The 63664-nt window shown below is 36.6% G+C and overlaps 1 non-coding gene across 1 annotated transcript; it reads left to right on the forward strand.

The window, feature by feature from the left end:
- Positions 1 to 50668: 50668 nt before the first annotated feature.
- LOC118150746 (U6 spliceosomal RNA) lies at positions 50669 to 50771 on the forward strand. The gene has a single exon (XR_004738896.1). It is a non-coding gene; the product is annotated as a U6 spliceosomal RNA (small nuclear RNA).
- Positions 50772 to 63664: the final 12893 nt, after the last annotated feature.

Consider the following 63664-nt stretch of genomic DNA (forward strand, 5'->3'; position numbering starts at 1 on the left):
TAGAAAACACAATGCACTGCTGATATAATCTCTGTGCTGTTTTATTCTTTAATGAACAAAAACTAAAACTAAAGTAGAGAAATTCCCATGGGGTAATATTTGAGAGCACAGTTAACATTTTAATTTCTTTCCGAGTACTGACAAATTTGCCTGTATATTGGGTAAGTGGTTCTTAATTAATTCATTGATTCAGAATGTTATTAACCCCCAACATGAGCCAGGTATTGTGCTAGGTACTGAGGTATACAGTGTTTAAAGACAACCCCTCACTCAAGTAGCATCTCAGCTAGTAGGTAGAGAGAAAAAAATAATTATAATGCCACATGTTGCTACAAGTTAAGAGCAAGCTAAGAACCAGATGCCAGTTTAGGTGATGAGAAAAGGACTTCTTCAGGACTGAAGGATAAGAGTAAGGCAGGTAAAGAAAGAGAGAGATGGTATATCAGTCAAAGGGAACAGTATAAACAAAGGTGCAGACACTGGAGGATAAATGGTATGTGTGGGAGTGGCTAAAATTCAGGACAGCATCCATTGTCCAGGATGCTTAATATTGGAATTGGTGTGCTTGCCTCAGATGTGCCAAATAATTTATTTGTGATATGGACAAGTGTTAGAATAATGTAAAACAAAACACTAAATGGGCTTTCTACTGTCTGCATATATGGGTGACTTTAAACTTCATGCACTTGACTATTCCACAGTGATACCTGTTTGTGAATGCATGTGACAGGAATAGACAAAAAGTTTATTTACCTGATAAACCAGTTTTAAATTATCGATATGGAGGAATAAGAATATGTTCTTTAGGAAAATCATTCAGGCAAGACCACTGTCTTGGAGCCGTGGTTCTCAACTTTAGGGTACACCAGAATAACTTGTAGGCCTTGTTAAAATACAGATTGCTGGGCTCCATCCCCAGAGTTTTTTATTTATCAGGTATGAGGTAGGGGCTGAGAGTTACATTTCTAACAAGTTTCCAAGTGATGCTGATGCTGCTGATCTTGGGTCATACCTAGAGAAACAATGGTCTACAGAGTTTTTTGAAGATATGGCAGTTACAGAACTGAAAATATCAAATCACACAAACTCTTATGTGTTAACCATAAATCAGAGTTTAATGCTTCCAAAATAACAGATCGCACCCCAGATGTTTTCTAACCGAAACCTAGGGACTTTAATTCTCTAGCCCATTTTAGTCATTCCCCAGCCCCCCACCTTTTTAGTTTTGTCCTCTGGGCATCAAAAAGCAATGTGATTTAAATAATTTATTCCCATACTAAAAGCCTTCTTGTTGACAAACACACTCTCTCCTATACTTTGGTGCTTTCTGAAATATTCTGTTATGTAAGGAACAAATTACTCCCAAATTTAAGCAGATGTCAACAACTATTACCCTTGTGAAAGTTGTTTGTGAAAGTGTAGAGTGGCTTTAGTGTTTTCTCTTTCTGGTTAAGGGGAAGTCAGGCAAAATAAATGTCAGTTTGAGGGATGAGAAACTTATGGCTGAATTTAAGTAATGAAGTAAAATGTCAATATTTTCATGGGGATTTGTCTTTTTAAAAAAGACTTCCTTTTCTTCCCAAAACATGTATGGCATTTTGGCTAAATTAGCTTTAGCTAATATATACACTGAACACATTCATACAAATCCTTCAAGAAAACCAAGTCTCAGAGTAACCTCAGGTTTTTTAAATGACAAAACGGTTATGGCTAAACAAAATGTAAGCAGTGAAACTTCATTTTCACCCAGAAAAGCCTGTTCCCCACTTGCCTTGTTATGAAACCCTGCTGGCTGAGGGAGCCTCTGGGACAATGACTCCACAGTTATTTTAAGTATCAGTGTGGGAGGGATGGGGGATAGAATGGACACAGGGCTAATAAATTCCCTTTCCCCACTCCTGGAGGAGAGGAACTCTGGGCAGGATGCTGCCTTATTTACTCGGTGAAAAGCATTTGTGGAATACATTAGATTTGGCCTATGGTAAAGGGGAAAAAAAGAAAAAAAAAGAACATTAAGTTGAAAATATTTCCATTTGTTCATATTTTTGAAGCAAAACCACACAGCAAGCAATAGGATATATTTTTAAAAACATTTTTAATGAATATATCACCATTCATTCATCTCTTTCCTATTTCAGTGCTCTTGATAAATTGAGCTGAAATAGCTGTGTAGCTCTTATCATCTGTGTGAAATTGGGGCTGTCAGAGGCATGATCAAGAGCAGACTAAGCTAAGCCAAGTTAGAAGCAGCAAATTTCACTCTGGGTAATACTTTCTTTTTACCTAGAAAATAATATATTATTTGCTGATTTCCTGATGAGGTGATTTATCCTAGGAAACTTGTCCGTGCCAGAACTTCTTTTTGTCTAGTCGTTTGCACAGGGACTCCTCTCTTCTTTGCTGCCCAGTATGCCAGGTCAGGAGTCAGGAGCCCTATACTTCTTTCACAAGCCCCTCCCAGAAAATCAGATGAAAGAGGGTCAGAAAAAAAGCAAAAACCAGTATAATAGCCTACCTCTTTAATGTCACAACCCTGACATTTGAATCATGTAATTTAAATGTAGCCTCATTAATTTTAGATGCAAGCTATAATTACCTAAAGAATACCATAATACTTAAAGAAAATCTTTCTGGCAACAGAGAAGACATTTGTCAAATGCATAACCATCAAAAATAAATGAAGCATAAGTGGATTAGTGTGGGTATCCATGCTAGAGTTTGAGAAACCCAACCCATAATAATTTTTTCTATTTTTTAATATAATGTAAATTATTTATAACTAATGGCCTTGTAGAATAAATTGTATTGCTATTAAAACATAGTGATAACTACTGTGTTTCATCAATTCTAAGGTGAAGTTTAGTTTTTTAGAGATTGGGGTCTCACTATGCTGCCCAAGCTGATCTTGAACTCCTGCACTCAAGCATTCCTCCTGCTTCAGCCTAACAAAGTGTTGGGATTACAGACATGAGCCACCACATCTGGCCCAAGGTACACTTTTTAAAAAACATTTTTACATCTCTGAAATCAGGATGCATCTTATAGTCAGTGGTACAATTGTTTTATTGGCATCATTTTTCTTTGTTAGTAGTACACAAAACAACAATGCATCTTATATTTAATGGTGTCTTCTATTTGGTTATATGTGTAATTATCTGTCAGAGGAAAGAATTTAGCATGAAGCACTTCAACTAACAAATCATATTCTGAGTCGCAAGTACAAGGCATTGGGTTGAGATGACAAGGAGGAAAAGATAAATAGAATGTGTCCCTGATTTCAGAATTAACAGTATAGTAAGGAACCAAAAATAAGCTACTAAATAAGTGTAAAATGTAGTGCTAGATTCTGCTCCTTCACAGATGAAGTAGAAAGTCATCCTGAACAGAGAAGGTTCATGGAGGAGGTGGCTTTTGAGATGAATCTTGAAGGATAAGAACACTTCTATCATGTACATTTGGTATGGAGGTATATAGCTACAGAAGGTTGAGGGAGTAGAATCTAGCCTAAGGAAAAAGAGAAGCAAACCTACAGAATATGGAAATTACTCAAGAACTATCAGAAAGTTGTGTTATTTACTGAGTAATGAAACCAACTGGCAAGTTTAGTTTGAGTGGGTAGAGGGGGTTGGAATTTAGATTGGTTGGGGCACATAGTTTGAGATATTGGTAGGATATTATAGTGGACATTTGGATATTTCCCATTTTTGAGCACCCATCTCACACTGAATAATTTCCCCATTGTGTAAGTTTTGTTGGAAGGTAGAGCCCACTTCCCACTTTCCACTATAGAAGTAAGAAAGGCCAAATACTTGCTTTCCCTCCTCTCTTGCTGCTAGAGTACAGTTGGGAGACCTAGCTTTAGTCAAATAGACAAATATGCACAATGAAGATCTGAATCTGGAATTAGTGATGCAAAAATGCAAAGCCAAGGGAGAATTATTTTAAAGACAATGGCAGCATCAGGATTCAATGTCCATTAGAAGCTGTAGTCTTTACTGCAGTCTCAGTAGTGGTAGTTGTGTTGTCTTCACAGCACTGGTTCTGCTGAGTGACTCTGACCAAAGTCCCAGCTATGTAACCTCCCTATAGTTTTGCCTGGTTTTCAACATAAATCTTGTTCTCTAGCATTCCCAGAGATACTGGAAGACAGCCAATATATTTTCAATAGTTTGCTTTTCTGCTTAAGAAAAGAGTCAGTTTCTGTGGTTTGTAAAATAAGAACCCTGGGTGCTACAGACATACACCAGATGTCTGACAAAGACTTGAAAAATGAGCTCACAGCACAAGAGGAAAGTTGGTCTAGATAATTAGAAAGGGGAATCATTTGACTAGGACTGAAAATTAATGCTAAGGGAGAATATACAGGCATAGACAGAGAAAAGAGGAAGGAAGGGAATAGCATCATTTTTGTGGAAGAATGAGGCAAGAACACTTAGCATCTGTGGGAGAAGAGAAAGAGCAGTCAGAAAGCCATAGAAAAACACATATCCTGAGGGCCTACTATGTGCTGAGTATTTTACATAAGCTAATTCATTTAATATTTACAAAAATTGAGTTATATATTGCTATACTGTATTTACACATGACAAAAATTCAATGCATAGATATTAAATAACTTTCTGAAAGTCACATAAATAATAAGTGGTGTGAATAGGATTCAAACTCAGATTTGTCTGATTCCAACATTACACTGCCTCCCTGTCAGAAGCTTTCGAAAATGACACAGATACCAAAGACAAGACCTTAGTTCAGGGGTTCTTAACCCTGGCTACACATTGTAATAACCTAGAAAGATATGGAAACTGCTAATGCCTGAGTCCCACTCCCAAAGTTTCTGTTTTGTTTTGTCTGGGGATTGGGGATTGGGACTTTTAAAAGCTTGCCAAGTGGTTCCAATGTGTACCCAAGGTTAAGAACCACGGTGGTAGGTGGTATTTCAGCATAACAGTGAAATAGCTTGAAGAGTAAGTGGGACGTTAGACTACAGAGGCAGCAAGTGCTAAAGTGGCGTATTGACAGGAAACAGGACGGTGAGTGGGAACACATTTGAGGGACACGAGTTTGATGTGGGTTGAAAAGAGACTTGGAAGTAGACACAGAGAAGGTAAGTATAGACTATTCTCATAGCACCTATGGATATGAAGGGTGCTGCAAGCCACTCAGGAGGTTTGTAGGCTGAGAAAATGCGTACAGGAAAGGTAAAGAACATCTGTAGGCTGAGGGAAAGGGGCCCATGGAAAGTGATAACTGCAAATAAAAGGAAGAGATTGAAGTCCTAGAGGAGACAAAGTCTAGTATTCAAGAATAAAAAAGCTTAACTCTTGGAAAGAAAGAGGTACTTCTTTTAATAAAGGGGGATAAGATATTTTTGTGTCAGAGAGGGCTGAGATATGTAGTGGGAAAGTAATGAGGGGGAACTTGAGGAAAGCAAAAAAGTAGAATTGGAAAAATGTGGGTAAGAAATGAATTAAGTGAGTCAAAACAAAAGAGTAAGACAGTGTTCACTTGAGATCATATGAAAAATTTAAGTGTAATAAATCATCAAGTTTACATGGATTTCTGAAAAAAATCCTTGTAAGTCTTGAGAAAGTGAGAAAATGCATAATGGAGTTGACCCACAGGTGGAGATCATCCAGGCTGATCAAGTGATAGGTAAGGGAGTGAGGAAATTTGAGGTGCCACTGAGATAACATACAAACGTACATTTGAAATCAAAGCAACACTATTTACTTTGACATGAAATTTAGTGTATTAAAATTTAATAAGCTTCCATACCTTATATGGCACTTAAAATACATAAAATCCAACATTTATGTGGAAATTCAAATGCATTCAGTGACAGATAATGATGACTCTAAAGAGGAAGAAGTTGCAGTTTCAAATCAAGAAATAATTAGAAGTGATTAGACTAGTGATCAGAGCCCTAAATAATTAATTTCGTAATTGATCTTTCTTCTTTTCAGACAGGCCACATTTCAGATACTGGCCAAACATAGGGATTACATATAAAATCATTTCATTACAGAATGCTAGTTCTATTGATTATGCCTCTCCTAATTTAATGAAAAAAGAATAGCTCCTTAAACATTGCTCAAGTTGATGCCTCTGTTCACGTCTCCTAATTCAGATCCCTGAAGGCTCTAACTTCCCAACTGTTTCTCAAACCTCATTCTAGCCACAGACCACATCATAAGTTTTACTGGTGACACAATTTTTGGAGAATGTTCCTCCAGACAACTATGGCATTAAGTTTGGTGCTTTCTGTTCTTTGAAGTGCTCTCTTTCAACTCTGAAATTTGGCACAAAAGGTATCCTCTACCTAGAATGTGCTTCCTCCACTCTCATCCCTCACTCCTGCCCCCTTTCTTTGGTCTTTTGATTAGACAACTTGTTCAAGACTCCATTGAAGTATCACTATTCTGGGTAGCTTTTCCTAGACATAGCCTCCCATAATACCCTGATCCTACTTTCTACTCATTCCAAGCAACCCAGCTGTAATTATTTGTCCAGAGTCTGTCTGCTTTGCTAAACTGTAAGATCTGTGAGGCAAAGACCATGGCTTCCCTGTCATAAGTATTCAATAAATATTTGTTGAGTATTTGAATGAGGGAGTAGTTGTGAGTGGAAAATGGATTGTATGGGAGAGAAACTAAGGCAGGAAACCTCACTTAGGAAGCTATCATAGTCAACAGATAAAGCAGACATCTACATTTCTTTCATCTTTTACCATTTTCATACACACCAGCCCCCAATGTGCTTTCCCTCCAAACAACTAGTATCTGCATTTCTGTTGGTCTGAGGGCTTCCAGAGCCCTCTTTTGCCTGTTCCCATGGAAATCAGGAAGTACCCGTGAATCAATGTCCCTTAGGGGCATTCCTTGGCTAATGACTGACAAGTACAAAACTATAAATACTCCAACTCCCTTTTCTAATTCAAAAACAGAACAAAGTAAACAGTAGATTGCTTAGGGATATGTTAAGTTCCAAACTATAAAGAAAAACAAAGGATTAGGACAAAATTCAGGATAGTAGCCATCTCTCTGAGGAAGAGAAGGAGGAGGATATGATTAGGGAGTTATATGTAAGGGATTCTATGATACTGCGACCATTCCATTTCTTGAGCTGGGAATATAATGTTCATTTTATTGCTTTTTTCAACTGTATATATGTTAGAAGAAAAAAGAAAGAAAATGGTCCAGTAGGTTGAAAAGGAGACAGTTAAAGGAAAATTTTTCATACAGGAGGGAGTATTAAGATGGTTGTAGACCAAAAGCAAAGAACAAAAGCCAAGGGAGAGAGGTATGATGAAGAGGTAAGTCTAAAGAGAAGTTAAGGAGATTGTACTAGCCTTGGGAAAATATTGCGAGATATATGATACAGCAATCCCAGTCCTGTGTCCCAACAAAAAACTAATACATGTGTTCACCAAAAGATGCATATGAGGATGCTTATAGTAGAAACGATGCATGCTACAACATTGGTGAATCTTGAAAACATTATCCCAAATGAAATAAGCCAGTCATAAAAGGACAAATATTGTATGATTCCATTTATATAAGGTATATAGAGTACTCAAATTTATAGAGACAGAAAGTATAATAGAGGTTACCAGGGGCTGGGATGAGGAGGAAATGCAGTTATTGTTTAAGGGATACAGAGAGTTTCTGTTTGAGTTGATGAAAAATTTCTGGAAATGAATAGTTGTGATGGTTGTACAACATTGTGAGGGTGCTTAATGTTGCTGAATTGTACACTTAAAATGGTTAAAATGATAAATTTTGTTATGTATATTTTATCACAATTTAAAAACTAACTTTAAAAAAAGTATGCTTGTAGTCACACTAGACCTGATATCCCCAACTTGAAACAATCCTAATGTCCATTATCAGTGTAATGGATAAATATGTTACAATACATTCACACAATAGAATGCTGTATAGCTTTGAAAGTAAGCAAATTAAAACTATACATGGCAACATGGATCTATCTCACTGACATAAGTTTGAGTGAAAGAAGCCAGAGGCAAAAGAGGACATACTGTATGACTCCACCTACATAAGGTTAAAAATAGATAAAACTAATCTTTGATAGGTGAGAGGAAGGGTGCAACTGGAAAGGTACATGGGAGGAAGGTTTCTGTGGTGCAGGTAATGTGTGGGTGTTTCCCTTTGTCATCCCTTCTCCAGGATAAATCTTCTAAATATTTTAAAGGACTATTTATATCACATGCTCTTCAGATCTTTCATAGTCATGGATCTTGCAAAGACAAGGGATCACATCCACCTTGTTCACTATACAGCCAATAGGTAGTTGTTACATATGTCCATCACCTAGCAAAGTGACTGGCACAGAGAAATTACAAACTGAATATATGTTGAATGAATGAAATAAGGAAAGGAAGTAATTTGATGTTATTATTTATGATTAGTGGAAGTTCTGGTGATGAGAAATAGAATAGATGTTAATAAAAGCAGGCTCTGAGAAAAAGTCTTATACTTACCCACTCCTTCTACCACACCAGAATGCCGCAAAAGAGCTCTCCACATTTCTCCTTTGCTAAGATAAAGTTTTAGAAAGGAGGGAAAGGGGAGCTATTTTTTCCTCTTCTTCATTATCATCAACATCATATTAAGGACTTACTATTTTCCAGACTTCATTCCAAGTACATTAAGTAGATTATTTCATTTGATCCTCATAAATATTATTTGAAGCAGATTCTCCTTGGATACATGAGAAAATTGGGACTTGTAGAAGGTTGATAACAAAGCTAACATCACAGTGATAGTAAAAATGAAAATGGGGATTTCACATTAGGTTTAAGTCTTTGCTTTTAACTCAGAACCATGCTCTTAAGCTTTTCATTTCTAATCAACTAGAAGGCAGATACCTCAATGTTGTTCTTCTACTCTTGGAGAACTGGCTCAAGGTCTATATTAGTTTGCTAGGGCTGCCATAACAGAGTGCCACAGTCTGGGTGGCTTAAATGGAAACATATTATTTTTGCTATTCTGGAGGCTAGAAATCTGAGATCAAGGTGTTAGCAGGGTTGACTTCTTCTAAAGACTCTCTCCCTGGCATATAGATGGCCATCTTCTTCCAGTATCTTTGGATGGTCTTCCTTTTGTGTATGCCTATGTCCAAATTTCCTTGTCTTATAAGGACATCAGACATACTGGGTCAGGACCCACCCATATGACCTCATTTTACCTTAATTACCTCTTTAAAGGTCCTGTCTACGAATACAGTCACATTCTGTGGTACTGGGGGTTAGAATTTCAACATATAAATTTTGGGGGAGACCCAACTCAGCCCATAACAGGAGTTTTTGTTGCTTCCATCAAGGAACTAGAAATCTGAGATCACATCTGTACTTACCTGCAAGGATCTGTGGATAAAATTCAAGGGTTTTGTGAACAAAAATGAGAGGAAGTCACATCTTTATTTTCACAAACATTTAAATGAAATTTAGTATTTCCTTTAAACATGAATGCCAGAAACAAACTACACTAGCTGTATCTGTAACTTTATCATCAACAGAAGTCATAGATATTTTCATATCACATTACAGCTGTTGCAGACATCTCAGTGTTTATACTCATCATTATATTGAAATTATGACAGTTTACAGATTCACTATTGGATCTGGATTTTTAACACCTTAATAAATGAACACTATCTCACCATAACATGAAGTTGTTTCATAATTATTTTGATAACTGTATTTCAATATAATTGATTTCCTTTGTAATCCTAAATAATTTATTTTATACATTTAAAAACATTATCCTGAGAAAGGGGTTTATAGACTTCATCACATGCCAAAGGGACTCATAATACAAAAGAACATTTCCTGTCTGATGGATCTGACTACAGATGGCAGCCCAATCAGAGATAAAAATAACAAAAGTCATCCAAGGGAAAATAAGTAACCCATCATGTTGGGTTTGAAGTGTTTAATGCAATGTCTAATTTATTCATAATTTGAGATAAGTGGTCCTCACTGTGTATATTGTGCCTTTCAAAACACTAAACACTAAAATCCATTTTATTTTATGTCAGCTCAATTAGGCTTCAACTGTACCTTCTCTTTCAGGTTCTCAATTTGGGCTCTGCCTTCTCTCTTCCCAACTTGCCCTTAAAGTCCCTGGGTTCTGACTCAGTACTTTGGATTCATCAATTAAGTACTTTGGATTCATCATCTATCCTTGAGGTAGACAATGATCTAGGATTTTTCTGAAGAAAATGATTACCTGTTATTTGAGACAGGGAAGGTACTGAGAGTAATGGGTATGGAGGCCTCTTGTAGACATGACATTACCTGTTTCACAGCATCTTGAAATTTTTAACCATTACCTATCCCAGAACCCCAACAGCTATGTTTAAGCTCTTAGTGTCCTTCTATCTGTGGAGCAGCAGTGGATCTAGGTTTTGTGAGACCCCGAAACCTATATACTTTAGGGGCTCTCTTTAAGAAAAAGGTTATAGAATTACAAATACAATATTAAGCATGGTAACTTGGAAGGGACCAATGCAATTGGTGTCCCTGAAGTTATTTTTGCTTCTTAGTACACCTGCCTTTGTAATAGGGATTGTGGTATAACAGAAAGAATAACTCAAAGAGCATAATTTTTGAAATTAGGTTTCAAGCCTTAATCTATCACTTGCCAGCCTAGAATACTTACATGGTCAGAGAAGCTGGAGATAATTAAGGGTCCAAGCCACTTGGGAGAATGGAAACCCAAGCATCTCCACAAAAACACCATCCTTAGGGTATTCTGAGAATCTACTATGACAATTGATTTGAAGGGGCTTAATAAACTAAAAGCACCAATAAATATGTGAATTGTGGCTTTATTACACTCTAAGAAGTCTTTTAACGGTGATGTTTCTCTTTGTAGCTCTTTGACCACCAGGCATAACCTCAGATGAAGGAAGAGGGCAGTAGAAGTGTTGAGCAATTTCCTTTCTGCCTGGCTGGACCCAGATTAGAGTCAAAGTCACTATATCTTCTACTCTTTTCTTCTTGATTTGCATCCAGAATTGTCTCTATGCTAACCAGATTTTAATTAAATGGAAATAGAATAGTAAGATATAAATTTTCACCTATAAAATTAGCATATAGGTGGGAGTATTACAGTTTTCATGAAAAGCAATTTGAGAGACTGTTAAGAACTTAAAAGATGAACATAGATACCTATCCTAAGGAAATAATTAGAGAGACCAATGAATATATTGGCAGGACTATTTATCATTCCGAATAATTGGAAACCTAAATGTTCAGTGTCCAATATTAGATTAATGAATAAATAAATTATAACATACTAAAATAATTACAGTATATTCAGATAATGAGCTAATATGAATTCATTAAAATAATACCTTAAAATATTCCTTTAAATGAATATATTTATAATATAATGTTATTAAAAATGATGCATAAAGTAAAACCTCTAGGTTGAAAGAAAATATAGTAAAATGTTAATACTAGATATCTGTAGGTATCAGCATTAGGTAATTATTACTTCATTCCTTATTCTTTTGTGTATTTTTATATTTTTCCACAATAGACATGTAATTATTATAAAAATATTAATTTTTAAAAATGAAAGAACTTGATCTGAAAATGTAGATACCTATTGCACATAAGAAGCTTGGTTTCAGATGTACTTTATTATTAGTATTGATTAACAAGAATAAGACTTTGCTGGCAAGTTCCTAGGATCAGGTTTGCTACAATTTTTAAAAGTTCTCTGTCTGGGGGCAGTAGACAGGAACAGTTTAATTTTATAAAGCGGTAAAAGAATGGGCAAATAGAGTCTGATTCTACCATACTGTCTGCCTTTAAAATTGTGTGCTATTTGTGTTAACTGCTAGTGTTTGGTTGACAGATCAAGGGGCACCCTGCAGATCCTCAGATAGCAAGAACTTAGATGGTAATTTCAGTCCACAACAGATGGTAACTTCTGGCACATAAGGTCACTCAAAATCTTAGTTGCTTTATCTCCCTAGAGCTATGAAGAGAGGAAAGAAGTTACAAGCCTGCCTTAAGATAGTGCATTTGGTTCATTCCAGAAAGCTCCTATTAGTATGTTCAATGGGCAAATCACATACAAGTGTAGACTTTTAATTAAATTACTCACAAAAGGACATCAGGACCAAGATGAGAGAATGACAGCCAGGCCAAAAGTAAAGAGAAAGAGTGAATTGGGGTTTCCATGTAGTTATAATACCATGAGGCCCTAATGATACAAAATGCGTATTAGCAAAATCACGCTTTACTGTTTTTCACCTTAGTAATTTTGGACCTTACATGATTCAGGATGCAATTTTAGTAAAATAAAAAGTTTAAAACATTGGTAGTGTAAGACTCAAAGAGTTTGAATTTGTCACTGCAAATTGCTTTAGAGATGGATTTTTCTTTTTAAGACTGAGATGGTGCCAACTTTTATAGGCAAAAAGAAAGAGTATTTTAGTTGTGGGGTTAAAGTATAAAAAATGTTTTTCAGATCTTAATAAGGTGATTAAGTCTACAAATTGAATACTTAAATGAGTAAAAAGAAATAAGTCATGGAATGTGAATTACATTTAGAATACATGAAAATCACTGGGCTCTGAGGATCATGGCTCATTGTTTCCTGCTTTTAGATGAATTTAATAAAGACTTTGGAATTTTCACACCTCCTTTGCAAGTCTTCAAAAATATGTTTAATTATATAAGGATAATACTATCTCAGTCATATAATTAAGAAAAGAAGAATAACAAGCAACATAGAATTGAGAAAAAACAGGAGTTATACAAACAAATCATTTAAAAGTTCATATAGATGCTTTGTTTTAATTTAGGAAGAATCCAGTAACAGTAATCATTTTGCCTTATAAATAGGAAGAATGAGTTATTAAAGAAAAATATGCAACTACATAGAATTAAAAAATGATCAGACTAAATGATTTTCTGCTTAAGCAAATGAGACTGTTACTAGCTTTAAGGAAACTGTACATAAAATTTTGGCTGTATATATACTTTTGGGACTGTACTCCACAGAGAATTTGAAAGTTGGGACTTCCAAACTGTATGGACCACTTCTTTGAAGAAATCCATTATAATGCACTTATAGACTTGGCTTGGGCTTCCTTGATTACTCAGGTAATTTATATGGCATTAGTTTTGAGTGTAACACCAATGCAGAGGCTGGGATGTGTACCTATTCTACAAATGAAAGTAAGGAGATGAAGAACTTCTAGGTATATTTCTCCTTTCAAGTGTCAAATAAATGCAGTAAACATTTGTGTGATGGTTAATTTTATTTGTCAACTTGACTGAGCTAATGGATGCCCAGAGAGCTGGTGAAACATTATTTCTGGGTGTGTCTGTGTTTCTGAAAGAGGTTAGCACTTAAATCAGTAGACTGAGTAAATAAAATCTGTTCTCACTAATGTGGGTGGGCATTAATTAATCTATTAAGGACCCAAATAAAACAAAAAGGCAGAAGAACAGCAAATTCTCTTTCTCTTTCCTTATGCTACAATGTCCATCTTCTCCTGACTGGTTCTTAGACCTTTGACTTTAGACTGGGTTACACCATCAGCTCCCCTGCTCCTCAAGCCTTTGGTCACAAATGAATTACCAGTTTTCCTTGTTCTCAAACTTTAAAACAGCAGATTGTGAGACTTTTTGTCCTCCACAATGGCATGAGCCAATTGCCATAATAAATCTCCTCCTATCTATCTGTCTGTCTGTCTGTCTGTCTGTCTGTCTGTCTGTCTGTCTGTCTACCTACCTATATCCAATTGGTTTTGTTTCTCTGGAGAATTCAGACTAATAGAATCTGTTTGGGTGTCTTCTATTTACCACATACTGGAAGACCATGATGAATAAGACAGAGTTTCTACCCACGTTTCTCATAGCTCATGCCTGCCTCAGCCCCAACCCAGTTGTATAACCAAAATAATGTCTTGTTTTGCTAATCATTGCCTTACTTCTTAATCCTCAACTTAATATGACATATGACTCAAATTCCTGTTCACAAATGATCAGGCCACAGATGGATACCTGACCCAGGCTGGGCTAGTCAAATTCTCCATTGAGCATGGGAATTTTTCCTCTAAGTAGGCACATGAACAGAAAGAATATGTAAAATCATAACTAGAGTCAGCATCTTGGTAACTAAGTCATAACCACATTAAGCTGGTATTCCAGTGCAGCCATAAAGCATTAATTTGTAGAGAACACCAGTCTGCAGACAGAAGCAGGAAAATGGAGTGGCTGTCCATAGGGAAAATTGATACAAATCCTGGGAAGAGATAAATGGAGTGGTCTGGTCCATGTTTTTCAGGTTCCAGTTCCCATAGGATTTAGCTCCTCTTTGTCGCCTGTCCTTGAAGAGTTGGTGATAGGCATGTTGTGTCCTTTCAGAAAACACCCTAATTGCTTGAGTCAGTTTGAGTAAGTGTCTAATTCTTGGAATCAATGAGCCTTGGATAGTTTTCCAGGGCTAGGGCAGTTTTGGATGCCCACAAACCCTTTTGAGGATTCAGAAGTACTAGATCACTCTGGAATGGAATGCCTAGTGTTCCTTCAAAGAACTTACCTCAGAGTGTGGTGGTTAAAAAAAAAAGAGTACTGAATTTTAAAAAGCGAAATAAAGCAAGAACAATAAATCACTCTACAACAATTAAGTTTGAATTCCTCTGCCTGACTTACTGAGTCCTTCAAAGTAAGCCAAAAATTAATGACTTGACATTGCTTCCCACCAAGACATCCTGATTTCTCTAGTCAAGCTGTTCCCAAGAACGCCTATGTCCATTTATATCTATGTGTTTTTACTCACTTTTCTTCTATCACCTTCTCCTTTCCACCATATTTCAAGAACAAGCTTAAGCCATACTTTCGATCATTCCAGACAACCTATTTCTCAGAAACTCCAGTAGTAGTGGTAATGATAAATATAATAACAATGGCAATAATAATAATAACATCCAGCCCTTATTAAACATACACTATGTTTGAGACACTGTTTTAAGCACTACATGTATATCATTTAATTTATAATAACTTTGTGCAGCTGGTACAATTATTATGACTATTTTACATACAAGGAAACTGAGGCAGAAAAGGTGACATAATCTGCCCACTAAGTGATTAAGAAGTACTGAAGACCACACACATTAGATTTTATATAGTGTCATCTTTACCTACATTGTCTCCTTTAATTCTTGCAACAGCACTATTAAGTAGATGTTATTATCCTCATTATGAATATGACAAAACTGAAGCTCAGAGAAGTTAAAGATATTGTTCAAGGTTACACAGAAAGTATGCAGCACATCAAGATTAAACCCTAAATTCTATGCCTGCAATGTCTTGATTCCAAAGCGCTAGACTACAGTGAAGTCCTGAGGTTTGGGGACACATCTTATCCTTTTAGACACAGTGCCCAGAAAAGAATTAAATAGATGGAAACTAAGTTGTTCCAAAAACATTTGTTCTAATAAGGGTCCTAAAAAGAAATACTGGAATAAGTTAGCCAAAACAATAACTTATTATTATTTTTTTTGCTTATGATGAAAATGAAAATTATGCCTTCCTCTGAAGCCATAAAGTTCCTAAAAGTCAATTTGCTTTGTGTTAATATTTTGATGCATATCTACATTTTAAAATCTGACTTCAAATTATTATTACATCAGCCATTCTTTCTCTGGTAAAATGAAGGATAACACAGCCCTCAAGGTTGCTTATTCTTGAAAGCTTTTTAGTTTGATATTTTGCTGTTTGTCTCTTGGCTTATTTCAGTCAGGATAGAAGAAGAATGATTATTGTGTGGGTGTATTTTTGCCTCACTTCCTTAGCATTAGAACTATATTTCACTCACCTATCAAGGGTTGAGAAACCTCAGCTTAGAAAAGTAAGTAAACACAACCAATCTTCAATAAAGAGGAAACAGATCAATTTACACCTGACATTCAAGAAGCCCAAGGGAGTCTAGTCTCCACCAAGTAGAACAAACTGGGGTCTAGTTATTTCTGTAGCTCTTCCAAAGGAAGGCTTGGGGATACAGTTTTCCAAATCTTTTGTCCTACTGATGAATGATGGGGAATCCATCGTTGATATCCAGGGTTAGTGTAAGTGAAAATGAAATTACTTTCAGAGTTGGAAGAAAACTTGGCCTTGTAAGTCATTTATGTTTAAATATCTTCCACAACTTTCCCACCAACTGGTCATTGCCTATGCTTAAAAGCATTCCAGAGAATGTTTGAATTCCAAAGTTGACTTATTCCAGGGTTGGGTAGCTCTTATTATATCAGAGCAAAATATTTCTTCCTCCTCAGTTACTCCAGGGTAGTAAATTATTACCCTAAGATTGACATCACTGGATTTTATCATTATATTTGTTATTGTTTTATACTTATATAAAATAATATCGCAGTGCATATCTACTAACAAGATACTTGATAATTATTTACCACACATATAAAATTATGATAATAGGTACTGTTTATTGAGCCACTATGAACATTAGTTATTTTATTATAATTGAGCATTTAGGGGATCTATGAGGAATAGTGCTAAGCCTTATAGTACACATTACACATTATAGATACTGACTCATAAAATTCTCACAATCATATTATGAGGTAGATGTCATAATCTCTGCATTGCATATGAGAAAACTGAAATTCAAAGAATTTCAATGTCTTGCTCAGAGTCACATAGCTAACTGGTAAAGCCAGGTTTCTTTAGATCCTAAGTTAGTGCTCCAAAAAAACTAATCTGTACCATGTTCTAAATAAGACCCTAGTTCACTCTACATAAACATTTCTGTTTATTGCATTAAATAGGTCAATTCACAAAGCTTTGCACAGTATTGGATAGATTCACTGTGTGTTAGCTTGTGTATATATGTCTGTTTAACAGTAGCTAAATATTTTAAAAGAATAAAACTCTAACTTAGCAGAAGCAGATATCTTGTCAATGCTGCTAAAAATCACTAAAGAAGAGTGGCTTTAGTTAATGCCATATTGGCAAGACAAAAAATATCACAACACTTATGGCCTTAGTGACTATTTTTTGTTTCAGATCAAGTACAGCCTGAATTATTCTTTTCCACTTTCTCTTTGCCAAAAGCCAGATAAACATTGATCCGACATGAAGTAAACCCAATATATCCACCCAGAGTGGAATATACCCTCTGTGTTACAGAGAATAGTATCTAAAGACAAAAAAAAGAGCTCATGTTCCATCTGATATCATAAAAACATACTTTGAACTTTCATGCTAGATTTTGAAATCCTGTTAAATATGTAGTGGATCATTTTGATATTGCTTCAGGTATTCTTCTAGCCTCTATTATCATAAGCTTGTCTCTACAAGAATCATGTATTTTTATGCAGATTTCACAAATCTATACTCAGTGTCTTAAGTCAATTTTTGAAAATGTGATTGCTTATTGTGCTACTATACTGGACTTTATCCGTAAAGCTTGCTTGATTGTCTGCTGTGATTGTTTGCTTGCAAATACATGTAGTCTACTGAAAACCTGACAAATTAGCGCAGTTTCTTGGCAATGCAATTTCTCTCCAAGAATCTTGTAAACACAAGAAAATTATCTTATTTGTATAGATATTACAGGAAAATCCTACTGATAGTCTCTTTGGAACTAAGGATGCAATACAGTTTCCAAAAGTATGATTCTATCTTCATTGTTTGCTGTTTTAATCATACCTCACATTTATGAAAAATCCTGGATTAGAAGGTTACTGCTAAAGAACTTCGCACACATGAGAATGGCTGTCATTTAAAAAAAATGGAAAATAACAAGTGTTAATAAGTTTATGAAAAATTTGAAACTCTCATGCATTGCTGATGGAGATTTAAAATGGTGCATCCACTCCGCAAAGCAGTTTGGCAATTCTTCAAAAAGCTAATCATATAATTACCATGTAACCTAGCAATTCCTCTCCTAGGTACATACCCAAAGAAATTGAAAGTAGGGTCTCAAAGAGATATTTGTGCATCCATGTTCATAGCAGCATAGCAGCACTATTTATAATAGCCAAAAGGCAGGGACAACTCATGTGTTTGTAAACAGATAAATGGATAAACAAGATGTGGTATATTCATACAATGAAATATTATTCAACCATAAAAGTGAATGAAGTTCTGATTCATGCTACAACATGGATGAACCCTGAAAACATTTTTTTAACCTATGGAAACTTTAAATTTATTTATTTATTTAAGTTATTATGGATACATAATAGTTGAACATACTTTGGGGGTCACATGTGATTTTTGATACAAGCATATAATGTATAATGAGCAAATCAGGATAACTGGGATATCCATCATTTCCAGCATTTATCATTTCTTTGTGTTAGGAACATTCCAGTTCCATTCTTTTCATGACAATACATTATTGTTAATTATAATCACCCATTGCGCTACCATGCACAAGATCTTACTCCTTCTATCTAACCGTATTTTTGTATTTTGAAAATATTAAGTTAAATAAGCCAGATAGGAGAGGAGAAACACTGTATGATTCCAGTTTTATGAATGAAATACCTAGAACATGCAAATTTATAGACAGAAAGTAGGTTTAAGGTTAACAGGGGCTGGAGAAAGGAGGGAATGGGAAGTTATTGTGTAATGGTTACAGAGTTTGTTTGAGGTGATAAAAATGTTTTGGAAATAATGGTAATGGTCATACAACATTGTATATATAATTAACAAAACTGAACTGGACACATAAATGATTTAAATATCAAATTTTAAATATCACATATTATGTATATATGTATACATAACCAAAATTTAAAATTATTAATAATGTAATATACCCCAAACTACTGAATGGTTAATTGCATGGTATGTGAATGATATCTTAATAAAGCTGCTAAAAAGGAAAAAAGAAAGTTGTTGCTGAATTAGCAATGATATCTGTGATCATAATGATGATGATGATGATACTAACAAGAGCAGCAACTGCTCACAATAGTTGCTTAAGTTAAATATAGAAGTATTGTCTCATTTTTCACATGGATTACAGAAAACTCAAGTAGCTCCTATAAGTTGCTTAGGGTCACAAAACCAATAAGAAGCAAATCTGGTATTTAAATTCAAGTTTGTCTGAATCCAAACCCCTTTGTAAAACTCTCTCATCAGACCTACAACCCTTAAAATTTGAAGCATTTGCTAAACCAGTTATGTCAACTCTGAGATGAAATGAATACGTTTACTTCATAAGGCTACTACTGTGAGGATTAAAGGCAATAATATCTGTAAAACATTTGGAAGAGCACCAGACATAGTGTCAACACTCAACATATGGTGTTTCTTATTGTTTTGTGTGCAGGATGGAACAGAGACTTTGGTGAGATGGAGCCAAGAGGCTTTAGTGAGGTAAGGCACAGAAATTAGAAAATGAGATAAGGTCAAATTAGCAAAAGAAAACTGTATTTATCTTATAAATGTTCTGCTCTAAAGAAAAAAAAGTTAAAGCCTTTTTCTAGGGATATACAGGACTGGAAGAATCTGAAGTTATTTATTCTTGAAAATGTAATCGAAAACATGGTGAAAGGTAGGTAGGTAGGAAAAACTGAGGGTTCTTAGAAGAGAAGAAAAGGGGCAGAAGCCACAGAAATAAAGGTATTTTTGTGTGGACCCTTGGGACTTCATGGGAACATTTCAAAATTCTATCCAAGCCTCTAGGCTCAGAGTATATTGAAGATAGTTTTATGTCTCTTAGTCTCTCTCTCTTTGGCTCTACTTATTGATCCAGCTACTTTACATGATATATATTGACTTTTCACCATACAGGATAAGAAATTTAGCTTCCACTACTCTTGTCTCCACCACCGTCCTCCATTTCCCAGTCCTCTGTCAGCTATGCCATTACTATAATTAAGTTTACTAGGAAATGATTCTGGTAACCAAATGCCAATAGACATAACTATACTGCTATGATTAAGGTAAACCTTATTTCTCTGTGACTCAAGGAGAATAACTGTACAACAGAGAAGAATATTTACATATATGTCACAAAACCTTTGGCCCTTCAATCCTGTGCTGCTGCTCCAATTGCCAAAATTGAATTGGTTCTCTTTACTTATACTATATCAATTAGGCAAAACCAAATCATGCCTTAGTTTGCTCATATTTGAGGTATGACTTTCTTGTATGTAATTTTTCCTGGAGCCTTTTTTTTCCTTAAAACTAAAAAATATATACCTTCATCATTATGTAATTGGGATCATACAGTTTTTTAACCATACTACTACTTGTTGGATCTGCTGTACCCTGTATCCAAGGGGTTTCTTTTTAGTATAACCTATGTTTTTCCACCGTGTCTAAAACTCCCTCCTCCCAACTTCATGTTACTTGACAATAAACTTAAATATTTCCAGGATAATGAAAAATTATCTGAACTTTGTAGACCTAAACTTATCTTTTCTTTCCTTCAAAAATGATTATTTTAAGTGAGTTTAGAATTCTAGGTTCAAAATAATTATCCAGGACTACATCAAAATTAAAAACTTCTATGCTTCAAAGGATACAATCAACAAAGTAGAAAATACAGTCTACAAAGTGGGAGAAAATATTTGCAGCTCATATATCTAGAATGGAAGTAATATCCAGAATATATAAAGAACTCCTAACAATACAACAACAACAAAAATAACCTGATTAAAAATGAGCAAAGGACTTAAATAGATACTTCATCAAAAAAGATACACAAATAGCAATATGAAAATATATTCAATATCACACTAATCATTAGGGAAATGTCAATTAAAACCACAATGACATATCACATCATATCTATCAGGATGTTTACTAACAAGTACTGATAAGGATATCAAGAAATCAAAACCCTTGCACACTGTTGGTGGGAATGTAAAAGGATTTAGTTTTTGTGGAAAATGGTACAGTAATTCCTCAAAAAATTAGCAATATAGAACTAACATATGATTCAGCAAATTCACTTCCAGATATATATTCAATAGAATTGAAAGCAGGGTCTCAAAGAAATATCTGTACACCCATATTCATACCTGCCTTGTTCACAGTAGCCAAAAGGTAGAAGCAATCCAAGCGTCCTTGGATGGATGGATGAATGAATAAACAAAATGTGATATATACATACATTGGAATATTATTCACCCTTAAGAAGGGGTAAGAGTTCTGACACATGCTGCAGTATGCATGAACCTTAAGAACATTAAGCTAAATGATGTTCTCACTCATAAGTGGATGTTGAACAATGAGAACACATGGACACAGGTAGGTGAACATCACGCACAGGGGCCTGTCGGGGGTTGAGGGGATAGGGAAGGGACAGCAGGGAAAGTGGGGGACTAGGGAGGGATAGCATAAGGAGAAATACCTAATGTAGATGATGGGGTGATGGATGCAGCAAATCACCATGGCATATGCATACCTATGTAAAAACCTGCACATTCGCCCCAGAACTTAAAGTATAATAATAATAATAATAAACACTACTTAAGAATGAAAATAAAACAACATTATGCTAAATAAAATAAGCAGACACAAGAGGACAAATACTATAAGATTCCACTTACATGAGGTACCAGAGTAGTCAAATTCATAGTCACAGAAAGGAGAATGGTTTTCAGGGACTGAGGAGGGAAGAGTGGGGAGGAATGGGGAGTTGTTCAATGAGTTCAATGTTTCAGTTTTCTAAGATGAAAAGAGTTCTGGAGATTGAGTGCACAACAATCTGTATGTCACTACAACTAACAATAGCAAACTGTACACTTAAAAATGGTTGGCCAGGTGTGGTGGCACATGCCTCTAATCCCAGCTACTCAGGAGGCTGAAGCAGGAGAATTGCTTGAACCTGGGGGTCAGAGGCTGCAGTGAGCCAAGATTGTGCCACTGTACTCCAGCCTGGCAACAGAGCAAGACTGTCTCAAAAAAAAAAAGTTAAGATGCTAAATTTTGTTACGTGTAACTTACCACAATTAGAAATAAAAAGTGCTAAAAATATTCTTAATCAGAAATCAAGACATTGCTCCATATTGCCTCCTTAAAACAGATACAATCTTATAGTGATTCTTTTGTAGGTAACATGGTTTTTCCTCACTAAAATAATGTACTTTATTTTATTTATCTTCAGCATTCTGAAATTTCATAAGAATAGGTCTAATTTATCTTGCTGTATACTAGAGAGAAGTCCTTTCAATCTGAACTTTCCAGTTTTTCTTCAGCTCTTGGAAATACTCTTCTTAAACATAATTTTATCCCCTCCATTACTGCTGTCTTACTTCTATGAATTTAGCATGGATCAGTCTTCTTAATCTTTCCTTTTATCATAATTTTGTGTTCTTTTCTCTCTCTTCTATGTTACAGAAGACTTTTTAAATTATTTATTCCAACCTTTTCATGCATGCTCTATTTTGGCAATAATATTTTGAACTTCTACGCTGCTCATATTTGTACTCTGAATGCTTCTTTTCATAGCAGGTGAATTTTATTTTTGTAGATATAACCTCTTCCCAATATCTCTGAAGATATTAATTAGATTTGTTTGAATTTCTCTTTTCTAAATTATCTGACTCCACTGTAGACTTATGTTTTTTGTTTATTCACTTTTGTGCTGTTGGCTTTTCTCAAATAATCACAAAATACCTGCCATACTTAATCATCAGAGTGTGTAGATCTAAATCTATATTTCAAAATCTGTCAAATAATCTTTGAAGTTGACTTCCAGCTAAAACTGTATGGACCATCATTGTATTTAATTCTTCAAGAGCACTTCCATTTTCTTGTTATTCATTTGTGCTTGAATTATTAATACTGTTGTTGTTAGTTCTTCACAGAAATCTTTACGATATTTGGCAATTTTGTGAGGGCCACCTTTATTATAATTAGGCAGTATAATAGAGATTATAATTAGAGCATACTTAAAGTACAAGGTGTCCTAATATTCTGAAAATGAATAGACAAATAAAGGCCTGTCTTAGATTGGGTTTCCTCAGAAGCAGACTTTGAGTTGAGTGTTTGAATACAAGTAGTTAATTGAGAAGTAACTCACGATGCTCCAGTAGGGGAGAGGGAAAACAGGAAAGGGAAGAATGCCAATAAAAGGTACATTATTGAGCAGTTTACCACTGTGAGTGAGTAGGACATAATCCTGCTGGGGAATTCTGGGAGACTGTAGATTATCCTTTAAAATTATATACTATGTACTATATAGTATAGTACCTGCCCACTAATACAGTAGTCCTCCTTATCTGTGCTTTCACTTTTTGTAGTTTTAGTTACCCACAGTCAACTGCAGTCTGAAAATGTTTAATGGAAAATTCCAGAAATAAACAATTCATGAGTTTTAAATTGCATGCCATACTGAGTAGAGTGATGAAATCTTGCACCATCCTACTCCATCCCATCTGGGACATGAATCATCCCTTTGTCCAGTGTATCTACTCTGTATATGCTACCTGCCCATTAGTCACTTAGTTAACTGTCTCAGTCCTCAGATGGACTACCTCAGTATCGCAGTGCTTGTGTTCAAGAACCCTTATTTTATTTAATAATGCTTTACTGATAATTACTTAATTATTAGTTATTGTTAATCTCTTACTGTGCCGAATTTTTAAGTCAAACTTTATTGTAGGTATGTAAATTTTTTTGTCGAAAAATTATTGTAGGAAAAACATAGTACTTATATGGTTCGTTACCATCTGCAGTTTCAGGCATCACTGGTGGGTCTTGAAATGCATTCTTCTGGATAAGGGGAGAGTACTCTACTCTGGTTTTCATTTCTCCTCCATTTTTGATGCCTAAGTGTTCCTTCACTTTCTTGCAAACTCAGCTATGACTCTAAAAGGATATCTGTCATAGTTCATCCATAATTTCTAACTGTTTTGTTGTGGAAAAGTTTTCAGATTATTTAATGTACCATATAGGCTATTTTCCCAAAAATATAAATGTTAGGATTAAAGGAAGAAAAAAATCAACAACTACTTATTATAAGATATGAATGTCTTAGAAAAATACCTGGCACACTCTAAGAGCTTGTTAAATGTTAGCTATTGCTAGTACCAAGATCCTAGTAATAGAAGCTGTAGACATAGAAGAAGAAGGATAGGTGGAAGTATCATTGGAAGAAAAGACAGAAAGACTGATGGGGCTGCTCTTAATGCTTCTGAGGAAGTAAAACAAGAGTATTTGTTCCAGTAGTCTTCTATGCTTATAGCTTCTACCAAAGTTCCATTCTCTACAAAACATGTCTCAGCTTACATCTTTAAACATAAACAACTCATATGAATTACATAGGAAAATATCTTATTAGCAGGTGGTATGAGAACATCTTTGTAGGGAAAGGGACTTTGATAAACTCACTGTGGGGTAGGAATAATTCTCAGATTGCTTAAGTTTCATCAGAAATGAGAAAAGGTCATCCTATATTAAATTAAAACCAGTTTGAGAGTTCCCAGGTGGGATGATCACGGAGATGAGGCCTTTAATTATTGGAATACCTGAAGAAAGATTTTGGGAAGAATCAAAGCTACTGAATGAAGACTTACTTAAGTGTCTGCAGCATGTTGTGGATTAAAAACCCTCTCCTATAAATTCCCTTTGTAATCCTTGATACAACTTTCATTACTCATTTATCATTTTATGTGAATTCAGTTTCAGTTTGGAGGAGCTCAAAAATACCTGCTAAGGGACAGCTGGAAACCTGCATAAGAATAACAATGCTCCTCCTTTTTGGAGGTGGAAACAGTAAGATATTCCATGAGCTGCCCCTCCGAACTGAGGAATCAAGCAGAGGAAAGAATATTGCGGGGAGAAGAAGCAGCATGAACATCTTCCTGAAACTGGAAGCAGATCAGTGACGGTGGATCACAGGCTACAGGGTAGCAGTAAGCCAAGAGGTGGGATTGAAAAAGAAGGCAGGAAACAGATCATGAAGAATATTTACTGCTGGGCCATGGGCATAGAATTTTTAATGTAGAGGATGGGGATCACGGAATGGTTTTCGAGCCTGGAATGTATTGCCATTTAATACTATGGAAAGGTAATTATTGATACAGTTGGAGACAATGCTTTGAAGGAAGGCAAGATCAAAAGCAGAACAGAAAACTAATTCAGGAGCTATTGTAGGGCTTCAGTCTAAGAAGAGTGAGAATCTAGACAAAGAAAGGAGCAGCTGGACTGAAGGTGGTAGGAAAAAATCTGTGAGCTAGCTATAAAACAGAATTGACTAACTTAGGAATATCAGTTAGGTAAGCTAAGCTGCTGTGAAAATAGACCCAAATATATAACATGGTTCCAACAACATAAAAGTCTATTTCTTGTATACATGGTGACTCAAGGAAGGTATTCTTTGTCATCTGGATGCTCTCTTCTGTTTGGCGGTTCAGGAATCTGAGCTCCTTCCATCTTCTGGTCCTACTATCCATTAGAACTTCATGATAGTCTCGAGAGGGAGAAAGAGAGTATGGAGTGGGCATGTCATCATTTTACAACCTTTGGCCAGAAAATGGCTCATAACACTTCCACACATATTTCATTCACTAGTACTTACTACCATGACCACATCTTACTGCAAGGGGCTGGAAAATGCAGTATAGCTCTAGGCGCAGGAAGAAAGAGAAACAGATTTGGTAAACAGCTACAAGTCTTGACACAATATCCCTTGGCACAAGGGAAACAAAGAATCTTATAATAATTCCCAATATTTATATTTGTTAACTGGATGAATGGTGGTAGATTAGGGAATATAGGTTCGGTTGAAGGGAGATGGGGTGAGGAGTTTGGTTGAGTTTGGATATAGCAGATATCTCCATAGGTATTTGCTAGGCACCACTAACTCTACATGCCCCAAATTCCCTTTGGTTGAAGGATATCTGCTATTTCTGTCCCATGTATATCCTTAAGGATTAGAGATATATAACATTGGTCATTATGCTAATTTACTACCAGGTCTTACATAAGCTTTTGATGTGTGCCAAATATATAGAGGATTTACTTGAATTAAATCTTTGAAAACATTTCATTGAATCCTTCAATGGTCTATACTTACAGGCAAGGTGCAGATGGGAAAACACAACTAAATAATATTCCAAAGTTCCATGAAAGCAAATTGTATGTTCCATGGAGATCTAAATTATTAGACAGTGCACAGCCAACCACAATGAAAAGAAAACAGATTGGGAGCATTATCCTGGTGTAGCTGTGCTTGATTTCAAATTATGGGGAACTGCAGAAGTGGGGTTCTTTGCTTATTTTTCAAAGATCTCCTTTGTGAATATCCCTCTGCACCTGATTGGAATTTCTGAGGCTTGAGAGTAGGCTCACTTAAGTTCTGATTCCCTCAAGGTAAATTCCTTCAACATGAAATCAACCCTCAGGCTCTCAAGTAGCCATATTCTCCCTGTCTGGCTAGCTCTTATGACAAATTTGAGTATTCTTAGGATGCCTTGGTAAATCACCAAGATTTTAGGGTTCTTGATGATCACCTTGTGGTCCTAAAGTGGCTTGTCACTTCTAAGACAAAGAGATATTTCGCTTGAAGGATGTAATGAATAGGTGATCAGATGAATTAAAATATTTCCATCATCTTTCTTTACTTTTAAGAAAATAATAAAGTATATATGTTTATTATTCACAAACCTAGATAATAATAATTTAATTTTCTGTACCTTTTGTGTGTCACACTTTGTTTCATTATTGTGTGTGATAGGAGAACAAGGATGGGGATAGAGTAGGGGAATTAAATATCACACTGGAATTGTCAGGAAACAGGAGTTAGATGAGTCTACCTGTTTCAACACATTCAGTCAGGCTCATCTGGGATAATAAAGTTAATTGATAAATGGCTATAAACATGCTTAAGTATTATCCAAAATCTTTTCATATGAAGTATAAAATAATCGAACAGAAAAGCTTAAATATTAAGTAAAAACATTTTGGAAACCTGTATACCACAAAATAGACTCTAAATAGACTCCATCTAAAAGTAGTTTTAGATGGAGATAGAAAGACAGACAGAGCATGTGTATGTATATGTGTATGTGTATACAATGCTTTTTGCTCTTAGGTGAACAAAAACTCTGGGAGTATAATAGTTTGAGTGTTAGAAAAGACCTCAGCACAAACTGCCAAAATGATATAAATGAAAGTCTCTCTTGCTTTTCTTCACAGAGCAAATATTTTTCTATTGTACCAATGGAAACCCCAGATACTGCACAGCCAGCCAATCTGTGTTTACTTCTTGTTATGTAACCTGTCTTTCCCCTGACTCTCATACTCCACAGGAGAGTCAGAGTTCTACAAACAGCCTAAGATGAAATCATCATTATTATGGCTTTTGCATGCCGAGTTGTGGCTTGGTCCCATAATTCTAAAGGCTAAACCCATAGAGACAAAAAAAAAAAGATTAGCAAAGGCTCTTTGCCACTCTAGTTGTGGGAGTCCACTTGGAGGGTTTCTCAACTGACTGACCCCCATGGAAACCCAGAGCCAGATTCTGTATCACTACAAAAGACAGGTTGCATTACACACCTCTTTGCATGACTGCCAGATGGAGCTGCCAGTAGGGGAAAATGACTAGGTCTCGAATCTGTATTTCTTCTAGGTATCAAGGGAAAAAGGAAAACCCATCACATGTCGATTGATAACATGCCTGCAGTCCTTGTTCCTCTCCCTCAATGGGAGCTCATTGCTCCAATTAATTTCCACCTCAATTAATATTCATCAAGTGTCCATAGTGAGCTGGACTCAGCTAGGGTGAAGAGGGACAGGTAAGGACAATCACTTCTTCTGCCCAAATTGCTAATATGGAATGAGTTCATAAATATTGAAATTTTCAGCACACCCACCACTGATCTTGAATAGATTGTCTTCATGAACTCTTCAGAAATAATTATTAAGCCATCTGCCTCATGTAGACATATATGACCCTAGAGGAATTCCAGTGCAGGTAAGAGATATATTTGTCTAATAGATCTGCCTTTGCCTAAGCCAAGGACCTTTTTATAGAGCTCTCTGTAATAAGATATTTAGAGGGTATCAACAAATCACAATCCAAACTGTAGGAAAAGAAATGCACATTTAATTTTCCTTTGCACAATATAAAGAAAAGTAATAATGTCAAAACTTAGAAAGTATTAAGCACCTAGTTTCAGATTACTCTGGTCACCTTCAGAAAGGAAGGCATAACACGATAACCGAGTGTCCTCTCAGTTTTCCAAGGAACAAAGCTGAGTTTAAGGATTTCCAAATGTAAAATTATGATAATTTTCTAAGTTTTTTTGCTCTGAAATTTATTGCCTAATGTTTTTCAGTGGCAGGCACAGTTCCATGTACACTTTGCAGGCTAAAACAGCAAATCTGAATTGGCATTAGTTTGTTAGCTATCAATATATGCAAATAAACAAATTCTTACCTATATTTTCTATATTTAAAAACATGCACATTTATAGATAGACATGTATATTGCCATATAGGTCCACGCCAAGTTTGAGGCATTGTTAAAGCTCTTCTGAACCATTTCTAAATTATTAATTCTGGCTTAAGGGAAGTAATAAAAATTATTCAGGTTCCATAGGAAATTAATTTGTTACCTTTCTCATTAATAAAAGCAAAGCCCTCTGGGGTACAGTGTTTTGCTAGTACTTTCTACAGTGTCCATTGTTTATTATGCTTGCCTTAAATTGAAGGTAAAATGTTTTCATTACCAGCAGCCCTTCTTCACTGTTAATGGGCATCTCAATTAGTCTTATATGGGGATACAATCATATTCCACACTGGGGATACAATCATATTCCACACTGGAGTAGTGCCCACCTTTGCATAATATTTCAGCTTTTATAGCTGATCTATAATTAATTCATTAACTGATATCTGGTGCTTAGAAAGTCAAATGTCCCTTTCTGAGAATTTAGTTTGTACATAGCATAATACAGTAAAAGGTCAATAATGTGTGAATAATCTTATAGTCCACTACAGTGTGGTGTCATTATAGGTTCCTTCATAAAAAGACAGCATACTCACTCTGAGTAATCGAGAAGAATTTGAGAATTGGACCATTTACAAAGGTGTGGGCAGAGTGTAGGAAAAGTAGCAAGGGATATAGCAGCACCACAGGTCTAGGAACATCAGAAAGACTGAGGTCTGAAGAAACAAGAGAATGGAGCCATTACCAGAACCTGGGAGAATATTTATATGGAGACACCTGATAGGAACTGTGGCCTTCAGCTAAAGGGAAGTAGTGAAGCCCAGGTAACAAAGCAGAGAAAGAGCTGGGGATAAACTTTTTCTTCTGTTATTAGTTTGTGATGCAGAAAGGGATAAACCTTCTATTATTCTCACCTTCCTATTTCTTCTTATACCTTCCACATTCCTATTTCTGCATGTGGCTTCCATTGGAAAAACTGGAAGCCAGAGGGCAAGGAAGTCTGCTAAGGTAGTCTGTAGAGGTCAGCTTTCCCCAGCACAGAGCAGCAGGCCGAATGATATAAGGATATGTAAAACAATGATATGTATGACATTCAGCCTAGAAGCCTTGCCTCATTGTTTGATGTTTTTGGACATTGCTCTAATGATAATGCCAAGACCACTTCATGTCACAATGCAGAGGACAAGATTAATACAGCATACACTGTACCATGGATATAATAATTTGAGTGAATTATATAATAAACAGTATACTGTGTTATAAATGCAGTAGTCTATAGTCACGATGCACTGACAAATTGTGAACTGCAAATTTAGCATTCCAGAGCTATACTGTTTCAGTAGGTCACAGATATTTCCTAATAACATACAGGAGATGCATGAAGTAAAATTATCTGCTATAGGAAATCAATGTGCAGTTCTGAGTTGATATTAACAATTTCAGAAACATAAACATAAGTAATATATTTGTAATGCAATCTTTGATTTTTAATTTTCTCAAAATTTCACCATATACATAGTAACTTTACCTAATGCATTGCTCATATCTACAAAACTGTTGTCCTGAATATGAAGAAAAGCCAGTAATTTGACAAAATATTCACTTAAACAACTCTAGATTATGTAGTTACCTGAATAATCAAAGTTTCTACTGGAATCTTTTTCTGATAGAAATGATTACAAACACTATCTAGATTCATTACTTCCTCTGCACTAATGACTTTTGGACCCAACATATTCAACTAAGTCATAATGTTTGGGTTCATTTTCTTCTAGGCCTCTGTTCTCTCTCTTGAGGCATCATTTCTTGAGGCATCTCTGGTTGAATAACATTTTAAATAACTCATTCACCAGTTAGCTCTTCTATTATTGTAATGCCTCCATTAGTATCAGTTGATTCCAGTTTCCTCTTGAAAGACTGAATAAGGGGCTTCCATCTACAAAAACCCCAGCCATCCCTTGAAATCCTGTTCATTGCATTATATCTTTCGGGCTTCTCTGAAGAGTGTTAACTCTTCAAGTATTCCTCAGACAGAATATTTGGCTGCTAATAGGGTGCTACCTAGGGAGTCTTTAATGGCCAGCCAGAAAGCCAGGTCTTCTGACTAACTGCCGATCTACCACCAAAACTCCTCACAGCTATCTGTCTGTGCACTGAAGCAAAGCCTAGATGTTAGGCAACCAAGATTTTTGTAGAGCCCTTAAAAGTGTTTCTCAGCCTTTCTTTTGATTATCACTTGCCCCCTAAGGATTTCTGACATGTTTTTCTAAATAACTGCCCCACTACATGAAATTTTAATACCACAGTTTTACTGTATATCTCTTTATGTACTGTGTGGCCCTTTGGAGGGCTACACAAATCATTGAAATATCTAAGTTTTTTGGCTCTGCCAAGAACTGATTTTTGCCCCTTTGGAGGGGATACTGCCTCCTTGAAAAGGCATGCCTTAAAACGTAAGACCAGTTGGAGTCTTCAAAACTCTAAGATATGGTTTAATAAATTTCTACTCTATCTGCAGAGGAAGAAAGAACAGTGAAGGATAATGGAAAGAAGATAAAGATGAAACTACTGTGACTACCCTGAGGTCATAGTCAATCAATTAATAAGAAACATATTGAGTTCTAACCATCCTGTGTAGGTGTGCACATATAAAATATACAGGGTACAGTGTGTAAAATTAAAAAGGGTTCATTCCTTAAATATCCAGTCTATATGCATAGGCCATCTTCTGATTTTCCTCATATATTTGCCATAAGTTTCAGACAGACATTAACTTCATCCTCTTGAAGGCACTTATGAAAAATACTTTTCTATGTACAGATATGTTTACAAAGATGTTAGAAATCACAAAACTGAAGTGGAAATTGCTTAGTCATTTTACTAAAGAGTCGGGAAGGAATGCAGGATCTGCTTTCTAAATGAGGACCTTTAGATTTGGTGCCAACCCAGGAAAGAGTAATTGTTGCACTGGTAATGCGATTCCCTTCATTTCCAATCTTAGTAATATAAATATTCCTATTAATGCCTGTTCTGTCACCATAGTAACAATGAATTTTTCCTGAACCTGAATTTAAAATTAGTAACTAACAGCACTTAGGCACACAAAGCTATGTCCTGGGAAGGTGATTTCCAAACACAGATCAGTTGACCTCCCACATCAGAATCACCTGTGTAGCTTGTTAAAAGTACAGACGCAAACTCTCCAGCCAAACTTACTGGACAAGAATTTCCAGAAGTGAGCCTAGGGATCAGCAGTGTATTTTTCAAAAGCTTTTTAGTCGATTCTGATTTACAGCCAGGTTTGGAAGGCACTGTGGAATAGTTGAAGGTATTTGTTGCAGAAACAAACAAAAAATCTGAATGGTGCTCTAGTTTAGATTTTGCTAGTCACTAAGTGTGTGAACTTGGGCCAACCAATTGATATTCCACTGGCCTCACCATCCTTATTTCTAGATTCTGCTCATCTATGAACTCCTCATAGTGCAAGTTGCCTAAGGGTCTTTATTATCAATCTTCTTCTTGTATATCTTTCAGCTTCTGCTTTACATACAGTTTTCTTGCTCCTTCCTTTTGTTTTTTATATACTTGAAAGAGATTAAACTGGTTCAATCCATCACTATCATTTCTGATAGACAGTGCTCTCACAGGCCACCTACTAGACCACTAGGCATCCTGTAGTGTGGCTGCTTTGGAGTTAATATTCCCCTTAGTTCAATCAGCTGATGCCAGGCATATAGGATTACATGGTACAGAACAAGGTCATATCTATATCTGGAACCACCTACAGCCATTTTCTTCAGTACACCTTACATTTATGGCTATAGTAGCCAATCTGAGGCATTGTCTAAAATGGCCCCTTCTTTCTTTAAAATTGTATAATTTCATCAATAAATAATATCCCACTCAAGCACACAAATGATAACAAGTAGATACATCTTAATTCAGTGTTAGAATCTTAAATACATCATACTTAAAAGAGCTAAAGAAACCAAGACGTAATCATGTTGGTTTCACACTAACCAAGGCCATCCTTACTGTGTGTCAGTCTAACTTTAATCCTATTCCCAGGTAGAGACCTTAATAAATAAGAAGTTATTATGGTATTACTCATGAAGACATTAAAATAATGGCATTTAATTCTTTTTCTTTCTGCCTCTGAAGAAGGGGATTTTTTTCACCCTCTGAACCTAACTCTTACACATATGCCATGGACTCTAGCCTCTCATCAGCTTCAGGATCTGAACTCACAAATTATCTTTAACTGCCCTTACCTTAAACTTTTCCTTTTCCCCTAGCTCCTTTCTCTATGCCTATACCCATGATCAAAACTTTATTCCCATTTTCAAAAGAAAATTTCTTCAGTCCAAAATCTCAATGTATTGATGAGCTCATATTTTCTTCCTCCATGAGTGATGGGAAAAAAAAGTGGTTTGCTATCATGGTACCCCTTCTCAATTTTACATTGACTCTTTATTGCAATCTGACTTCTGTCCCAATCATTTATCTTAAATGATTCTGTCCAAAGTGACCACTGCCTGCCTACTTTCTGAGCCAGTTGATTATTTTTTGATCCGTTCTTACTTGAAATTTGATATTTCTTATCATTTTTTCCTTCTTAAAACTATCTCTTACTTTGGCTTTCATGATATCATTCTTTGCTCTCCACTTATATCTCTATTCCTATGGATTACCTTTACAGACCATTCATATATAAGGTACCACCCTTTGAATACCCACTCATCTCATGGTCTGATCACTGACGAGATACTTCAAACTGTTTCCCTTAACATTTCTTTAACTTTATGTATATCTTGGCAAGCATTTAAATTTCCACTTTAAAATAATTGGTAAGGGGCAGCAACTGCTTCCCTTCTTTTTTTCCCCTTCCTTCTGAGCACTTGTTCTCTTCAGGTCAAATCCCTCAACCAGATCTGACACAAGCTTGAAGATGTGTTCTTGCATCCATTTGGAGTATAGTAAATACTATGTTGTGAAAACCAGATCCCTCTTCATGACCAAAGAACTCATCCCCTCAGCTGCTGAGTACGCAGCCAACAGAGAGCCCTCAGTTGTAAACCCTTCCCCAAAACTGCTCTTAGTTGGACAGAGCTGCTTTAATATTATGTCTCTTTCCCAGAGGCAACCTGCATCCAGTGAGCATAATGGAGAAATACAAAGACATAGCCCCTTTGCTATAAGGTAGAGCAACCTTGAAGAGTTTTCCCAGTTTCAGGACTCCCTGTGGGGTTGGCTGAAGCTTCTTTGGGAACTGTGTTAACACTCAATTTCTCCCTCTGCCTAGCCTTATTTCCTTCCCTTACTCTCCAGGTATTGATCTGCAGATAACTCCCTAACGAACCTTCTACATATGAATCTCTCTCTCAGAGTCTGTTTTACAGGGATTCCAACCTCCACCTCTGAATTACCTAGGCAGTCAACCTGACTACTGTTCACTATGTTCAGCTTATCACCACCATGTGTATACATACACTTCATATTTCATCATCCACTGTGTTGCCAGGCCTTGTAGAAGCCCACCTCTCATTTGCTTTCCAACAATTAAAAACATGGCTCATAATATTGACTGCAGGGGTAATAAATGTGGAACACTTTGAAAAGACCTAAAAGCAACTTGATGATGCTTTCATAAGTGACTTGGTAAAGCAAAGATCAAAGGTAAGATTCCATACCTTGATTTCATATCTTGGCTATGTGATTAATGTTGCAATAAATATAGGAGTGCATTTATCTCTTCCACATACTTATTTCCTATTTTATTGTTTGGATGTATACCCAGCAGTGAGATTGCTGGATCATTTGGTAGTTCTATTTTTAGATTTTTGAGGGACCTTCATACTATTCTCCACAATGGCTGTACTAATTTATATTCCCACCAATAGCATACCAGGGTTCCCCTTTCTCCACATCCTTGCCAGCATTCAATAGTACCTGTCTTTTGAATTAAAGTAATTTTAACTGGAGTGAGATGAAATCTCATTGTAGTTATTATTTGCATTTCTCTGACAATTAGTGATGTCAAACATTTTTGCATATACCTGTTGGCCATTTGTGTATCTTCTTTTAAAAAATGTCTATTCAGGCCAGGCGGGGTGGTTCACACCTGTAATCCTAGCACTTTGAGAGGCTGAGGTGGGCAGATCATGAGGTCAAGAGATCGAGACCATCCTGGCCAACATGGTGAAACCCCATCTCTACCAAAACTACAAAAATTATCTGGGTGTGGTGGTGCATGCCTATAGTCCCATCTACTCAGGAGGCTGAGGCAGGAGAATCACTTGAACCCAGGAGGCAGAGGTTGCAGTGAGCCAAGAATGTGCCACTGCACTCCAACCTGGTGACAGAATGAGACTCTTGTCTCAAAAAAAAATGTCTATTCAGATATTTTGCCCATTTAAAAGTCAGATCATATAATTTTTTCCTATTGAGTTGTTTGAGCTCCTTATATATTCTGGTTATTAATCCTTTGTCAGATAGATAGTTCTTAAATATTTTCTCCCATTTTGTGGATTGTCTCTTCACTTTGTTGATTCTTTCCTTTTCTGTGCAGAAGCTTTTTAGCTTCAGGTAATACAGTTCGTCCACTTTTCCTTTGGTTGTCTATTATTCAGTCATGAAAAAGAATTAAATGCTGTCATTTATAACAGCATGGATGGAACTGGAAGACATTATGTTAAATGAAATAAGCCAGGCATAGAAACACAAATATCACATTTTCACTAATATGCAAGAGCTAAAAAAAAAATAAACTCATGGATATAAGAAGTAGAATGATGGTAACCAGAGGCTGGAAAGGTATTGGGGAGTGGGAAACAAAGAGAATATGGTTAATGAGTACAAAAATACAGTTAGATAGAAGGAACAAGATATAGTGTTCAATAGCACAATAGGGTGACTATAGATAACAATATTTTATATTTCAAAATAAATAAATGAATGAAATTGGAATGCTTCTAAAACAAAGAAATGATAAATGGTTGAGGCAATGGATATGCCAATTATATCACATGAACCTTATAAATATGTATAACCCTTATGTATCCATAATTTTTTTAAAAACAACAACTTTATGAAAAGAAGAAAAACAAAGTAGCATAAAATTCTGAATTAAATGAAGTTTTAGGAAGTAATAGTCCTCTACAATGTTCTATAAGTAGGATAAGCACATAGTGAATTTCCTGAGAGAGTTCCTCATACTGACAACGCATGAGATAGAAAAGTGTGCACAGAGGAATTGACCTGATTCCTCATTCTTCTTCAAACACTTTAAAATTTGTGAAACCTACCACTACATGAACTGAAAGAAATCCTAGCCTAGCTCTAACAGCCAGGGGACCAAGGCTTGTTCTTTAAGAATTAATCCCTAGGCTTACAAAAGACTCAGTATCAAAATTAAAGAAGGATGAAGAGATAGACAAGTGTTCAAGTAGCTTCCAAATACCCCCTGTTTGTTTTCTCTTTGCACGGTATATGATCCAGTCTTATTCACTCTAGAGAAATCTACTTTTCTAGCTCTCAGTTGCTGCACTTGATTTCTCAGACCATGAGGTTCCTTCTTATAACTTAATGTCACTGAAGACTGATATTTCTGTAAGACGCTTTTTGACCCAGGTCCCAGAATCTTTCTTATGTTTATATGATCCCTCAAGAAAAGTTCTGACTTGTTTTAAGGTGTGCTGTTGTTTACTCAGTTAAAAAGGGGAAACCAAAAATGTGGCTAAGGTTATGCAGAGCCCCACTTTACTAATGAAATATGTGTGATGAACATTAACATCAAAGTATTGATTTAAGCAATGACAACTATCTCTCCTCAGACTCATTTGCATGTGTGTTGGAAAAAATGACCAATATATGAAAAAAATCCAAATGTGAAAATGGCTCTTTAATTTGCAACTGTGACCTGTTTGCAGAGACACTTGGTTCTTTACACTCCCTCCCAGAGACACTGTTATCTTCAAGCCATTGTTCAAACTGGGCTCTTTTACATCCTTAAAATTTTGCCAGCCCTGTCCAACAGCTGCTAGTATTTTCCAGCCATGCCTAGCAATGTAGGCCTCTCTTGCAGTTGTGATACAGGGTGTTTTTTTAAAAGCTCCCTTTGCCTTCTCAGTTTATGGTTACTTCAGTTCTCCATTAAGTAGGGGTTTGAGTGTTGCCTACATCTATTAAGTAGGACTGGGTTAATATGAGCATTTCACCAATGCAGGCAGATTGACTATATTTCAGGGCCTTACATAATTCACTTACATAAGTTCAGGTTGTCTATTGCTGCAAAACAAACCACTCCACACTTAGTGGTGTAAATCAGCAACAATCATGTAATATTATTAGTATTATTATTGCTCATTCCTCTCTCACATTTCTGGGGTTGGCTGGGCTCAGATAGGCAGTCTTGCTCAGAGTTTCTCATTCACCTGCATGCAGGTGGTTTCTGGGGGCTGGATTCATCTCAAAAGTTCCCTCACTCACGTGTCTGGTGATTGACATAGTTGCCTGGAACCCCAGCTGGAACTGTGGTTAACCGTAACTTGTATACGTGGCTTCTCCACGTAACCTAGGATCTCTCATTGCATGGCAGTTAGATTCCAAAAGCAAGCATCCCAGAGAAAGAGAAAACCAGATGAAAGCTCTATCACCTTTTATGATCTAGCCTTAGAAGTAACGTGGCATCATTTCTGTTGTATTTTGTCGATCCATACAGTCATAGAAGTCCACCTAGCTTCAAAGGAAGGAGACACAGACTCCATTTCTTGATAAGGGTGTGTCAAGGTGCATTGTAAGAAGATAATGTACAAATGGGAAATATTGTTATGGCCATCACTGGGAAATGCAGTTTGCCACAATATATAACTTTTTAAAATTACACAAATAATATATATTCATTGTAGAAAATTTAAAAGTTCATGTAGGTAATAGTTACTTTTCAACTTTAAACAGAGATTTCAACCTGCTAAGAAAGGCAGAAGCACAATTAGCTTTTGCTGTTTCATACCTATATGGAAATCATATTTTCTAATCTCAGTGTTAAGATTCATTGACGTTTGTGATGCTTCCAGATACAAAAACAGAATTTGAGAAATAGTTTGATATGTTAAGAAATTTGGACATTTTGAAAGTTAATGGAAGGTCAAGAAGAGAAAATGTATAAAGCCAGAACTGTCTCCCAAAATTCACTTTGTTCTTATCCTACTTCCAGGATGCTATAGAGGACTATTCCTTTCTAAAACTTCGCTTAATTCAGAGCTTTATTCCATTTTGCCTTTCTCACCATTAATATATTTACTTTCCTGGTTCACTTATAAGAACATTTTCAGAGTTGCTTTTGTACCTTTTCAAAGTGTTCCGCATGTATTACCCCTGTTTGATCCTTGGCAATCCTATCAATCATTTGTAATGCCAAGTAAAACAATTAAATAACAACTCTATGTTGTCTTTTAAAATATGCATTTGCACAGCAGAGACTGCAAAAATAGAATATGGCAAATCAATGTCATGGCAAACTACAAGGCCATTAAAATGGTATCTAAGAATATGTATTATAAGAGAAAAGGCACCTAATATATTAATTAAAGAAAATATGATACCAATCTGTATGTATATGTTAATATAACACAATGCCTTTTGTTTCAATTACATACATGTATAGAAAAAATGGCAAGAGGATAGTAAGGTTATAGGTGATTTCATTTGCTCCTTTATGCTATCCTGTATTTTCCACATTTTCCATTGTGAATATATATTAGAATTTTAACTCAAAAATAAAAGTTTATACATTTTAAAGCGAAGTTCAGAAGAAAATAGTAAGTGGAACTCTCAACTGTGTACAGTATCCCATGATGAGGCTCGTATACATTCTTAATTTTCCTAATTTTCTTTATACTTGATGTACATCCAACCATTTAACCAATCACAAAGAACAAAAGATCAGATCAACCATTTCACACCTTATTAGGGATACATTTCAATTGACATGCTTATACCACTTAGATGGACATCACTGAGATATAATGATGCTCACATACTTTTGAGTTCATAGAGTTTTCCAGTTAATCAGAGACATCATTGGCAGCATATTCTAGTTGCCTTGTTGTTTTCTAACAATTGTCAAATATGTGGTAGGACTCAGAAATACTTGCTTGATTGTACATTAAAGTATTACTATATAGAATTCACTGTGTAAGGCAGAGCTATGATCAAGTCCTTGTTTACCCCAAGAGAAATGAAGATTAGGTTGAGATTGAATCCATCTCCTCTAGTGGATCCATCTTCTCTGATAGATCCAATGGTCACTGCTTATTTTACAACTTACAAATCATATCTAGGTAGTCAGAATCAGAGACAAGTTTCAAACTCAAGTCTGGCTGGTTCCACTCCACCATTTCAGCAATATTGTATAATAATTTCCAATGAATTAATCTAATTATGAGTTCTGATATGCTGCTTTTCTTAGGTTAATCTTCATTTGTGCTGGGGAGAGGAGGAAATTTTATATTTTGCCCTATAGGGAAAGCAGCAAGGATCATGTTACATGATGTTATTTAAAGCCTCATTGATATTCCAAAAGTTATGAAGAATATGCATAGAATCTCTTCAATTTATTTAGGGGACTTTGGAAACCTAAAAGAATATATGTCTCAAAAATCCTCACTTCTACTCCCAAGTAATTGTTTTTATACTTTTATATCCTACACAAATATCTACTTGCTAAATCATAATGGTAGAAATGCATTACCATTCCAAACCACTAAGTTTTAAATGTAAACTTCATTCTGCAGTTGCTATATATTTGTAAATGTAAAAGAGTAGACTACATTTCTTTTTGAGAAGTCTTAAACTGTTAAATGAATATTCCTATTTCATATGACTCACTTGGTGAGAGCAGCATTGTCACATGCCAATATGAATAGATAAATGGATTAAATATAAGAATGGAGAAAATGGAAGCAACGTTTTGGACTTTATCAATATACTAAAGCTTACAATTAGAATTTACCTAAAAATAAATGTTGGAAGGATGGTTAGATGTTGTGAATACGTGGTTGATTGAGACAGCAGAGTGTGGGATAGGTACATAAATTATAGTGATGGATCAGCTATTTGGAGTGCGATCAAAGTGTGGCACATCTACTGTCATGTGTAGGTAAAAAAACAGCCCTTGTATTTCACTCGTCTTAAATAGGACTTATTTGATATGTCCATCAGTATATTACATAGAAAAAAATACACATTTTAATTAAATAGACACAAATAATTATACACTGAAAAGAATCCTCAACAAAATACTAACAAACCAAATCCATCAGCACATCAAAAAGATAATATGTCCAGATGAAGTGGGTATCATACCAGGAAGGCAAGGATGGTTCAACATACGCAAATCAATAAATGTGATACATGAGATAAATAGAATTAAAAACAAATACCATATGGTAATCTCAATATATGCATTAAAAGCATTTGATAAAATTCAGCATCCCTTCATGATAAAGAGCCTCCTAGAAGAAATATAGCTCAACATAATAAAGGCCATATACAAGAAACTCACAGCCAACATCATACTGAATAGGGAAAATTTGAAAGCATTCCCTCTAAGAACTGGAAAAAGACACTATGCTCATTTTCACCACTCTTATTCAACATAGCACTGGAAATCCTAGCAAGAGCAATTAGTCAAGAGAAAGAAAGAAAAGCCATCCAAATTGGAAAAGATGAGGTCAAATTATCCCTGTTTACTGATTAAGTGACCTTATATCTAGAAAACCTTAAAGATGTCACCAAAAAACTCTTAGTTTTGATAAATATATTCAGTAAAGTTTCAGGATACAACATAAAATTACAAAAATCAGCAGCATTTCATGCAAATTAGAACCACAATGAGATACCACCTTACCTCAGTCAGAATGGCCTTTCTTTAAGAAGTCAAAAAACAACAGATGTTGGTGCAGATATGATGAAAAGAGAACACTTATACACTATTGTGTGAATATAAATTAGTACAACCTCTATGGAAAACAGTATGGAGATTTCTCAGAAAACTAAAAGTAGATCTACCATTCAATCCAGCAATTCCACTACCAGGTATCTACCCAAAGGAAAATAAATCATTATATAAAAAACACACTTGCATTTTTATGTTTATCAAAGCATAATTCATAATTGCAAAATTCTGGAATCAACCTAAATGCCCATCAATTGTTGAGTGGTTAAAGAAAATGTGGTGTACACAGACACACACACACACACACACACACACACATACACACACACACACCATGGAATACTACTCAGCCATAAAAAGGAACAAAATAATGTATTTCATAGCAACATGGATGAAACTGGAGGCCACTATTTTAAGTGAAGGAACTCAGGAATGGAAAACCAAATACTGCATGGTCTCTCTTATAAGTGGGAGCTAAGCTATGGGTATGCAAGAGTATGTAGTGTAGTATAATGGATATTGGAGACTGAGAAGGTGAAGGATTGGGAGGGGAGTGAGGGATTAAAAAACTACTTATTGGGTACAATGTGCACTATTTGGATGACAAGCACACTAAAAGCACAGGCTTTACCACTATGCAATTCATCCATGTAACCAAAAATGACTCATACTCCTAAAATTATTGAAATAAAAACACAGCAATGTTCAAAAAAATCCCCAAAATCACTAGCATGTCTATATAGAAATAACCATCTAGCTGAGAATTAAATAAAGAAGCCAATCCCATTTACAATAGCTACCTCCCAAAATACCTAGGGAGAATATATTTAATCAAGGAGGGGAAGATCTCTACTCTACAAGGACAACTACAAAACACTGATAAGAGAAATTGCGGATGACATCAGCAAATGGAAAAGAGCATCTCATGCTCTTGGATCAGAAGTATTAACATCATTTAAATGATCATACTGCAATCTACAAAGCAGTCTGCATACTCAATGCAATTCCTATCAAAATACCAATGTTATCTTTCACATAATTAGAATTAGAAAAAATAATCCTAAAATTCATATGTAACACAAACAGCTCAAATAGCCAAAGTAATTCTAAGCTGAAAGAACAAAGCTGGAGACATCATAACACCTGACTCCAATGTATACTACAATCCTAATTAGTAACCAAAACACCATGATGCTTTTAGAAAAACAGATACATAGATCAATGGAACAAAATAGAGAACCCACAAATAAAAGCACACATTTACAGGCAGCTGATCTTTGGCAAAGTCAACAACAGCATACACTGAAGAAAGGACATGGTGCTGGGAAAATTGGGTTGCCATATGCAAAAGAATGAAAGTAGACCCCTATCTCTCACCATATGCAAAAATCAACTCAAGATGGGCTAAATACTTAAATATAAAATATATAGTTTTAAAACTATAAAAATACTAAAAGAAAACATAGGAAAAACCTTTCTAAACATTGGTCTAGGCAAAGAATTCATAACTAAGATCTCAAGAGCACAGACAACAAAAACAAAAAATAGACAAATGGGACTTAATTAAACTAAAAAGCATCTGTAAAGGAAAAAAAACAACAGAGTGAACAGACAACCTGCAGAATTGAAGAAAATAGTATTAGATATCTGACAGGGGACTAATATCCAGAATTTACAAGGAACTCAAACAACTCAGCAACAACAAAAATACAACAAATAACCCCATTAAAAATGGGCAAATAATATGAATATTTTTCAAAAGAAAACATACAAACAAATGGCCAACAAGAATATAAAAATGATCACTATCAAAGAAATGCAAATTAAAACCATAATGAGATATCATCTTACACCAGTCAGGATGACTGTTATTATTATTACTTTTTGACATTCAGTCAACAGATTGATATAATTCAGAGATAGAGAACCTCTTGAATTTTTTCTACTTATCTGGCAACTTTTCAATCTCTTTTACAAGTGCTTCCTTCTTTTCCCTCTCCTTTAGGTTTTCCAGTTCCCAGGAATTCACACTTAATCATCTTCTCCTTTCACTAGGAATAATCTTCGGGGGTGGTCTTACCTTCACCCATGACTTCCACTAATACTATTAGCTCACTTGTCTGTTTCACAAGCGCAGATATTTCTCCTGTGTTTCAGACCCACAAATCAATCCAACAGCCTTTAGACATCTCACTGAGACTCATCTAAAACTGTGTCACCATTTCCCAGACAAACTTGTTGTAACTTTGGCCTCAGGCCTTCCTTTGTTTCCTGATCTGATTATAGAGGAAAAATCCTCTAAACTCTTTCCACTTCCAGTCTTGCCAACTTTCAAGCATTTAATTCACCTTTTGGAGGGAGAGGTTATTTATTTTTTTTAAATTATTCAGTGACTCCCTATCACCTGCAAAATAGGTATTCCAATCCTGCCTAGGTATCCAGTCTTCTCTCGTTTCTTACTTACTTCAACCTGTTAATGAACTACTTGCAGTTACTTGAACACAGGCTTTGTTGACTCTTAAGATTACAGGAAACAGATACTTATTCTAATCATCCAAGGTAGTTAGAAGTTGTAAAAACTTTATAAAATAATTTAGAAAAAAAAAATCTCACACAAAACCAGAAGCAGCTGTCATTCAGTATCTAAGCCATCAAACTCTTTGGTCATCCCTTATGCAGTAAGATTCTATGGGCTTTTCAGGAGTATTTCACCACTATTCTTTTACTCCCTGATTCCCTTTCTATACCTTGTATTTATCTGTCCACTATCAATTGTCAGATACTTTCCAAGATACCTGCCCATTATTTCTGCTTGGATGCCAAAGGTAGAGCCTATGATTGACATAGTTAATTTTCACTGTTCTTTTAGGCATAGTTTTTGGCCACAAATATCATATATTACCAGCCAGTCTATCATAATTGATGGCCCCTGTGCCAAGTGCCAATTTCCAGTCCATTAAGTAGCTACTCTTTGCCAAGATGCTTTCTGTCAGCATGGAGGTTTAAATAGAGTGATCACCCACAAAAAGAGATAATGGGGTGGTCAGGAACCATAACTAGCATGTATATTAGGTAAGCTATTCACAGATTGTAAACTGAAGTAGGAAAAAATATAATTTTTATTTCTTTATAACTGAACTAAATTGCTATATGGAACCCCTTTCCTACCAATAGCAAAAGCTAGGTTTCCTTTATTTAAGGCAAGTCACTCAGTTCAGAATTTTCGCAGTCAAATGAGAGTTCTTCCCTTTCTTATTTTCCACACATCTTAAATTGGGTTACCCTAAAAGCAGTACCTAAGATGAGGAGTTGGGTTTTGGTAGTTTATTTGCAATATAATCTTTGGAAACAGGATTGAGAGAACAAAAACAGACATGGAAGAAGAAAAAGAGAGTAAAGCGTTTGTTACTACTGAGTGGTAGCCAAGTAGGGCTCTACCCAACTAGGGCCTCTTGAGAACTGGACAGAGTGTAATTCATAATTATCTCTGAAAAACAGGATGTTGGAGCAGTTGTCCTTGAACTTCTACTTCTTATCAGTTGAGAATTTCTCCTGGGGGCATTAATTGCCCTGTATTTCTGGACTATCCTGTAGGCAAGCTGAGCAAGGTCTCATACCTTCAGAAAACTCCTAAGATAGTAAAGTTCATGCACTTACTTGGGATAATTTGTTGATAGGATGCACAAGAACTGTCCACCATAGCTGCAGCTAATATTTGAGAGTGGTTAAAAGGATGTGGGATGTGGACACCAGGATTTTTTACTACACTCCAGGAGAATACACTGTATGGACAGGAAAGTAGTATCTGGTATTCAGGTGTCATAATCTATCTACACTGGCATCTATAGAGATATTTAAGGCTCCACTTATCTACCGTTTTTATCTCTGAGCTCTGTTAGTCAATCCTAAGTTATCCACATTTCCCTCTGGCCCCCATTTATAAAGTACATGCAAGGCAATCTGTGCCCTCCTTCCCATGATCACAGGACCCCACAAGTCATCTACTTTCTCTCATCTCAGCTCCTTCTGCTCTCCTTTCACAGGGAGGCTCTAACTGGAAGCTTGAGGACCCATCCTTAAAAGTGAGAGCTTGTGGACCCATTCCAAGAGACACACTTCAAAGTCTAACACGAATATTTGCACCTCCTCACCCTCCTCTCCTTCACGCTAGCCTGTGAGAACGCTACCTAATTTAAGAAGGTGGGAAAACCTGACCTGACTGATATCGTGTGTTTCTATGTCTTTTATTTATCCCATAAAATTTGTGTCCTGAATTCTTTAGGTATCTGACTCTTGACACTATTCTTACAACTCAATTTTTTTTCTCTAAAGTTTTCCAAGAGTTTGGGCTGTTTGAAGCCTGAAAAGCTGAGCCTTGAGTCCTTTATTTACTTCTTTGTATTTCTTTTGAAACAACTGTCCCCGAGAGCAATAAGTATAGAATGTTCTGACATTTTGGGTTTCCAGAAACAACCATGAGATAAGGGTTTGTATGAAAGTGATTTATTAGGACATGTTTCCCACCAAAACATATAGAGAAGTAAGTAAGTAGAATAGGGAAGGGAAGAAAGTCAAAGAAAGATGTAATATCAAACTAAGTCCTGAAGAAGATAACTTTGGCTCTCTCCCAGGATATAACCCTGTACACAATGGAGGGCACTCTTTAGAGTTTTTCCCTGACTGGTCAAGGGAGTTTGAATACTTATCCTCTCATTTCATCAGTAATTGGTTAACAGCTGCCCAAGGGGAGGGTGGAGAAGAAAAGAGGAGTGGAAATTGTGGCACAAATTCCAAGGCACATCTGCAAATTCCATTCTAATAGCATCTTTTAGAAATACCCTGCTATGATTGGAATGCATCTCTCAAAATTCACACATTTAAAAACTTAACCCCCAGTGTAACAGTTTTAGGAGGTGGGGCCTAATGAGAGGTGACTGAAGCATGAGGGTTCTACTGTCACTAATGGATTTAATGTAGTTATAACAGCAATAGGTCAGTTATTGTTAAAGTGGGTTATTATAAAAATGAGCCCAGTCCCTTGTGCTTTATCTTTCACATGTACTCACTTGTCCTTCTACCTTTGCAATGGAATAATGAAGCCCAAAGTCCCTCCCCAGATGCTAATGCATGCTCTTGTACTTCCCAGCATCCAGAACTGTAAGAAATAAACTTATTTTTAACAAACTATCCAGTTTGCGGTATCCTGTTATAGCAAAACAAAATCGACTAAGACAGATAATTGGTACTAAGGAGTAAGTGTATTGTTATGATAAATACCTGAAAATGTAGAAGAGGCTTTGAAACTGGGTAATAGATAGATGCTGGAAGAATTTGGAGGAGCAGGCTAGAAAAAGCCTGTATGTCATAAAAGAAACATTAAGGACAATTCTGATGAGGGCTCAGAAGAAGACTCCAGAAAGAGGCTAAATCTAAATCCTCTTACAGATTATTTAAGTGATTGTGACCAGAATGCTGGTAGAAATATGGACAGTAAAGGCCATTCTGATGAGATCTTAGATGTAAATGAGAAACAAGGTATTGGAAACTGGATGAAAAGCCATCTTTGTTATACAGTTGCAAAGAATTTGGCTGCATTGTGTCCATGCCCTAGGGATTTATGGAAGCCAGAATGTGAGAGCAATGAAATAGGATATTGAGCTTAAGACATATCTAACTAGCAAAGCATTAAAGCTGCTGCATGTCTGCTTTTGGCTGCTTATATTTAGATGCAAGAGGAAGGGTATAATTTTAAAGATATAATTTATAATTAAATTATTATTTAAAGACATAATTTATAATTTATGAAGAACAAAGGAGCTAGAAAACAAGGAACAAAAATGGTAATAGAATGTCATTACCTAGCAATAATTTCCTTGTATGTAAATAGATCAAATTCTCCAATTAAAAGACATAAAGTGACTGAATGAATTTAAAAAAAAAAGATTCAACTATGTGTCACCTACAAGAGACTCACTTCACACCTAAGAGTATACATAGACTGAAAATAAAGTGAGAGAGGAAGGTATTTCATGCAAATGAAAACCAAAAGATTTGGGGTAGCTATTTGTATATCATACAAATAGACTTTAAGTCAAAAACTATAAAGAGACAATAAGTCATTATATAATGATAAAGAAGTCAATTCAGTAAGAGGATATAATGATTTTAAATATACATACACTCAACATTGAAGTACCAAAATATATAAAGCAAATATTAATAGATCTACACGGAGAGATAGACCATAATACAGTAATAGTAGGAAACTTCAAAACCCACTTCCAGCAATGGACAGATCATTCAGAGAGAAAATCAACACAAAAATATTGAATTTAAATTGCTCTCCATACCAAAGGGACCTAATATTCATTTACAGAACATTTCATCCAAAACTCTAAAATACACATTTTTCTCTGATATGGTTTAGTTCTGTGTACCCACCCAAATCTCATGTTGAATTGTAATTCCCAGTGTTAAGAGAGGACCTGGTGGGAGGGGATTGGATGATGGGGGTAGACTTTCCTCATGCTGTTCTCATGATAATGAGTTAGTTCTTATGAAATCTGATGGTTTAAAGAGTGTATAGCACTTCCCCCCTCATTCTCTCTTTCTCCTGCTACCACTAGAAGAAGGTGCTTTCTTCCCCTTCATCTTCCTTGATGATTTTAAGTTTCCTGAGGCCTCTCAATCACGCTTCCTGTTAAGCCTGCAGAACTGTGAGTCAATTAAACCTCTTTTCTTCATAAATTACCTAGTTTCAGGTAGTTCTTTATAGGATTGTCAGAATGGATTTAATACAGAAAATTGGTACCAGGAAGTGGGGCATTGTTAAAAAGACAGCTGAAAATGTGAAAGCAACTTTGGATCTGGGTAATGAATGGGCAGACATTGGAATAGTTTGGAGGGCTCAGAAGAAGATAGGAAGATGTGAGAACATTTGCAACTTCATAGAGACTTGTTGAATGGTTATGACAAAAATGCTGATAGTAATATGAACAATGAAGTCCAGGCTGAGGTGGTCTCAGATGGAGATGAGGAACTTATTGGGGACTAGAACAAAGGTCACTCTTGCTATACTTTAGCAAAGAAACTGGAAACACTGTGCCCCTGCTCTAGGGATCTGTGGAACTTTGAACTTAAGAGATAATTTAGGGTCTCTGGCAGAAGAAATTTCTAAGCAGCAAGGCACTGAAGATGTGGCCTGGCTACTCCTAAAAGCCTATGCTCATTTGCAAAAAGAAAGAGATGGCCTGAAATTGGAACTTATATTTAAAAGGGAAGCAGAGCATTAAAGTTGGAAAATTTGCAACCTGACCATGTGGTGGAAAAGAAAAACCCATTTTTCTGGAGAGACATTCAAGCTGGCTCTGGAAATTTGCATAAAAGGAGCCAAATGTTCATAGCCAAATAATGGGGAAAATGTCTCCAAGGCATTTCAGAGAACGTCACCACAGTTCCTCCTATCACAGGCTCAGAGACCTAGGAGGGAAAAATGGTTTTCTGGGCCAGTCCCAGGGTCCAGTTGCTCTGTGCAACATGGTACCCCATGTCTCAGCTGCTCCAACTCCAGCCATAGCTAAAAGGGGCCAAGGTACTGCTCATTCCATGGCTTCAGAGGGTGCATACCCCAAGCCTTGGCAACTTCCATCTGATGTTGGACCTTCGGATACACAGAAGGCAAGAGTTGAGGTTTCAGATCCTCCACCTAGATTTCAAAGGATGTATGTAAATACCTGAATGTCCAGGCAGAAGTCTGATGCAGGGGCAGGACCCTCAGAGAGAACCTCCACTAGGGCAGTTCAGAAGGAAAATGTGGAGTTGAAGCCCCAACACAGAGTCCCCACTGGGGCACTGCCTAGGGGATCTGTGAGAAGAGGACCACTGTCTTCCAGACCCCAGAATGGTAGATATAATGACAGTTTGCATAGTGCTCCTGGAAATGCCACAGATACTAAATGCCAGCCTAAAAGCAGCCAAAGTGATTGTACCCTTCAGAGCCACAGAAGCAGAGCTGCTCAAACCCTTGGGAGACCACCCCTTGCATCAGCAAGCCCTGCATGTGAGACATAGAGTCAAAGGAGATTATTATGGAGCTTTAAGATTTAATGACTGCCCTGCTGGGTTTCAGACTTGCATGTGGCCTTTACCCTCTTTGTTTTGTTCAATTTCTCTCATTTGGAATGGGAGCATTTACCCAATGCCTGTACCCCCATTATATCTTGGAAGTAACTAACTTGTTTTTTACTTTACAGGCTCATAGGCAGAAGGGACTTGCCTTGTCTCAGATGATACTTTGGACTTGGACTTTTGGGTTAATGATGGAGTAAGTTAAGACTTTGGGAGACTATTGGGAGGGTAAAATTGTGTTTTGTAATGTGAGAAGGACATGAGATTTTGGAGAGGCCAGGGGCAGAATGATATGGTTTGGCCCTCTGTCCCCATTCAAATCTCATGTTGTAATTCCCAATCTAGGGGGGGAATCTGGTGGGAGTTGATTGGATCATGGTCCGCATTTCCCCATGCTGCTCTTGTGACAGTGAGTGAATTCTCACTAGTTCTGATGGTTTATAAAGTGTGTGGCACTTCCCTCCTCACTCTCTCTCTCTCTCCTGTAGTAGAGCAGGAGAGCTTGCTTCCCCTTCACCTTCCACCATGACTGTAAGTTTCCTGAGTCCTCCCTGTCATGATTCCTGTTAAGCATGTGGAACTGTGAGTCATTAAGCCTCTTTTCCTCAAAATGAATGAAAGAGGTAAATGTAAGACTTGAAACAATAAAACTACCAAAAGAAAGCATAAAGGACACACTTTATGATAGTGGTCTGGGTAAGTATTTTTTGGACAAGGCCTCAAAGCCACAGACAATAAAAGCATAAATAGGCCAATAGGATTACATCAAATTAAAAAGGTTCTGCTTGGCAAAGTAAACAATCAATAGAATAAAGAGACCAACTATAGAATGGGAGAAAATATTTGCAAACTGTGCATCTCACAATGGGTCCTGTATATGCACAATATATAAGGAGCTCAAATAACCCAAAACAGAAAAAGAAAATAAATAATTTGATTTAAAAATGGGCAAAATATCTGAACAAGCATTTCTCAAAAGAAGTACATATGGCAAAAATGTATATAAATTGCTCAGCATCACTAATCATCATTGAAATGTAAATCAAAGCCACAAAGTGAGATATTACCTCACCCCAATTAGAATGGCTATTTTTGAAGACAAAAACCACAAATTCTGGGAGAGATATAGACAAAGGGAAACACTCATACATTGTTGATGGGTTTATAAATTAATACAGCTGTTATGGAAAACAGTATGGAGGTTCCTGAAAAAAATTAAAACTAGAACTAACATATGATCCAGCAATCCTACTATTGAGTATATATCAAATGGAAATAAAATCAGTGTCAGTATATTTGAACTTCCATGGTTGTTGCAGTGCTATTCATAATACCCAAGGTATGCAACCAACCTAAGTGTCCATCAATGAATAATTGGAAATAAAATGTATTATATATGTGCAATGAAATATTATTCTGCAAAAAAAGATAAAATCTTGTCATTTGCAAAAACATGGATGAACTGGAGGACATAATGTTATGTGAAATAAGCCAGACACAGAAAGACAAATACCACATGATATCACTCATATGTAGAATTGAAAGAAGTTTATCTCATAGAAGCAGAGAGTGGGATAGTGGTTACCATAGGCTGGGGAATGTGTGTCAGGGGGAAGTGATGGGCGAGATAGGAAGATATTGGCCAGCAGGTACAAAGTTACAGTTAGGAGGAATAAGTTCCGATGTAGTGTTGCATAGTACAATGACTATGGTTAACAATATTTTATTGTGTATTTCAAAATAGCTACAAAGGAGAATTTTAAATTGTGCTCACCACAAAGAAATGAAAAGGTACAAAGTGATGAACATGATAGATACCCAGAACTGGTATTATGCAATGTATACATATATCAAAAGGACATCAATAAGATAATTTGAAGAACCTGAATGAGTATGGAATATAAGATAATGCTATTGTATCTATAATAAACACCCCAAATTGGATAATTATATTGTGTTTATGTAAAAAAAAGTCTATTCTTGGGAGACACATGCTTCAATATTTAGGTGTGAAGACACATAACGTCTATAATGTCTTTGCAAATGACTCAGGAAAAATAATAATTATGAATCAAGATTAATTTAGTCTTATAAGTTTTCTGTATATTTGAAATTTTTAACACAAACAATTTAAAATAATAAGAATAAATAGTTCTTGCTTCAGCAGCACATATACTAAAATTGGAAGGACACACAGAAGATTACCATGGCCCCTGCACAAGGATGACACTCAAATTCATAAAGCATTCCATATTTTTAAACACCTCTATACAAATAAACTAGAAAATCTAGAAGAGATGGATAAATTCATGCACAGACACACCCTCCCAAGACTAAACCAGGAAAAAGCTGAATCCATGAATAGACCAAAAACAAGTTCTGAAATTAAGGCAGTAATTAATAGCCTACCCACCAAGAAAAAGCCCATGAACAGATGGATTTACAGCCAAATTATATCAGAGGTAAAAAAAGAAGCTGGTGCCATTCTTTCTAAAACTATTCCAAGCAATTGAAAAAGAGGGAATCCTCCCTAACTCATTTTATGAGGCCAGCATCATCCTGATATCAAAACCGGGCAAAGATACAACAATAAAATAAAATTTTGGGCCGATATCTCTGATGAACATTCATGTCAAAATCCTCAATAAAATACTGGCAGGCCAGGCGCAGTGGCTTACACCTGTAATCCCAGCACTTTGGGAGTCTGAGGTAGGTGGATCACAAGGTCAAGAGATCGAGACCATCCTGGTCAAAATGGTGAAACCGCGTCTCTACTAAAAATACAAAAAATTAGCTGGGCATGGTGGTACGTGCCTGTAATCCCAGCTACTCAGGAGGCTGAGGCAGGAGAATTGCCTGAACCCAGGAGGCGGAGGTTGCCGTGAGCCAAGATCGCGCCATTGCACTCCAGCCTGGATAACAAGAGTGAAACTCCGTCTCAAAAAAAAGAAAAAAAATACTGGCAAACTGAATTCAGCAGCAAGTCAAAAAGCTTACCCACCATGATCAAGTTGGCTTCATCCTTGAATTCAAGGCTGGCTCAACAAATGCAAATAAATAAATGTAATCCAACATGTAAACAGAACCAATGATAAAAACCACATAACTATCCTAATAGATACAGAAGAGGCCTTTGATAAAATTTTATATCCCTTCATGTTAAAAACTCTCAATAAACTAGGTATTGATGAAACATATCTCAAAATTATAAAGGCTTTTTACGACAAACCCTTGGCCAATATCATAATGAATGGGTAAAGCTGGAAGCATTCCCCTTGAAAACCAGCACAAGACAAGGATGTCTTCTCTCAACACTCCTATTCAACACAGTATTGGAAGTTCTGGCCAGAGAAATCAGGCAAGGAAAAGAAATAAAGTGTATTCAAATAGGAAGACAGGAAGTCAAATCACCTTTGTTTGCAGATGACATAATCCTACATCTAGAAAACCTCATCAGCTCAGCCCCAAAACTCCTTAACCTGATGAGCAAATTCAGCAAAGTCTCAGGATCCAAAAGCAAAGTGCAAAAATCACTAGCATTTTTACACAACAACAACAGGCAAGCAGAGAGCCAAATCATGAATAAACTCATATTCACAATTTATACAAAGAGCATAAAATACCTAGAAATACAAATTACAAGGGATGTGAAGACCTCTTCAAGGAGAATTACAAACCACTGCCCAAGGAAATAAGAGAGGACAAAAACAAATGAAAAAACATTCCATCCCCATAAATAAAAAGAACCAGTATCATGAAAATGGCCAGACTGCCCAAAGTAATTTGTAGGTTCAATGCTATTCCCATCAAACTAACATTGACATTCTTCAGAGAATTAGAAAAACTACCTTAAATTTTGTATGAAACCAAAAAAAGAGCCCATATAGCCAAGGCAATCCTAAGCAAAAAGAACAAAGCTGGAGGCACCACGTTATCTGACTTCAAATTATACTACAAGGCTACAGTAACCAAAACAGCATGGTACTGGTAGCAAAACTGACATATAGACCAATGGAACAGAACAGAGATCTCATAAATAACACCACACATTTACAACCATGTTATCTTTGACAAACCTGACAAAAACAAGTAATAGAGAAAGGATTCTTTATTCAATAAATGGTGCTAGAAAAACTGGCTAGTCATATGCAGAAAACAAACAGGACCCTTTCCTTACACCTTATACAAAAATTAACTCAAGATGGATTAAAGACTTAAATGTAAAACCCAAAACCATAAAAACCCTAGAAGAAAACCTACATAACACCATTCAGGATTTAGGCATGGGCAAAGACTGCACAACAAAAACACCAAAAGCAATTGCAACGAAAGCCAAAATTTACAAATGGGATCTAATTAAACTGAAGAGATTCTGCACAACAAAAGAAACAAACAACAACAAAAAAATCAGAGTGAATAGGCAACTTACAGAATGAGAAAAAAATTTTGCAATCTATCCATCTGACAAAGGCCCAATATCCAGAATCTACAATAAACTTAAACAAATTTACAAGAAAAAAATAATCAACCCCATCAAAAACTAGGCAAAATATATGAACAGACACTTCTCAAAAGAAGACATTTAAGTGGCCAACAAACATATGAAAAAAATCTCAACATCATTGATCATTAGAGAAAGACAAATCAAAACCAAAATGAGATATCATCTTACACCAGTCAGAATGGTGATTACTAAAATATCAAGAAACAATAGATGCTGATGAGGCTGTGAAGAAATAAAAACACTTTTACACTGTTGGTGAGAATGTAAATTAGTTCAACCATTATCGAAGACAATGTGGTGATTCCTCAAGGATCTAGAACCAGAAATATCATTTGACCCAGCAATCCCATTACTGGGTATATACCCAAAGGAATATAAATCATTCTACTGTAAAGACACATGCACATGTGTGTTTACTGCAGAACTATTTACAATAGTGAATAAATGGAACTAACCCAAATGCCCATCAGTGATAGACTGGATAAAGAAAATGTGGTACATGTATACCATAGAATACTAAGCAGCAATAAAAAGGAATGAGATCATGTCCTTTCCCAGGACACGGATGAAGCTGGAAGCCATCATTCTCAGCAAACTAACACAGGAACAGAAAATCAAACATCGTATGCTCTCACTCATAAATGGGAGTTGCACAATGAGAACACACGGACACAGAGAGAGGAACAACACACAATAGGGCTTGTTGGGGTGGGGGCAAGGAGAGGAAGAGCTTAGGACAAATTACTAATGCACATGAGGCTTAAAACATAGATGACGGGTTGATAGGTGCAACAAACCACCATGGCACACATATACCTATGTAACAAACCTACATTTTCTACACTTGTATCCCAGATCTTAAATTAAAATTTTAAAAAAGAATTAATAAAAGGACTATCTAGAGAAATTTAGAGAAATGCTTGCACAAGTGCATCAGGAGGAATATATAAGAATGTACACATTTACAGCAGCAAATACTAAAAAAGTTACAATAAACTAAATGTTCTTGAGTAGTAAAATACATTATATTGTATATATAACATGGAATACCACAGAGCAGTGAAAATGAATCAGCTAGAGTTACATATCACATGAATAAATCTCCAAAACATAATAATGAGAGAATGAAGCAAGTTGTAAAAGGCATTTATAGTATGATTCCACTTATTTAAAGTTCAGAAATAGGCAAAACTAAACAAAATTATCAACACTCTAAAAAATTGAGGGTAAAGGGATCATCAATGTAACACAATACTCTAGCATCTGAAAAAAAATTGGTAACTTCATTTGAATCGAATATTTTGTCCTTTACCATTCATGTTCTATTATAGGACTGTGCTTAGAAAGCTTTATATATTATGGTGTCATCATCACTGGTGTTAGCTCAGCCAAGATTTTTATAGTTATATTATTATTAGTTTTATATTTATAGTCATTCTAATGGGTATCATAATTTATGACTCTGGTGACAACTAGAAGAGCTACAAACTATTCTGTTGATAGCTTTGCCTTCTATTCTGAATATATAATCAATATCAGTAGTAGAAATAGCACATACAGTTTTTTATTAGCAATTGGTTCCTATGATATTTAATTATGCATTCATCTTCTCCATTTAGTACTAGTACTACTGCCTTTTCTTCTAGCAGTATCAGGTTACAGTGTCAAATATCTGCCATTCACTGTCAAAACAGCACCTACCCACAACAAAGGATAAAAATAGCAGCCCTCCCACAGCCACAGCTAATCAAGGTTTTATGATGACCAAGATATACACCCATTAATAAGCATGTAGAGTCATGCTTTGAGCTTGGTGATAAAGACAAACTGAGTCTTGAAGTTAAGAGACTCAAAATCACATCACATGTACAACACTTTAAAGAATATGGCTATCAAGCTCTTCTTCTGTGGTGAGAATAAGGAAGACACATTTGATAACTAAGTTAAAATATCTAAAGAGCTGTCACATGGAAGCTGGATTTGACTTGTTCTTTATGATCCCAAGGGATAGAACTTGAATCAATGGGTTAAAGCTTCAGAAAGACAAATTTGATCAATTTAAGGAAGAGACACCCAGAAAAACAATAACCAGTCACAAAGAAAAGTGAACTGCATATTTCAAGAAGCATTCTAAAAGATTTTAGGCAAACAGTAGGATGAGGTCAGAGAACAAAATGATTGAATTCTTAGGGTTCTGAGAGTCTGGGTTCTAGGCATGGAAGAGGATTCTGAGCTAGTAGTCAAGAGGCCTGGGCTATTGCCCTTGCTCATCCACTAACTAGATAGGTGACCACCATTTTGAGACTTTTCTAATACGAGTATTAGGATTAATTGATAGATAGTGTTGTCACTGCCTTGATAGAAATAACAGCTCCATATCAGATTAATTTCATACTGATGTCAACCTTATGACAGCAAATCTTTTTCACTGGAGACAACCTGATTTACTAACACTAGGAATCTGATGTAGACCAACAAGGTTTGGAGCATTTATTCTCTAGGGAAACATCAGTGGAAGTATAATGTACACATCACCACCATGGAGTTAAAAAAAAGGTTTATTGTGAACAGTGCCACAATAAACATACGTGTGCATGTGTCTTTACTATAGAATGATTTATAATCCTTTGGGTATGTACCCAGTAATGGGATTGCTGGGTCAAATGGTATAATGATAGACTGAATAAAGAAAATGTGGCAAATATACACCAAGGAATACTATGCAGCCACAAAAAAAGGGATGATTTCATGTCCTTTGCAGGGAAATGGATGAAACTGAAAACCATCATTCTAAGCAAACCGACACAAAAACAGAAAACCAAACCCTGCATGTTCTCACTCATAAGTGTGTGTTGAACAATGAGAACACATGGACACAGGGAGGGAAACATCACACACTGGGGCCAGGGCGGTGGGGGGCTAGGGGAGGAATAGCAGAGGGTGGGGGATTGGAGAGGGATATCATTAGGAGAAATACCTAATGTAGACAACAGGGCAATGGATGCAGCAAATCACTGCCATGGCACGTGTATACCTCTGTAACAAACCTGCATGATCTGCACATGTACCCCAGAACTTAAAGTATAATAAATTAAAAAAAAAAGTTTAATCAGAGGGAAAGATTCCAGAGGAACTAGGCTTGATGGTCAACAAAACCAATTTGCCTTTGAGAGAAATTATTCCTCCAAGATTAGCTTTACCCTTGGCTTCTATAAAATATTTGCATATTACCTGGAAATAAGCACCACATTTTCCTTTTTATTAGTTTATTATGTTACTGAATAATATATAATAAACAAAATTAGTTGGCCAAATATTGTTCACATTCTGAGTCTATGTAAAGGTATGCAGGAATAGCTTATAGAGTCCTTGATATCCCCTGAACCAAGAAAGTCAGCTGTGTTTATTTTATTATTATACATTTTACAGAGGAGAGAAATCTCTTTTTCTATATTCCAGGGCAATGGAAAGATGCCTAATTTCATTTCATACTGTTTCTACCCCTGTTAGGAATATAGTCACTGTTATCTACTTTTCAACTGTACAGCAATTTTTAGCAATTTCTGGTGGGGAAACATATCAGTAGAGGTCCCTGCAGGAAACAGGTGATTCCACTCAGGTGATTCAATTAGGAGATTTTGTAAATAAATGACTACTTACAGATGTGTGGCTAGGGTGAAGGTTAAACAAGGAAGGATAAGGCCATTATGACCCAAAGATGAGTCGTTGCTGGAAGCCATTACCAATCCCAGGTTTGAAAGAGAACATGGAGGAAATAGTGTTTTAGGAACCAGTGAGAGCTGGAACTATGGAGGAAGGGATACTCAGCAAAAGCTGTAGCAATGGAGAAACTCAACCACAGCCAAAACCAGAACCAATTCAGCCAGGATGAAACAGAGAAAAGATATCTTTACCTTTCTCTTTTTATGTCCTACAGTCTCATGCTGATGACTCCCTTTAGCTGAGTCAACAACGTAAACTCAGAATTTAGTTTGGAATAGTTTGTCCAATGACTATCTCCTAACTTCCATTTCAGATTCTTTTCCATAATATAATACTTTTAAAGGGATATAGTCTAGCAAAGTTTGTTAATGGCTATCAAACCTATAAATAATGGAATCCATATGTCACTTAGAGAGAAAAAAAGATGCATAGGGCTACAGTTATTGTAATTTAATCATCATTCAAAAATTAATTGAGCCACAACTATATAGTGCTGAAGACAGAAATAGTATCAAAATTCATAGATCTTCTACAATATAAAAATGCCTACAGACATGCTCAGTTAAAAAGAAAGAAGATATAGACACTACATGTAGATATGGAAGTTTGCCCATACAGACATCTGTCTGTAGTATGCATGTATGGGTCTATATGTGTATGTGTGCCTATAGTGAGTATGTGCATATCTGTGCTGATATTCTCCATATCCCCTCTCCATGACCCACCCCAAATCCACTCTCCACTCTTCTCCAACTGCTTTGTGCCCTAAATGACTGAACTATATGAATTACATCAATGGGTTTTCTCATACTTTGGCTCCCTGTTGGGTTGAGACAATCATCAGTGGAAAGCCAGAAGAAAATCAGAGGGCAGAAAATGAGAAAGATCAGAGTATGTATTTCTCTGAGTCTCCTTGCAAAGTCACTATGACTCATCATATCCTCAACTAAAAATCACAGTTGCGGAGGAAGATCCAAGATGGCGGTTTAGGAGGCGCTCAGGATTGCAGCTCCCAGTGAAAGCGCAGAGAGTGGACGCCACATTTCCAGACGGATCTTTATTGCCCACAGACCAGGAGATTCCAAGGCAGAGGAGCCCCACAGGTCACCAGCACGATTATTTTGGCCGGTGCGGCTATTTTCCCAGCGCCTTGACATGGTGGTTCTCCGTACAAAATACACTGGTCTGGTTGCCCTTTTAAGCTGGTGATTGGAGCTCCAGGAAGGGAGAGTCACCCATTCATCTGATTAAACAGGGTTGAGAAACAAGGAGCCAGGCCAGGAGATTCCTGGGCAGTGCCATTGTTACAGCTGGCACAGTGGGTCACCACACGGAAAATCACACAGATCCCGGCGCCTTTACAGCAGACGACTGGAACACCTAGGAGAAAGTCAACCATTCAACTTCAAAAAAACAGGGCTCTAAGTCAGGGAGCCAGATGATCAGGCTTGGCGGGTCTCACTGCCACAAAAACAAAAAACAAACAAAAAAACCCAGCAATTGGAAATGCCCTGGGTTGAGAGTTTCACAGCAAGCACAGCTGAACCCGGGATGGTCCAGCTCTGTGGGTGAGGGGCGTCCACCATTACCAAGGCACTCCACCCCTATGGAGATAGTCTGCCGTTGCTGAGGCAGCCCGCCATTGCCAAGGCAACATGCCACTACAGAGAGAGTCTGCCATTACAGAGGTGGGCCACCATTGCCAAGACAGTTCAAACCACACCCATATAAACAGGATTACAGGGAAGTTCACACAGCAGCAGTGTGGAGCCCACAGCAGCTCAGCAAAGCCTCTGCAGGCAGACAGTGACTAAGCTGTCTCCTTGCTAGGCAGGGCAGCCCTGAAAAAAAAGGCAGCAGCACAATGAAAATGCATAAATAAAGCCCTAACTCCCCAGGACAGAGTACTTAGGGAAAAAAAAAGGTTTATGAGTTCTGCTGCAGCAGACTTAAACGCACCTGCCCAGCAGCTCTGAACAACGGAGCTCACAGCTCAGCACTTGAGCTCCTATAAAGGACAGACTGTCTCCTCAAGCAGCTCCCTGACTCTGTATATCCAAAGAGTCACCTCACAAAGGACTGACCAGACTGACATTTGGCGGGCATCATTCTGGGACAAAGATAGCAGAAGAAGAAACTGGTAGCAACCCTTACTGTTCTGCAGCTGCTGCCAGTGATCCCCATGCTAGCAAGGCCTGGAGTGAACCTCAGTAGTCCTACAGCAGAGGGGCCAGACTGTTAGAAAAAAAACTAAGAAAAAGAAATAACTTCATCATCAGTAATCTGGACATCCACTCAGAGACCCAATCTGAAAATCAGCAACTACACAGACGACAGGAGGATAAATCCACAAAGATGGGAAGAAACCTGCGCAAAAAGGAAGAAAACACCCAAAACCAGAACACCTCTCCTCCTGCAAGGGATCACAACTCCTCACCAGCAAGGGAACAAAGCTCCATGGAGAATGAGAGTGATGAAATGACAGAATCAGACTTCAGAAGGTGGGTAATAAGAAACTTCCGTGAGCTAAAAGAACATGTTCTAACTCAATGCAAAGAAACTAAGAACATTGAAAAAAGATTTGATGAAATGATAACAAGAACGGACAACTTAGAGAGGAATATGAGTGACTTGATGGAACTGAAAAACACAACACGAGAACTTCGCGAAGCATGCACAAGTTTCAACAGCCAAATTGACCAAGCAGAAGAAAGGATATCAGAGGTCAAAGATCGACTCAATGAAATAAAATGAGAAGGCAAGATTAGAGAAAAAATTGCAAAAAGGAATGAACAAAGTCTCCAAGAAATGTGGGACTATGTGAAGAGACCTAATCTACGTTTAGTAGGTGTACCTGAATGTGACGAAGAGAATGAATACAAGGTGGAAAATACTCTTCAGGATATTATCCAGGAAAATTTCCCCAACGAAGCAAGGCAGGCCAATATTCAACTCCAGGAAATACAAAGAACACCACAAAGATATTCCACAAGAAGACCAACCCCAAGGCACATAATCGTCAGATTCGCCAGGGTTGAAATGAAGGAGAAAATGCTAAGGGAAGCCAGAGAGAAAGGTTGGGTCACCCACAAAGGGAAGCCCATCAGACACAGCAGATCTCTCGGCAGAAACACTACAAGCCAGAAGAGAGTGGGGACCAATACTCAACATCCTTAAAGAAAAGAACTTTCAACCCAGAATTTCATATCCAGTGAAACTAAGCTTCATAAGTGAAGGAAAAATAAAATCCTTTGCAAACAAGCAAGTACTCAGAGATTTTTGTCATCACAAGGCCTGCTTTACAAGAGCTCCTGAAAGAGGCACTACACCTCTTTCAGGAAGCAACAACCAGTACCAGCCGCTCCAAAAACATACCAAATGCTAAAGAGCATATACAAGATGAAGAATCTGCATCAATGAATGGACAAAACAGCCAGCTAGCATCAAAATGGCAGTATCAAATTCACACATAACAATATTAACCCTAAATGTAAATGGACTAAATGCACTCATCAAAAGACACAGACTGGCAAATTGGATAAAAAGCCAAAACCCATCAGTGTGCTGTATCCAGGAAACCCATCTCACATGCAAGGATACACAAAGGCTCAAAATAAAGGGATGGAGGAAGATTTACCAAGCAAATGGAGAGCAACAAAAAGCAGGAGTTGCAATTCTTATGTCTGATAAAATAGACTTTGAAGCAACAAAGACCAAAAGAGACAAAGAAGGACATTACATAATGGTAAAAGGATCGATGCAACAAGAAGAGCTAATGATCCTAAATATATATGCACCCAATATAGGAGCACCCAGATACATAAGGCAAGTTCTGAATGACTTACAAAGAGACTTAGACTCCCACAGAACAATAGTGGGAGACTTTAACACTCCACTGTCAATATTAGACACATCAACGAGACAGAAAATTAACAAGGATATCCAGGACTTGAACTCACACCTGGAACAAGCAAACCTAATAGACATTTACAGAACTCTCTACCCAAAATCCACAGAATATGCATTCTTCTCAGCACCACATCACACCTACTCTAAAATAGAGCACATAATTGTAAGTAAATCACTCCTCAGTAAATGCAAAAGAACGGAAATCATAGCAAACATTCTCTCAGACCACAGTGCAATCAAGTTAGAACTCAGAATTCAGAAACGAACTCAGAATCGCATAGCTTCATAAAAACTGAACAACTGGCTCTTGAATGTTGACTGTATAAACAATGAAATGAAGGCAGAAATAAAGATGTTCTTCAAAACCAATGAGAATGAAGACACAACACACAAGAATCTCTGGGACACATTTTAAGCAGTGTCTAGAGGAAAATATATAGCAATAAGTGCCCACTTGAGAAGCAAGGAGAGATCCAAAATCTACACCCTATCATCAAAATTGAAAGAGCTAGAGGAGCAAGATCAAAAAAACTCAAAACCTAGCAGAAGACAAGAAATAACTAAGATCAGAGCAGAACTGAAGGAGATAGAGACACAAAAAAACCTTCAAAAAATCAGTACATCCAGGAGCTGGTTTTTCAAAAAGACCAACAAAATAGACCACTAGCCAGATTAATAAAAAAGAAAAGAGAGAATAACCAAATAGATGCAATAAAAAACGATAAAGGGGTATCACCACAGATCCCACAGAAATTCAAACCATCATCAGAGATTATTACAAACAACTCTATGCACATAAACTACTAAAACTGGAAGAAATGGATAAATTCTGGACACTTGCATCCTCCCAAGCCTAAACCAGGAAGAAGTTGAAACCCTGAATAGACCAATAACAAGATCTGAAGTTGAGGCAGCAATTAAGAGCCTACCACACAAAAAAAGCCCAGGTCCAGATGGGTTCACAGCTGAATTCTACCAGACACACAAAGAGGAGCTGGTACAATTCCTTTTGAAACTATTCCAAATAATCCAAAAAGAGAAAATCCTTCACAAATCATTTTATGAGACCAACATCATCCTGATACCAAAACCTAGCAGAGACTCAACAAGAAAATAAAAATTCAGGCCAATATCTATGATGAACATAGACACAAATATCTTCAATAAAATATTGGCAAGCCAATTGCAACAGCACATCAAAAAGCTCATCCACCATGATCAAGTAGGATTCATCCCGGTGATACAAGGCTAGTTCAACATACACAAGTCTATAAACGTAATTCACCACATAAACAGAACCAAAGAAAAAAAGCACATGATTATCTCAACTGATGCAGAGAAGGCTTTGACAAAATTCAACAGAACTTTATGCTAAAAATCCTCATTAAGCTAGGTATTGATGGAGCGTATCTCAAAATATCATACTGAATGGGCAAAAACTGGAAGCATTCCCTTTGAAACCTGGCACTAGACAAGGATGCCCTCTCTCACCACTCCTATTCAATATAGTACTGGAAGTTCTAGCCAGAGCAATCAGGCAAGAAAAAGAAATAAAGTGTATTCAAATAGGAAAGGAGGAAGCCAAATTGTCTCTATTTGCAGACAACATGATTGTATATCTAGAAGATCCCATTGTCTCAGCCCAAAATCGCCTGAAACTGATATGCAACTTCAGCAAAGTCTCAGGATACAAAATCAATGTGTAAAAATCACAAGCATTCCTGTACACCAATAACAGACTTAAAGAGAGCCAAATCAAGAATGAACTGCCATTCACAATTGCTACAAAGAGAATAAAATACCTAAAATACAACTAACAAGGAATGTAAGGACCTCTTCAAGGAGAACTACAAACCACTGCTGAATGAAATAAGAGAGGACACAAACAGATGGCGAAACATTCCATGTTCATGGTTAGGAAGAATCAATATCGTGAAAATGGCCATACTGCCCCAAGTAATTTATAGATTCAATGCTATCCAAATCAAGATACCAATGACCTTCTTTACAGAACTGGAAAAAAACACCTTAAACTTCATATGGAACCAAAACAGAGCCTGCATAACCAAGTCAATTCTAAGTAAAAAGAACACAGGAGGAGGCATCACACTACCGGACTTCCAACTATACTACAAGGCTACAGTAATCAAAACAGCGTGGTACTGGTACCAAAACAGATATAGACCAATGGAACAGAAAAAAGTAAGCAATGGGGAAAGGATTCCCTGTTTAATAAATGGTGTTGGGAAAACTGGCTAGTTATGTGCAGAAAGCAGAAACTGAACCCCTTCCTGACACCTTAGACTAAAATTAAATCCAGATGGATGAAAGACTTAAACATAAGACCTAACACCATAATAACCCTAGAAGACAATCTAGGCAAAACCATTCAGGACATAGAAGTAGGCAAGGACTTCATGACCACAACACCAAAAGTATTGGCAACCAAAGCCAAAATAGACAAATGGGACCTAATCAAACTCCACAGCTTCTGCCCAGCAAAAGAAACAGTCATTAGAGTGAATCGGCAACCAACAAAATCAGAAAACATTTTTGCAGTTTACCCACCTGATAAAGGGCTGATATCCAGAATTTACAAAGAACAAAAACAGATTTACAAGAACAAATCGAAGAAGCCCATTCAAAAGTGAGCAAAGGATATGAAAAGACACTTTACAAAAGAAGACATACATGAGGCCAACAAGCATATGAAAAAGTGCTCATCATCACTGGTCCTTAGAGAAATGCAAATCAAAACTACACTGAGATACCATCTCATGCCAGTTAGAATGGTGATCATTAAATATCTGGAGACAACATATGCTGGAGAGGATGTGGAGAAACAGGAACACTTTTACACTGCTGGTGGGAGTATAAATTAGTTCAACCATTGTGGAAGACAGTGTGGCGATTCCTCAAGGACCTAGAAATAGAAATTCCATTTGACCCAGCAATCGCATTACTGGGTATATATCCAAAGGATTATAAATAGTTCTACTATAAGGACACATGCAC

Source organism: Callithrix jacchus, chromosome X (genome assembly GCF_049354715.1).
Source record: "Callithrix jacchus isolate 240 chromosome X, calJac240_pri, whole genome shotgun sequence".
NCBI classification, from domain to species: domain Eukaryota; kingdom Metazoa; phylum Chordata; class Mammalia; order Primates; family Cebidae; genus Callithrix; species Callithrix jacchus.